The sequence below is a fragment of the Macrotis lagotis genome, chromosome X, assembly GCF_037893015.1.
Source record: "Macrotis lagotis isolate mMagLag1 chromosome X, bilby.v1.9.chrom.fasta, whole genome shotgun sequence".
In the NCBI taxonomy this organism is placed as follows: Eukaryota; Metazoa; Chordata; class Mammalia; order Peramelemorphia; family Peramelidae; genus Macrotis; species Macrotis lagotis.
In genome coordinates this window covers 669524769-669594434 of record NC_133666.1, presented here as the reverse complement: position 1 = coordinate 669594434, position 69666 = coordinate 669524769, and the positions used below count along the sequence as shown (strand labels likewise).

At 40.2% G+C, this 69666-nt stretch overlaps 1 protein-coding gene and 1 non-coding gene across 6 annotated transcripts; one reads left to right on the top strand and one right to left on the bottom strand.

The window, feature by feature from the left end:
- Nucleotides 1-16824: 16824 nt before the first annotated feature.
- On the top strand, nt 16825-53464 carry LRRC43 (leucine rich repeat containing 43). Of its 5 annotated transcripts, XM_074205553.1 has the most exons (13): nt 22169-22227; nt 27353-27385; nt 32405-32665; nt 34550-34660; nt 36558-36697; nt 39086-39324; nt 39995-40182; nt 41141-41238; nt 45214-45355; nt 45791-45979; nt 46335-46514; nt 47459-47504; nt 53263-53464. In XM_074205553.1, the coding sequence occupies exons 3-13, from the start codon at nt 32462-32464 to the stop codon at nt 53388-53390; spliced, it is 1665 nt and encodes a 554-aa protein (XP_074061654.1). In that variant the 5' UTR covers nt 22169-22227; nt 27353-27385; nt 32405-32461; the 3' UTR covers nt 53391-53464. The 5 variants fall into 5 exon arrangements, with proteins under 5 accessions (XP_074061653.1, XP_074061651.1, XP_074061650.1 ...); XM_074205552.1 differs by lacking the exons at nt 22169-22227; nt 27353-27385 and adding an exon at nt 16825-17152 and having other exon boundaries at nt 40076-40182; XM_074205550.1 differs by lacking the exons at nt 22169-22227; nt 27353-27385 and adding an exon at nt 16827-17152 and having other exon boundaries at nt 41144-41238.
- A 4440-nt stretch (nt 53465-57904) lies between these two features.
- Nucleotides 57905-58011, bottom strand: LOC141503601 (U6 spliceosomal RNA). Its single transcript, XR_012472947.1, has one exon. It is a non-coding gene; the product is annotated as a U6 spliceosomal RNA (small nuclear RNA).
- Nucleotides 58012-69666: the final 11655 nt, after the last annotated feature.

The following is a 69666-nucleotide window of genomic DNA, read 5'->3' as shown; positions in this document are numbered from 1 at the left end:
CTAGTAAGCATCTGAGGCTGAATTTGAACTCAGCTCTTCCAGTCTCTAGAACCAGCACTCTATCCACCCTGCCATCTAAGCTCATCCAACTCTTATCTGTTCATCAAGGTCCTCCTAATTTTCCCTGAAATTTTTCCATTTCATCATTTCTCATGGCATAATTATATTCCATCGAATTTATATATGTGCCACAATTTGTTCAGTCATTCCCCAGGAAGCAGTCAACTTCTTAATTTCCAGTTTTTTGGCTATCAAGGAAAGAACCACTATAAATATTTTTGAACATAGACTTTTCTTTTTTCTTTGATTTCTTTGAGGATGTAGACCCAGTCCTGGATCACAAGGTTTCTGGGCATAGATCCACATTGCTTTTCAAAATTCTTGGACCACTTCACAGTTCCACCAACAGTGTATGAGGGAATTATTTTCCCATAGTTCCCATATTAGTCATTTTCTTTTTTTTTTTTTGGTCATCTTTCCAAATCTGATAAATGTGAGATAGATGGAATCTTACTATTGCTTTAATCTGAATTTCCCTAATTATTTGTGATTCAGAGCATTTTTATATGATGGTTAATAACTTTGATTTCTTTCTTTAAAAACTATCTTTGTCTATTGGAGAAGGGCTTTTAATCTTATAAATCTAAATCAGTTATTTATTTATCTTGAGAATGAGACTTTTAGTAGAGAAACTTATTGCAAAGATTCCCCCCCCCAGCTGTGTGACCTTGGGCAAGTCATTCTTAACTCCATTGCCTTAAATAATATTTTTTTAAAAAAATTTTAAAAAAGCTCTCCACCCCCAGTTATCTGATTCCTTTCTGGTTTTTATTACATTTGATTTGTTTGTACAAAATATTTTAAATTTCAAATAGTAAAATTTCATCATAAACTCTCTTCCACAGATCTAAAAGAATTATGCTTTCCTTGCTCCACTAATTTATTTATGATAATTTTTGTCAGACTATTAGCCAAGTTTCCCAGCATTTTTTGCCAGATAGTGAGTCTTTCCCTCAGTAACTCGGATCATTGGGTAAATCAAATACACTACAGCTCTGTTAGCTTCTGTGTGTTGTATTCTTAATCTGTCCCACTAATCAACCTACGTTTTTTGCCCAACCAGCATCAAATCGCTTAAATGCTCACCCCTTTATAGGGTAGTTTGAGATCTGGTATTGATAAAAGCAATTCACTTGAACAAGCACTTATTAAAATTACTGCCTGGTGTGTAAGATGATGGCGATAGCTGTACAAACGAAGTTGTGGCCCCTACTTTCAAGCAGCTTAGGTTCTATTTGGGTAATACCATTGGACATTCTTGAGGAGAGTGATCAGATACCATCATACCTGAGTTTTAGAAATATTGCTTCAATGGCTATGGGAAATGCCTATACAATAAAAATAAGCCTTCCTCTTATATAAATGAATTATATTTTATTATGTTATTATATAACTTATCAAATTATATTTTAAATATTTGTTGCATTTCATGAGTAGTTTTGCTGTTTTGAATTTAGTCTTAACCAAAAAACCCCTCTCTTTGTAAGTTACCAAGTTAAAATGCTTTTTATTTCTTCCAACCCTCAACCTCTTTTCCCCCTCTTGCTCTCTCAACCTTGTATCAATGGCTCTTGATCATCATCATCACAGTATAGCATCTCGGGCTAAATGAATACTTGCTACCACAATGTGCTATGGAAGTTTAAAACTCTCACAAACCTAGGGGCAGCTAGGTGGTGCAGTGGACAGAGCACCGGCCCTGGAGTCAGGAGGACCTGGGTTCAAATCCGATCTCAGACACTTAATAATTACCTAGCTGTGTGGCTTTGGGCAAGCCACTTAACCCCGTTGCCTTGCAAAACCCTTAAAAAATAAAACCTCACAAACCAACCCTAAATCCCTGGATATAGGGTTGCTGTCTAAGTGGGGGTTTGATTGGGACAAAGCTTAGTGTATCCAAACAAATATATACCCTCATCGACCATCAACCTGAATTATTCAAGGACACACATCTGTCCTCACATCTTTGGTCCTGTTCAGATCTCCTGGAAGCCTGTGTTGAGCACCATGTAAATCAGAGGAAAGCAGAAGCTTCTGAAAGCTTCTAAATCAAGAAGTTTCAACTCCATGGGTTCAGGTTTGTTGCTCTCCTCGAGGAAAGAGATGTGATGATCTTATGTAAGGTGACTGGCTCTTTGGGGAATGAATGAATGAATTATCCCAACCTGATGGAAAAGAAGGCTGTCATAGGGACATAGGGGATTTGAGGGTCCTAGAGAATTCCAAAGAAGAGGATGTGGGGGAGTGAACTATGAGGAGAAAGGGACTTGAGAAGCATCATGAGAAACTAAGAGAGGCTGACTCTTAATAAGGAAAAAGTCTCTTGTGTTGCAGGGTGTGGATGTGGGGGATAGAGACATGAGAGCAGATTTTTCTTGAGGTGGGTTGGGATGAGAAACTAATCCTAATTCCTAGGAAATTTAGCTTTTAGTTTCAATTCTACCACTGATTGAGCACTGTCTCTGATATGGGCATTTTTGTCTCTGACTTCTCTGAATCTGTTTCTTCATCTATAAAATGGAAGGGTTGAACTAGGACGTCTCTAAGGCACTGCCCAGCCCCAAGGTGTTCTATTTTGATTGGCCTGAAGAAACTTTGAAAAGCTCAAGGGAATAAAACTTTGTAACAATGGAAGAATTTGGGAGTTTAATGGAAAAAAAGAATTCAAATGGGAATGAAGTTATAATCATCTCATTTGGAAGAGGGAATTAGGTAACAGGGAGACTTCTGCGGTTGGGAATAGCAGTAATAAGGTTGAGCTTCCACTTGAGGTGGTCTTTTTTGTCCCATCTTTCCCCATCCCTCCTCCCTAGGTCCCGGAACTGGCTGGCCCATTGAGCTGTGACTCATTCCCAGAAAAAGCTCCATTCACAACAGACTGCTCAAAAGTCATAATTTATTAAATATAACCAGAGGGTTCTGCAAAGATTTTCATCACCATCCAATAAGTAAAACATAAATAAAATAAATAAAACACAGCAAGTAAATTAAATATCAATAAATTAAAAAGAATGTTCTCTCCATGTTGTGAGATACACAGTAGAAAGGAGATAGGGAACCGGACCTGGGATTTCACCGATAAAGAGAATTACCAGTTGAGGAAAGCACCCCTCCCTCACATCGTAGGTACATAGAGGAAAATGCAAGTTGGTTATTAATAATAATAATAATAATAATAGTGGAATTGGGGTAGTCTTTTTAACATTTGCAAAGTCCTTTCTATCCATTATCTTACTTGATCAATAACCCTGGGAGGTAGGCACCATTATTATCTCCATTTTACTAGTGAGGAGATGGATTTAGAATGATGAATGACTTATTACAGTGACAAACATACAGGAATATCTATGTCCCATAATCACATAGCTTGTAAGTCAAGAGAAGGAATTTGAACCTAGACCTTTCTGAGTTCCAAGCCCAACAATCTTTCCACTGCCTCTCTAAGGACAAATTCATTATCTTGGAGGTTTTATAAATAAAGATTAATAATAATATAATAAGAGTATGACATTAAAAAAAACTCTAATCGATAAGCCTGGTTCTCCACCCTTAGGAGGAAGTAGTCAAATAGTTCCTTATAATGTAATGAGGTCACCAGGCTGCTTTTATATTTCCCTAGGGGGTAAAAGGAATTTCATTGATAGAATGTCTATCAATACCTAATCTTAGAGGATTACCTAGAATATTGAAAGGGACTTGTCCAGGGCCAGTGATCAGCCATTATGTGCCAAAGGCAGGATTTGAACTCGGGTCTTCCTGGTTCCAAGCTCTCTGGCTCCTACACCACAGCTGCTTCTCATAGTGTAAAAATTTTAAAGTCCTCTGGAAATGTAAATTATTTTTATGATTCTTCAAGCTTTGTATACAACTGTCAGCCATTTCTTCTGGCTCTAAGGCATTCGCTTCATTGGATGCTTAATCTCTTCCCTGGTAAAGTTATCAGAGAGACATGTCATAAAATGAAAGAACTTCTTAAAGGTATTCAAAGCAAAAAGTTTCCGGTTGAAGGTGTCCTTAGGAGTGGGCTCGGCAGTGTCCAAAAGAGGGGAAATCGTGTCTAGCTTATTCAATTTCTCTTGGAGGTTTTTCAGTTGATAGGTGGCATGAATGATATCCAATGTGAAATTTTTCTCAAAGATCTTGAAATCTTTTATCTTTTCTAGTTTCTTCAGAAATTCACTGCTCTTAATCCAGATCTCTGAAAGATTCCATTTAGGTTGATAGGGCAGAAGAATGTCAGTGAAATTGGATAAGGAACTTTCCAGTTTGTTCTAGGAGGTAAGAAAAAGGAGTCATGGTCAGTCATGGTCACTTATTCAGTCCCTACTATGTGCTAAATGTGAGGGCTAGAAAGGAAGGCAAACAGAATCCCTGACTTCTAGGAGCTTACTTCATTCTTCCTTATTAAAGGAATTGATTTATTAAATTTATTTATCAAGCACAAAATGCCAAATAGATACCAAGTAATTTTGGACAACCCGTGGCTCACATGGTAAGCACTATGCCCCAAACCCTCTGCGAAGCTTTTTACCGACACTATTGTCTCACTTGACCCTCATACTAACTCTGTGAGCTGGGGAGCTCGGTGGTACAGGGGTAGAGCATGAGGCCTGGAGTCAAGAAGACCCAAGTTCAAATCTAGTCTCAGATACTTACTAGCTATGTGACACTGAGCAAGTCATTTTAGCTCAGCTTCTTCAACTATAAAATGGGAATAATTTCAATCCCTCCTGTGCAGAGTTGTCATGAAATTAAATAAGATGATAGTATTGGTAAAAAGAACTTAGCAGAGGGTCTGATGCTAATATCTCTGCTATTTGGTTGATGAAATTTCCTTATCCAGGAGTCCTCTAAACAAGTGAACTCACTGTAGAAATGTAGGGGCAATCCCTATCCCTAAATTTTGCATTGACTTCTCTGTGAACCTATCATCCCTGGTCTCCCTGTCTCCCGCTCGTGTAGAATGTGAGCTTCTTGAGGATAAGGACTAACTTGTTTAACCTTCATATCCTTAGCACCTAACTCAAATCCAGCCAAAGAGTTGCTGCTGAAACAGCGGATAGAGCACTCATCTCCCTGGGTTCAAATCTGGCTTCAGACACTTATAAACTGTGTGACCCTGGGTGATCACCTTACCCTTGTTGCCTCTGTTTCCCTATCTATAAAATGAGTTGGAGAGGGAAATGGTGAACCATTCCAGTATCTCTGCCAAGAAAACCCCAAATGAGGTCACTAAGAGTTGGAGGCAACTTAATAACAGCACCAAAAATTGATGCTCAATAAATGTTGAATGAAAGACCACCTCCTGTCTTTGGCTCATCAACTCCAACCTTAGGATTAGAACTCTCTTAGATTGTCTGCTCCAGTTCCTTTATTTCAGAAAGGAGGAAATTGAAGCCCAAAGAGAAGTGACTTGTCCAAGATCACACAGGTAAGTAAATGGCAGAGCTCAGATTTGAACTTGGATCTCCTGACTCCAAATCCTCCAGTTCTATGCTGCCTGGCTTGGTCTGAGAAGATTTAGCTGTCTCTGGTGAGTGAAATATGTACCGTAGCAAGGTTTGAGAATGGAGATTCAAGAAACACTTACATAAACCACATAAAGGTTTTCAGCTACACGATGTAAGTTGATAATTATCCTCTTCAAATCCTTTAGGGAGCCTTCCTGGGGGGAAACTTCTTTCGATGTCGTTTTCTGAGACAGAGTTACCTGCAAGGAAACTTCTTGCGATGGAACCCAGCTTATCACGAAACAAAGAATCAACAGGGGAAAATACCCAGCTCCTAAGAAAAGGAGAGAATAGAGACTTCCTAATCAAAATATTATATTCCAGGATCTAGTCTCCAGGTCTGTCACTGGGACCCACCCCACTCCACCCCATCTTGGGTTCCTCCCTCAACCAGTCAGTAGTGGAACGTTCATGTTGGTACAATGAGATGTGTATTCTTAAGCCTCCATTTCCTTCTCTGTGGAGTGTGGATAAAAGAAGCACCTGCCTCCCAGAGTTGTTGCAAGGATTAAGTGAGATTAATTTAGGAACAGTTACTTCACAAACCTTGACATGCTGTAGAAATGCTAACGGTTATTATCTTATAATTATAGGTCTTGGAAAAGTCACTTTCAGCTGATAAGAGCCCCATTGTCTTTGGAGTCTGTGGACCTGAGTTCAGCTTCCTTACCCCCTGATGCTGCCTTTATGACCTTAAGTGAATCATTTAATTTACCTGGGTCTCAGTTTCCTCACTTGTAAAATTAGAGATTTGGATCAGATAGCCTCTGAAGTTCCCTTTAGTTATGGATCTGTGAGCCTAAGTGTTCAAGTCAGAATTTGAACCCAGGTCTCTTCTGACTCTGAGTCCTACTTTCTATTTTATCACCCTTTCCTAGGAAAAAGTACAATTATCCCCATTTCAAAAAAAAAATCCCCATTTCAGAAATGGGGAAACTGAGGCTTGGAGAGATCTCTCCTGGAGTCACAAAACGTGTGATTGTTGGAAATAGAATGGAAACTCATGACCACAATTTTCACATCATCCCATTGCCTTTTCTGCTGGCACCTCTGCCCTTCAGGAGCACATTAGAAAGTCAAAGGATAAGAAATCAAGAGTTTTGACCCCAGAGCCAGTATACCATGGAGGAAATGTTAAGTTTCGAAAGAACATTGGATCTGAAAGTCAAAGAAGCTGGCTTCAAACCCTGAATCCCAGTTCTGCCTTGGACAGTTCACTTAACTGTTCTTGACCTTGACCTTCCTCATCAGAAAAAAGAAAAGAAATAGAGACAGAGATAGAGAGATGAAAGAAAGACTATAGAAAGAAAAAAGTAAAAAAGAAAGAAGAAAAAGAAAAAATTGGATAACCCTTTCCAGTTTCTAAACCTGTGATCCTACGAAGACTCTAGATCCCAGTTCTGCCTCTAACTTGTGTCATCCCATAAAAAACACTCTTCCTCTCTTCCCCTTTTTCTCATCTGTAAAATTGGGGTAAGTAGGTAAGAGAGTGTGTAAGGTCCCTTCCAACCCTTAAGATTCTCTGTTATGTGATCTGACAGTCAAGGACTCTAAATCCTAGAATCTCCTACAAAAAAAGTTGACTCATAGAAAAGTCATACCTGGATGCCAGTCCATAGCAGTGAGAGGCAGCTGTGACTTCTCTGGAGTAGCTTCTTGAGGCAGATGTTAGCCATGGTCCTCCGCTGGTATATAAAGGGGCCATTGGAGGTAGAAGGTGGGAAAGAGGTGGCGTGTTAATTGACCTACTGCGTCATCACTAATGGCAAAGATCTTGCTCAGTTTTTCTTCAGAACAATGGCCAAAACCCCACTCTCTAGTGACAGCAGCTAGATAGAGATGGAAGGAAATTCTGAGGTTTACCCTTGAGGCAGGCAGGCAGGTGACTCAGTGTGATTGAGGGAGGCTAGCACTAGGTCTTCTTGGAAGGACTTTGATTAGGCAAATTTTTAAAAAAGAAATCAAACCCAGGATGGATATGTACAAATCTCATAGAAAAGGTGACTTAGTGGAGGTGGGGAAGACTGGGGAAGACAGGGGAAAGGGGGGAAAAGGTTATGACAAGTAGGGAATTTCTTTAGAAGTAAATTGATAGGCAGTTAAGATTGAAAGACTACTGATTAGTGACAGTCTGGGGGATTGTGGGGAGTGATCATAGATCACTCTCTATTTTTATGAGGTTTTCTACTCTGGCATTTTCTTAACTCTGCAAAGATGCACCAAAAACAGTGTCTTCCCTCCAATGAGAAATGACCATCCCCAAAGCAGGCTACCTGAACCTTTGTGATATCAGCAAAGTTTTCTAGACAGAATTGCTAAGGAGTCAGGCTACTCTTGTTCTCTATTCCCCAAGGAAAAATGCAAAAAATAAAAATTTCCCCCCAGCTTCCCATTACCCAGTGGAGGGAATATTGCTTTAAGTTTTGGGAGATAGGATCCTATACTTAGAGCTAGAAGAAACCTTAGACATCAGCTAATCCAACTAGATGCAGAAACTGAGTCACAGAGAGGTTAAGCAGCTTTTTTTCAGGGTCAACTAGTATCAGCCACTAATTTGAACTTCAGTAAATCACTTTTTCTCTCTGAGCTTTCATTTTCTTATAAGGGGAGAGGATGAGAGAAGACTGAACAAGATGGCATTTTCAGTGCACTGGGACAAATCTCTAATCATCCCAACTTAGTTATTTCTATACTTAACTCTCCCTCTCCCAGCAGAATTTGGCGAGGAAGAACCACAGTACTTTAATATTTACTGATTTAATTATACAGTATATACCCCCAAATAAATGAATCTTCCCCTCAAATTTTTTTTTATCTATTCCTTTTCTCTGTTTTCCGGAAGAAGGAAATGAAAATGAGCCGCCATTAGCAAGATCCTAGTCACAGAGGGAATTTCTAAGCCAAGCCTCAGGATTGAGTACATCAAGTTCAATCTTCTCCATCTTTTGTGTAAGTGATACAGAAAGTATGTCTGAGGCCTGGGGAGTTCCTCACTAGTCAAAGGGAGATTAAGTTCTAGTCATTAGGATGAATCTTCTGAAGACAAGAAAGTAAGTTCATAGGCACTAGAGGTTTCCAACAAACTTTTAAACCAAAAAGTTTTCTCTGGCCACTTCTCAACTAGAATATTCAATAAACAATCACCCTCCTCTCCCGCAGCCTCACCCTCAAAATCTCTTAAGTTTTTCCATATAATTTCTTTCAACTCGATAATTCTTCTCTCAGCATGTTGTAATGGAAGGAACTGGACTTGGAAGCAAGTGATGAGTTCAAATCCAAAAAAAGTCATTTTGCTCCTGCAAAATAGAGATAATATTTATCATCTTACCTCACAGGCTTGTTATGAGGGAAGTGCTTTCAAAACTTAAGAACTATATAAATTCCTTGCCCCCATTTTGGGGGGCAGGAATAGAGAAAGGATGGATCTGTAATTCCATTGGTGTAAGGCCCTCTCAGTGAAGAAATTTCAGTGCTAATCAGTAACTACTCCTTAGCTCATAACAAGGAGCTTCCTCCTCTTTTTCCTTGTCTCCTACCCTCAGATATTTTCCTCTTTTTTTTCACTCTAACAGGAAGAAATAACTCTTTTTCTTACCAAAACAAACTCCTCTATATACATATTCCATTCCATTGTCTCCATTATCTTGAAGCCTCTATCATCTGTATTTTTTCACTAATCTCCAAATTGTCAATGGTCTCCTAATTGCTTCCTCACTGCAAATACACCTATGTCTACTCCATGCTTTAAAAAAATCCCTTACTTGACTGGAATGTTTCTATTACCTTATTATCCTGTATCCCTCTTCCCTTTTATGGTTAAATTTCTTGAGAAGGCCATCTACATCCAGTGCCTCTACTTCCTTTCCACTTCGTTCAGTTATTTTTAGTGTTTTAGTCATATCTGAGTCTTCATCGACCCCACTGGGGTTTTCTTGGCAAAGATATTGGAATGGTTTGCAATTTCCTTCTCCAGCTCATTTTACAAATGAGGAAACTGATGCAAAGGTTAAGCAACTTGCCTGGGGTCACATAACTATTAAGCATCTGAGATTGTATTCAGTTCTTCCTGACTCCTGGCCCAAAACTCTAGTTAGCCCTCTATTCCTCTTACTGTTTTCTTAATTCTCTGCAGTGTTCCTGCTGATCTCATTTCATTGAAAATGCCTTCTTCAAATTACTGTTGATTAATCATCAGATCAAATGGCCTTTTCTTAATCTCTCTCCTTCTGGATCTTTTTTAATAGCATTTGACAGTTGTGATTACCCTCTTCTCCTGAAAATGTTCTAGGATTTTGTGACACTGCTCTCTCCTTGCTCTCTTGCTGACTTCTCAGTATACTTTGCTGGATCTTTTTTGTCTTGACCTCTCTTCCTCTATACTATTTTACTTGATCTCATTAGCTTTCATGACTTCAATTATATCTTTGTCCCTATAATTTTTAAAAGAACTTTTATTTAAAGTTTTGAGTTCCAAATTCTATCCTTTTTCTCTCTCGCCCCTCCCTGAGACAATAAGCAATCAGATATAGGTTGTTAAACATGTACAATTATGTAAAACGTTTTCATATTAGTCATTTTGTACAACATTCAAATATAATAAAAAGGTAAAAGTGAAAAGTAGCATGCTTCAGTCTGTAATCAATCAATGCTAGTTCTTCCTCCAGATGTGGATAGTATACATCATTAGTTCTTTGAGACTGTCTTGGACCTTTGTATTGCTGAAAATAGTTGTCGTTCATACTTCATCAAGCAATATTACTGTTACTGTGTATAACAATCTCCTGGTCCTGTTCACTTCACTATGCATCAGTTCATATGTCTTTCCAGGTTTTTCTAAAATCATTCTGCCTGTCATTTCTTTTTCTTTATTCCTTTTTAGGATTTTTGCAAGACAATAGAAATAAGTGACTTACCCAAGGTCACACAGTTAAGTAGTGTCTGAGGCTGGATTTGAACTCAGGTCCTGTTGACTCCAAGCTCTATCTACTGCACCACCTCGCTGCCCTGCTTGGCATTTCTTATACCACAATAATCCTCGATTATAATCATATACCACAGCTTGTTTAGCCATTTCCCAATTGATGAATATCCCTTTGATTTCCAATTCTTAGCCATAACTAGAGCTGCTCTAAAGATTTTTGTAGAAATAGATCCTTTCCTTTTTTTTTTTTTTGGCATGTCTCTGGGTGTAGAACTAGCAGTGATACTGCTGGATTAAAGAGTATACAGAGTTTTATAGCCATTTTGGTATAATTTTCAAACTATGATGGATCAATTCACAACTGCATTAGTGACCCAGTTTTCACGTATTCCCTGCAATATCCAACATTTTCCTTTTTTGTTAGATTAGTTGCTCTGATAGGTGTAAGGTGATACCTCAGAGTTGTTTTAATTTGCATTTTTCTAATGATTTAGAGCAGTTTTCAATTTACTTTAGAAAGCTTTTATTTCTTTGAAAATGGCCTATTTATATCCTCTGCATTTATCAATTGGGGGATAATTTATTCTCTTTATAGTTGAGAAATAAGACCTTTATCAGAGACATTTGCTGCAAAATCTCTCTCCCTCCTCCCATTTTACTTTGCTTGTAATTTTGGTTGCACTGGTTTTGTTTGTACAAAAAACCTTTTTAAATTTTATATTTTGTAAAGCAATATATATATATATATATATATATATATATATATATATATATATATATATATATATATGTATGTATATTAGGTTTTTTGCAAGGCAAATGGGGTTAAGTGGCTTGCCCAAGGCCATACAGCTACGTCATTATTAAGTGTCTGAGGTTGGAATTGAACTCAGGTCCTCCTGACTCCAGGGCTGGTGCTTTATCCACTGCGCCACCTAGCCGCCTCAACAGATTAATTTAAATAGAATTGTAATTTTATTCTATCGGCTCAGCTTACCCATGAGCAATGAATATTTTTCCAATTGTTTAGAACTGACTTGATCATCTCCTTGATGATTCTCAGATTTATCCAATCCTAACTTTCTGCTTAATGGACAATCATGAACTGAATGTCCTATGGATATCTCAGACTCAACATGTCCATGAGCAAGATGAGCAGAACCAGAAAAACACTGTACTTCCCTAACATGGGGGTGATATTCAACCTTGATGGACTTGCTCATTCCATCAGTGCAACAGAGACAATTTGTTAACTGAAGTTATCTTTCCCCATGAACCCTTGCCTTTTCCAATCTTCTCTATTCTTATCAAGGGTTCTAATCATCCTACTTTGAAACCTTTTTTATCCTTGACTCCTTCTCATTCCACTTACCCCACATAACTATTTGCCAAGTCTTTTCATTTTTCATGTCTTGCATCACCCTTCTTTCCACTCAAACAGCAGCCATTTTAGTGAAGTCCCTTTCCATCTCACATTTGGGACTATTGCAATATTGGTGGTTCTCCCTGCCTCAAGTCTCTCCCTATTCCAGTGTATCCCATTCAAATATCAAATTGCTCTTCCTGGCCATGTCATCCAACTTCCTATTATCTCGTATAGATTCCATTTATCTCATATATTATCAAATATAAAATTTTCTACCTTTTTAAAGTCCTTTACAACTGGTCCCTTCCCACTTCTTCCATCTTCTTAAACTTTACCCTTTTTCTTTGTGTTCTGGGACACCATGATATGAATGCTCTTCACACGAGACACTCTCCTTACCTTGTCTGGTATACTTTCCCTCCTCACATTCCTCTTTCAGGCCTCAGCTCAAATTCTATTTTTTTTTGTGAGAAGCTTCCCTTCCCCTTCCTCTTTCCATTCCTCACCCCCACCCATTGGGTCTTCCCTCTAAGATGACCTCTTATTTATTCTGTATAGATCTTGCTTGTAGAAAAAGCATTTTTAGAGGGGTGATATGTAGTCTCTTCCATTAGACTGTGAGCTCCTTAAGGCAGGGACCATGTTTCTGCTTTTCTTTGTACCCTCAGAGTGCCTGGCATCCTTCTCCTAGCACAAGGTTAAGACTTAATAGTATTTGCTCAGGTGAATCAATACTGAGGCTGAGAGAGACTTTCCAGGAGAGATCTTTCAATCAGTCAGCAAGTTGTCATATACAGTTACCCCAGACTATCCAAAAATTTCCAAAGCTGTGAGAAATAATTCATTTAAACCCCCTACCCTATTTCAATCAATATCAATTTAACATGATTGCAAAGGGAATTTGTGAGTGGGGAGTTGCAGATTGTAAGATCACTTGTGTAATCATAGGAAACTAGCCCTCCACCCTTGTTTTTCCTTATTTTAGTGAAAGAGTCCTGTGTGGCAGAGGGGAATCAATGACAAGGAAAGGTCACCAATTTATCTTTATTTTATTTTTTTACTTTTACTTTTTTTATTAAAGTTTTTTTGAGTTTTACAATTTTTTCCCCCAATCTTACTTCCCTCCCTCTACCCCGCCACAGAAGTCAGTTTTTACTTTGTTTCCATGTTGTACATTGATCCAAATTGAGTGTGATGAGAAACCATATCCTTAAGGAAGAAACAAAAAGTATAAGAGATAACAAGATCAGACAATGATTTTTTTTTTCTAAATTAAAAGTCCTTGGTCTTTGTTCAAACTCCCCGGTTCTTTCTCTGGATACAGATGGTATTCTGCATTGCAGACAGCCCCAAATTGTCCCTGATTGTTGCACTGATGGAGCGAGTCCGTCAAAGTTGATCATCACCCCCATGTTGCTGTTTGGGTGGACAATGTTTTTCTGGTTCTGCTCATCGCACTCAGCATCAGTTCATGCAAATCCCTCCAGGCTTCCCTGAATTCCTGTCCCTTCTGGTTTCTAATAGAACAATGGTGTTCCATGACATACATATACCACAGTTTGTTAAGCCATTCCCCAATTGAAGAACATTTACTTGATTTCCAATTCTTTGCCACCACAAACAGGGCTGCTATGAATATTTTTGTACAAGTGATGTTTTTTAATCCTACCCATATATCTTTGTACCTGTGGAACATTCTCTCTTATCCAACATGAGCAAGTAACCATCTTTGACCACTTAACAGGTATTCTTTGTTTCACCCAACTCATGACCCTGCTGATATATTTTGGTTTTGCCTGTTTTAATGTATCATAAGCCAACTGTGATGGAATTATCCTCTTTTTTGTATGACTATCATGGAGTGTCTAGCATTTTAGAGCATGAGGAAGATATGAAGTCCACTTCATTAGATGGGACCATGGGCCCTCTAATGTCATTGCCTCAGGGCTCTGACTCAATCTTTTATTATAGGTGGGACACTATTAATTTCCACATTAATGGCACCCTGAGATGGGGACTCCTATGCATGAACTACTACTTTTGCTGACCCTGCAAGGGACCCAAAAAATGCACACCAGGTTGAATTTTCATCAGTGGCTCCCCTACAAATACCAGCCCTGGGAGGTTGGATTCCCTTTGCTGTCTGTACCCAAATTCTCTGAGTCTTCAAGATTGGTGAGTCTGCCTTGATTTACACTAGATTTTCTTTAAGAAAGGTCCCCAACTGGGATAAGAGGGACTGTTTGAATTTGTGACTAATGTCTAAATTCCTAAGCTCCAGAACATTCAAGTTCTGTTTCTATAAAAATTAAATGACCATAATTTTAACTTTTTAAAGCTTGGCTATTTTCCCCTCCATTTTGGAGTGTAAGTTAGAGTCCCATCTGGGGTGCCATAAATGTGGGGATTAAATTTGTCCCACCTACAGTGAGAGATTGAGACAGAGTTCTGAGTCAAAGGTGTTTTATTAAATGGTCTATGGTGAAGTGGACTTCATATCTTCCTCACCACCTGAGATAGTCTCTTCCTCCAGAACTCTACTTTTATAGGAATTGATCTCTACACACTCCAGACTAGTTATACAAACTAGAGAATTCCATCAGTTGACCTATTTCACATACACTAAAATAGACAAAAAAAACATGTCAGCAGGACCATGAGTTGAGTGAAGGAATATCTCTGTTGTTGAGATCAAGACAAGAATGTTCCAGAGGCACAAAAATATATTGGGCACCTTTCCATATAGTTGAATCAGCTCTGCCACATGGGATTTGGTCACTGAGACAGGAAAAAGTAAGGGTGGAGAGCCTCTAGCTAGACTCCTATGATCCTACAACTGATCTTATAATCTATAATGTACGGAATTTATAATCACTATTCCTATGAAATTGTTGCCAATTGGATTTAGAGGTCCAAATGAATTCTCATGAAGCCTTCACTCTTGCCTCACCTGAGGGTAGTTGGCAGCTCAGAGGATAAGAGTAGAGTCAGTATTGAAGTGAGAAAGATCAGAGTTCAAATCTAGTCTCCAGACTCTTATTAGCTCTGTGAACAAGTCACTATTTGCCTCAATTTCTCCAAATGCAAAATGAGAATAAAGATAACACCTACTCACAGAGTTCTAAGAATCAAATTAGATTATATTTCTAAAAAAAGCACTTAGCACAGTGCTAAGTTTGTCCTTCGTTCTCCAACACCATCAGGAAGATGATGCCATATAAAGCACATGAATTGGATTTGAGTGAGGGGGTAGTGTGCTCAATCGCCAGCCTTACTTTCTCTTCTGGAGAGGGGGTCCAGTGGCTAGATATGGATCAGGACAACTGGAGATGGTTCTGGATGCAAGGCAATCAAGGTGAAGTGACTTGCCTAAGGTCACACAGCTAGTGTCAAGTGGGGACAGATTTGAATTCAGGTCTTCCTGGCTCTTCAGCCATTTCAACATCTAGCTGCCCCTTTATAGTGCCTGTACCCTGTATAATTGGGGGGTTGTTGTTATTTTGGATGCACTGCTTCCATTCTTGTATTGTGGGTGATTTGGGAAAAAAGAGGGAGAGACTTAAAGATCTGGTTATTGGGGAAGGAAGGCATGGGAAATTCCACTCTACACAGATGTGTGAACTTTATTTTATTAATAGGTGAAGCCAGGAAGTCCTCAGAAAGGACCCTGGTCTGGACCTCATTATCATCAGTTACACAATCTCTTGAGGACCTATACTATCTGACCACTCTTTTTCCTTTCCTTCCTCTTCCTCCTCCTCCTCAGGCTTAATTGGGCTCTCATCCTTGACCTTACTTCCCTTGCCCCACAACCTAGGAGTCATCCTCAATCTCTCATGTCTCATAGCCCCGATCCCAAATGCTGTCCAGGCCTCTTAATTTCACCTTTGTGACATCCCTCCAATACGCCTCTTTCCCCTGACACCGTCACCCTTCCCTTGCCCTGGTGCAGACCCTCATCACCTCATTATTCAATGGTTGCTGGTGCCTCGGCCTCCTTCGAGTCTCTCCCTACTGCCTACTCTAGTTCTCCAATCAGAAAAAGTCTCCAAACATGTCACCCTTCCACAGGCTAAATAGGATCCAATACAAAATGTTTCCTTTGGTATTTAAAGCCCCGTCTCGCCCCCCTTTTCACTCTTCTTACATCTTACTTCCTTGCACTTTCCTTTCTATCTAGTGACAAAAACCGGTCTCCTGCACTGTTCCATAAACAAGACTCCATCCCCCAGTTTAGGACTTTCTCTTTGGCTGTCCCCCATGCCTCATGCTCTCCCTTCTCATCTTTGCCTCCCGACTTCCTCCAAGTCCCAATTTAACTCCCTCCTACAGTAAGCTTTACAGAATCTCCCTTAAAACTAGGTTATTTACCATTCTTTACCATTGATTGTACATTTTTGCTTCCCACAACTGAGGACAGACCCCACGGCAGGCAAGAGCAGATCCCTGCCCTCCAGGAGCTTACAGTCTAACGGAAGAGACAAGCAAGCAGACATGTGCCGACAAGCTAGCTACAGGCTGAATGGGAAATACTACTACTTACTAGACTGACGGCCACATAGTAGTCACTTAATAAACGAGCCCCGGCCCTGGAGGCGGGAGGACCTGAGTTCAAATCCGACTTCAGACACTTCATAATGACCTAGCTGTGTGGCTTTGGGCAAGCCGCTGAACCCCATTGCCTTGCAAAACCTAAAAAACTAAAAATAAATAAGTGATGGTTGATGACAATGAGAGGAGTGAAAAGCCTCCAGAACATCCCGCAGATAAGGAAACTGGGGCTCGGGCAGGCTCAGGGACTTGTCCAGGCTCCAGGGCACTGACTTCGGATCCGAGTCGACTTCCCAGCATCTTAAAGCCTAGGACCTTTGCCAGGTGGGAGGTGGCACCGGCGCAGCCTGCCAGACCAGTTCTGCGCAAGCGCGGGGCACAGAGAGCTAGCGGCTTGGGCCGTTCCCTGGCAACGCTCTCGCCCTGGGGCCTTTCGGACTTGCGGGTCCCAGCCTTTGCTCGGGCCCCCCTCGGGCTCCCCCCTGCCCCCGCCGCCCCCACCTCCCGCCCCTCCCTAGTCCCTGCAGGCACCCTCTCCCTTCATGGCCCCCCGGTCCCCCCGGCCCTCTCTCCCTCCAGCCCCCCCTTCCTACGCAGAGCATCGCCCCCTCTTGACCCCTCAGGTGTGTGTGCCCCCTCCCCAGCATGGAGGCGGGGCCGGGCGCCGTGACCGTGAGCCAGGCTTTCCAGGAGCACCTGCGGAGGCTGTGCCTGCGGGAGTTCCCCTGCGGGCTGGGCAGCTGGGTGAGCCGCTCGGGGACCCCTAGGACGGGGCGCCCCCCAGCTAGGGTCCGGAGCAGGCCTCTCGGCTCGAGGCCTCCCGGGCCCTGGCACCCTGGCAAGGGGCCCCGAAGCGGGTGAAGCCCCACCCAGGGCAAGGGGGAGCCGGCAAGCCGGGTGGGCGCAGAATGTGGAACCCTGGGAGCGGACCTGCCCCCTCCCCTGGGACAAGAGAGCAGGGCCGGGCGGCGAGGACCCCCGGCTCCCGGAGTGTTTACGGTCAGGGAAAAGGGCCCTTCCCTGCTGCGACCCTGGGGAGCTGAGGCGGACCAGGGCTTCGCGATGGAGAAAGGCCAGGGAGCGGCTGGCAGGAGGGCCGGGGAGGGTCCCACTACCTGCTGCAGAGCTCAGGAACCCCCTAACGGTGGGCTGTCTCCTTTTCCTTTACCTCTCGGCAGGGTCTCCCAGCCTTTTGCCTCCACAAGGCTCGTTTTGATAGAAGGGCTGCTCAATTTGGTAGGGAACGTGAAACTGGCAGAGGCCACCCGCCCCTTCCCCGGCTTACATTAAATAGCTTCCCAGCCCTGGCTGGACCTTGCGCCAAGACAAGGGTTTCCCATAGCAAAGAGCCTGTAACCTTAGGATGGGGTTCACAGACTTGGCAAAGAACTCCTAGGGCCAATGCAAGGTTCTCTGCCCCGACAGAGATCGTAATCCGCTGGGAAGACATCTCACACGCAAAACAGTTTTTTTTTAAATTCTGGGAGAGGACTTCCAAGACAGTTTTGTGTCTGTACTCCAGTATTATCGCATTAAAAAAAAAAAAAAAAAAAAAAAAACAACGAAAAAACATGGCAGGTAAAAAAAGAATAAAATGCTTCTGGTCCCATCTTGGTAAAGGTGGTCCTGGGACTAGTGGGAGATTCCCCAACCCAAGAAAGGGTTCTTAGCTTTAGGGAAGAATTGGTGACCTAAGTGACCAGTTGTGACTCCGAGAAGGGTTCCAAGTTCAAGGATAAAGTTTGTAACTTCTGCAAATGAACTCCTAGCTTCAGTTTAGAGCTTGCATTAATGACTGTATTAACATATTTATAAATTGCACGCCAAACACTGTGGTACCATATATTAGACACACAAAGACAAAAATGAAAATCCCTGCTCTTAGGAAGCTTTCATTCTCTTTGCACCCATACATGTAAATTAAATATATACAAAATACAAGGTAATTTTAGGGGGACAGTCAACAAAGGTGCCATGGAGGGAAGGGATGGATCCTAGACTGAGCTGTGAAAAAAAAACCTGGGAATTCTAAGAGATAAAAATTGAGTTAAAAAAAAGCCAAAATCTTACAATAGAAAATTCCAGCATTATTTCCTTTATAGAATCTATTTTGGTCCTTTGAACTAGATGATAACATAAACTTCACCTTACAAATCTGTACTAGGTCAAAATGAGTACATGATTTAGAAATAAAGGTTGAAAGCCATTCCCCAACTGACAAATGGTCAAAGGATATGTAGAGGCAATTTACAGATGAGGAAATCAAAGCGATCCATAGTTATGTGAAAAATTGCTCTAAATCATTAATTATTAGAGAAATGCAAATTAAAGAACCTCTGAGGTACCATCTCACATCTCTCAGACTAGCCAATATGACCAGAAAAGACAATGATCAATGTTGGAAGGGATATGGGAAATCTGAGGCATTAATACATTGTTGGGAGCTGTGAACTCATCCGACCTTTCTGAAGAACAATTTGGAATGATGCCCAAAGGGCAATAAAATGTGTTTACCCTTTGATCCAGCAATACCACTACTGGGTCTATACCCTGAAGAGATCATGAAAAAGAGTGAAAACATCACTTGTACAAAAATATTCATAGCAACCCTATTTGAGGTGGCAAAGAATTGGAAATTGAGTGAATGTCCATCAATTGGGGACATTCACTCAATTTCCAATTCTTTGCCACCACAAATTGTGGTATGTGTATATTATGGAACACTATTGTTCTATTAGAAACCAGGAGAGATGGGAATTCAGAGAAGCCTGGAAGGATTTGCATGAACTGATGCTAAGTGAGATGAGCAGAACCAGAACACTGTACACCCTAGAAGCAACATGGGGGTGATATCAGATCAACCTTGATAGACTCGCTCATTTCATCAGTGCAACAATCAGATACAATTTTAGGGTATCTGTGAATACTATAGAGTTTAAACAAAGAACAAAGACTATTACCTTTAATTTTTTAAAAAGCTATATTATGCAATTTTGCTCTCTCTCATATTTTATCCTTAAGGATATGATTTCTCTCAAGACATTCAATTTGGATCAGTATATAGCATGGAAACAATGTAAAGACTATCAGACTGCCTTCTGCAGAGGTGGGGGTGGGAAGTAAGATTGGGGAAAATTGTAAAATTCAAAAAATAACTTTTTTCACTTTTTAAATTTTTTATTAAAGATATTGAGTTTTACAATTTCCCCCCCCCCAATCTTACTTCCCTCCCCCCACCACCCCACAGAAAGCAATCTGTCAGTCTTTACTTTGTTTCCATGTTATACCTTGATCCAAACTGAGTGTGATGAGAAATCATATCCTTAAGGAAGAGACAAAAAGTCTAAGAGAGTACAAGATCAGACAATAAGATATCTGTTTTTTTTTCCCCTAAATTAAAGGGAATAGTCCTTGAACTTTGTTCAAACTCCATGGCTCCTTATCTGGATACAGATGGTATTCTGCATTGCAGACAGCCTAAAATTGTTCCTGATTGTTACACTGATGTAATGAGCAAGTCCTTCAAGGTTGACCATCACCCCCATGTTGCTGTTAGGGTGTACAGTGTTTTTCTGGTTCTGCTCATCTCACTCAGCATCAGTTCATGCAAATCCCTCCAGGCTTCCCTGAATTCCAATCCCTCCTGGTTTCTAATAGAACAATAGTGTTCCATCACATACATATACCACAGTTTGCTAAGCCATTCCCCAATTGAAGGACATTTACTTGATTTCCAATTCTTTGCCACCACAAACAGGGCTGCTATGAATATTTTTGTACAAGTGATATTTTTACCCTTTTTCATCATCTCTTCAGGGTATAGACCCAGTAGTGGTATTGCTGGGTCAAAGGGTATGCTCATTTTTGTTGCCCTTTGGTTGTAGTTCCAAATTTCTCTCCAGAAAGGTTAGATGAGTTCACAGCTCCACCAACAGTGTAATAGTGTCCCAGATTTCCCACAACCCTTCCAACAATGATCATTGTCCTTTCTGGTCATATTGGCCAGTCTGAGAGGTGTGAGGTGGTACCTAAGAGAAGCTTTAATTTGCATTTCTCTAATAACTAATGATTTAGAGCAATTTTTCATATGGCTATGGATTGCTTTGATCTCCTCATCTGCAAATTGCCTTTGCATATCCTTTGACCTTTGTCAATTAGGGAATGGTTTTTTGTTTTAAAAATATGACTCAGTTTTCTGTATATTTTAGAAATGAGTCCTTTGTCAGAATCATTAGTTGTAAAGATTGTTTCCCAATTTACCACATTTCTTTTGATCTCGGTTACAGTGGTTTTATCTGTGCAAAAGCTTTTTAATTTAATGTAATCGAAATCATCTAGTTTGTCTTTGGTGATGTTCTCCATCTCTTCCTTAGTCATAAACTGCTCCCCTTTCCATATATCTGACAGGTAAACTAGTCCTTGATCTTCTAACTTGCTTATAGTATTGTTTTTTTATGTCTAAATCCTGTATCTATTTGGATCTTATCTTGGTAAAGGGTGTTAGGTGTTGGTCTAATCTAAGTTTCTTCCATACTAACTTCCAAAAAGATAATTAAAACATAAAAAAAATTAAAAAGAAAGGTTGATAGAAGCAAATGAGAAGAGCATGGATTAGTTTACTTGTCAGATTAATGGATATGGGAAGAATGTATGATCAAAAAAAATAGAAAGCATTACAGGATGTAAAATGGATAATTCTGATTATATCAAAAGGTTTTTGCACAAACAGAACCAAAGCAATCAAGATTAGAAGGAAAGTAGGAAATTGGGAAGGATAATATATATAACAAGTTTCTCTTAATAAAGACCTCATTTCTCAAAATAATAGAGAGTTATGAGGGCAAGTCATTCCCCAATTGATAGATGAATAATCAAACATGCATTTTTTCAGATGACAAAATCACAGCTGTCTATAGTTATATGAAAAAATGTTAAATCACTATTGTTTAGAGAAATAAAAATTGAAACAACTCTAAGGCACCACCTCACACCCATCAATATTGGCTAATATGACCGAAAAAGAAAGGGAGAAATGTTGGAAAGGATGTGGAAAAATTGAATCAATGATGCATTGTTAGTAGAATTGTGATCTGGTCCAACCATTCTGGAAAGCAATTTGGAACTATGCCCAAAGGGTTATAAAACTGCATACCTTTTTGCAGGGTGAGGTGAACAGAACAAAGAGAACATTGAACACAACCAAAGCAACTATGAGGGGCTTGGTTATCCTAATCAATAAAGTGATTCAGTTCTGAAGGATGTATGATGAAAAATGTTATCCACCTACTAAAAGAGAATTTATGGAGTTTGATTATAGATAGAAGCATAACTTTTTCACTTTATTTTTCTTGCTTTTTGGAAAGGGATGACAACATGGTTAATATGGAAATATGTTCTGCATGCTTTCACATGTATAATTTATTTCACATTTCTTGCCTTCACTGTGGGTGGGGGAGGAGTGGAAGAGAGGGAGAGAATTTGGAACTTAAAAAATTTTGAAGTGAATGTTAAAAAAATTGAAAAAGAAAAAAACTATAATACTTAAAAGAATTCAAAGTTAACTTTTACCATTTCTGTCATAATGGAACATTCTGTGCAAAGTCACGATGATACACAGAAAAGTTCTAACAGGCCAGCTTAACCAATGAGAAATCAGAAAGTTTTAAGTGCCAAAAAGAGAATTTGGAATTTATTGCGGTAGCAATGGGCAACTACTGGAACCTTTCTGATAATGGTTTGATCAGTGCTTAAAGAAAACTACTTTTGCAATTGGGTGGGGGGAGATGCATTGGAGAGGAGAAATATTCAAAGCAGAGAAGGTATTGCTAGACAGGAGGTGATGGAGGCTTGAATAAGTAAAGTAAAGGCAAACAATTATCTAGCACTAGGACAGAAAGCCAGATTGTGAAAGGCCTTAATTTTCAGAGAGAGCATCTTATATGTTATCCCAAAAGCAGTAGGGAACCACTGAAGTTTCTGGAAACAGGGAAGGGATATAGTCATAACTGGGGTCTAAGAGCATTGATTTGGCAGCCATATGCAGAATGACACAAGAGTGATTGTGGGAGCACTCTTCTAAGAATTAAGATGAGAATGAGATCGTCAGGTGCTCCCTTCATCTTCTTTGTATAGATATTTATATGTCCTGATTTTCCCCCTCCATTCACCTCCTAATATATGCCACCCCCCTCCTTTCCATTCTTAAGATTATCAAGACATCAGAACCACTCCTAGGTCTTCTGTCTAGATTCCTGTTATGACTCTAAATGATAATAGGGTTAAGTGGAGATACATACATATATATATATATATATGATCTTCCCATATTTGTTTAGTCTCATATGATTGTCTATTCATGTTTAATTTTTCATTTCTATTGAGTCCTCTGTTTCAAATTTTAAATATTTATGCATCTCTGACCTTTTAATAGGGAATGGGTTTTTTATGTTTTAATTTTTTTCAATTACGTGCAAAGTTTGTTTTTAGCATTCAAATTTTTGTAAGCTTTTGAGTTCTACATCCTTCTATCCCCTTCCCTCTACATTTTCATATTAATCATGTTGTAAAAAAAGAATCAGAACTAGAGAAAAAGAGGAAAATGAAACAAGTTTTAAAAAGTGAAAATAGTATGCTTTAGTCTACATTCAATCTTCATAGGTTTTTCCCTCTGGGAGGTAGATGGCATTTTCTGTCTGGAATGTTTTGAAGTTCCCTATTTGATTAAATATACATTTCCCCTACTACTCAGTATGATTATATTCAGTTTGTTTCTGGGTAAGTTCTTAACTGTAAGCGTCTATCCTTTACCTTCACCTTCTGAAATATATTATTCCAAGCTCTCTTTTCCTTAATTATCATAGCTGAAAAATTATGTATAAATCATATTATGGTCTTTGAATTTTTTCTGTCCTGGAAGCTCTAGATTTTGGTTATAGTATCCTGTGAGTTTTCATTCTGTGATTTCTTTCAAGAGGTGATTTTCTAGTTCTACTTTGTCCTGTAATTATAAGAAATCTGAGCAGCTTAATTTTAGGATTTCTTGGAATAAGATGTCTATATTCTTTTTTTGGTCTTGATGTTCGTATATTCTGATGATTCTTTTATTTTCTACTATTTCTACTATTATTTCTACTATTATTTTTATCTTTTTATTTATTTTGAGTTTTACAATTTCCCCCTTAATCTTTCTTCCCTTCCCTTCCCCCCACAGAAGGCAGTTTGTTAATCTTCACGATGTTTCTGTGGTATACACTGATCTAAGTAGAATGTGATAAGAGAAATCATATCCTCAAGGAACAAGAGATAGCAGAATTATATAGTCAGATAATGGGGGGGGTTCCCCTAAATTAAAGAAATAGTCTTTGGTCTTTTTTCAAGCTCCACAATTCTTTCTCTGGATCCAAATGGTATTCTCCATCACAGATACCCCAAAATTGTCCCTGATTGTTGCACTAATGGAATGAGCAAGTCTGTTAAGGTTGATCATCACCCCCATGTTACTATTAGGAAGTAACAATGCTTTTCTGGTTCTGCTTGTCTCCCTCAGCATCAGTTTATGCAAATCCTTCCAGGCTTCCCTGAATTCTCATCCCTCCTAGTTTCTTTTCTTTTTTTTTTTTTTGCAAGTGAACTTTAATTTATTATTACTATCCTTACAATAATTTTGTTATAACAGTAAACATAAACATAACCCCCCCAAGAAAATGCGAAACCTCAAGAATAGTGAGAGAGAGGGGAAAAATGTACTTCAGTCTGTGTTCACATTCCAATGGCTCTATCTCTGGGGTGAGTTGCTTTCTTTATCATAAATCTACCAAAGAATTGCTTCAATATTTTTCCCACAGTTGCTATTACAAGCTGTACCTCTAACTCTATTCCTCCCCACTCTCATTTATTCTATTCTCTTTCTCCTTTCATCCTGGCCCTGTCCAAAAGTGTGTTGTATCTGAGTACCCTCTCCCTTGATCTTCCCTCTTTTCTATTACCTATTCCCCCCTTCCCTCCTCCATTCCTCCTTATCCCATCCCTTTCTTCTCATTTTTCTCTAGGGTAAGATAGATTTCCTCACCCTATTAAGTGTGTATGTTATTTCCTCTCTGAGTCATTTCTGATGAGAATGAAGGCTCATTCATTCCCCTTGCCTTCCCCCTTTCCACTCCATTGACAAAAGCTTTTTCTTGACTCTTACGTGAAATTTCTTAGCTTCTTCATCTCCCTTCCCTTCCTCCCAGTACTTCCTTTATCATCCATTGACTCCATCTTTTTTACTATATTTTACCATTATATTCCATTCGTTCCTGTGTCCTGTCTACATATGCTCCTAACAGCTCTTATAAATGAGAAAGTTCATATGAGTTATCAATATCTTCTTTCCATGCAGGAATACAAACAGTTCAACATCATTACGTTCCTCTTAGTCCTTCTCGTGCACCCCACTATGGTTCACCAGAGTCCTATATTTGGAGATCAAACTTTCTGTTCAGCTCTGGTTGTTTCAGTAGGAAAGTTTGAAAGTCTCCTGTTTCATTGAAAGTCCATCTTTTTAGGGGAAGCTAGGTGGCGTAGTGGATAAAGCATCGGCCCTGGAGTCAGTAGTACCTGAGTTCAAATCCGGTCTCAGACACTTAATAATTACCTAGCTGTGTGGCCTTGGGCAAGCCACTTAACCCCGTTTGCCTTGCAAAAAAAAACAAAACCTAAAAAAAAAGTCCATCTTTTCCCCTGAAAGAGGATGTTCAGTTTTACTGGGTAGATCTTTTGCCTTCTGGAATATCATATTCTAATCCCTATGAGCCATTAATGTAGATGCTGCCAGATTCTGTGTAATCCTGAGTATGGATTATAGTAGAATTGTTTATTTCTGGCAGCTTTTAGAATTTTCTCTTTGATTTGCGAGTTTTAGAATTTGGCTATAATATTCCTGGAAATTTTTCTTTTGGGATCTCTTTCAGGAGGTGACTAGTGAATTCTCCCGATTTCTATTTTACCCTCAGCTTCTAGGATCTCAGGGCACTTTTGCTTGAAAAATGAAGTCTAGGCTCTTCTCCTGGTTGTAGCTTTCAGATAGTCCAATAGTTTTTAAGTTATTTCTTCTGGATCTATTTTTGACGTCAGTTGTTTTTCCAATGAAATATTCCACATTTTAACTTCTAATTTTTTGGCTTTTTTGGAAGAGTTTTATTTCTTCCTGATTTCTTTTTTTTTCCCAAGGCAAATGGGGTTACGTGGCTTGCCCCAGGCCACACAGCTAGGTAATTATTAAGTGTCTGAGACCGAATTTGAACCCAGGTACTCTTGACTCCAGGGCAGGTGCTTTATCCACTGCGCCACCTAGCCACCCCTCTTCCTGATTTCTTGCAGCTTCCTTTAGTTCCATTCTGCATTTGAAGGAGTTAATTTTCTTTGGAGAGCTTTTTTTTATCTCTTTTCCCAAGCTGACCAATTCTGCTTTTTAAGGCATTCTTCTCCTCATTTGCCTTTTGTTTTGCTTTTTCCATTAGGCCTAAACTGGTTTTTAACATATTATTTTCTTCAGTATTTTTTTGTATTTCTTTTACCAAGCTGTTCATTTGGTTTTCATGATTTATCTGCATTGCTCTCATTTCTCAACCCAATTTTTCCTCCACCTCCCTTAATTGCTTTTCAAAGTCTATTTTTGAGCTCATCCATAGTATGAGCCCATTTTCTGATTCTCTTGGAAGTTTTGGATAAGAAAGCTTTGATTTTGTCATCATCTGAGTATGTGTTTTGATCTTCCATGGGACTAAAGTAATTCTCTATGGTCAGATTCTTCTTTTTCTTTTGTTTGAGGAAATCCTCAGCCCAAGACCAATCCACAGCCCTTCCAAGGCTTTGGGGTTTTTTTTGGGGGGACACCCCACTGTGACCTTTATTCCTCTAAGGTCTTATGCTCTCTTACCTGTGTTTCCCTCTACCCTGGAGCTATAAGGAGGGGTCCTGCTTGACTAGCTTAGTATGGAAGCCCAAACTGCTACCTGAATCTGAGTGTAGGCAAACAACAGAGTCCTACACCGAGGGAGAGCAGAGAAATCTCTGCAGTTTTCCCTGACCCCCTTACCATCTCTGGGGGTGCAGGCTTCTTTTTCCAGATTCTCACTGCATGTTCTGTGGCCAATGCTCCCTCACTCTACACTCATTCTGGTGTAACAGAATTCTTTCCCCACCTCTTCAAGCTATCCCAGGGCTGTGCTGCAACCGGGGCTTTTTCCAACTCTGGGTCTTGGTGAAACACACCTTTCCTGCAGTACTTCTAAGTTATCTTGGACTGGGAAAATATATCACTCAGTCTTTCTGTGGGTTCTGCCCCTCTAAATTTTGAATAGAGTCATAATTTGTTGGCCTTTGGAGTTTTTGGGAGAAGGAGTTCCTGGGGAAATGCTGCCTTCTTGTGCCATCTTGATTCCACCCCTAGTCTGATGACTCTTACATTTTTTTCCCTCCTTAATTTGTTTTCTAGGTTGAGTATTGGTGTTGTTGTTTGGTGGTATGAAATGCCTTGTTATCTCATGAGGTCATTGACTTCCCTTTGGTCCATTCAAATTTTCCAGGAGTTTGTTGCTTCAGTAAGGTACCAAGGTACCTTTTTGTACCAAGATTTCATGCCAAGCAGTTAACTCTCTTCCTAATTCTTTCTTCCATAGCTTTTATTTCTTTTCCATTTTTTTCTTTTTGCACTCTATTTTCATTTAAAAAAGCATTTTATTTTGAAAACTCTTGCTTCAACTATTCCAGTAATCCTGATTGAATGTGTGCCAAAGCTGTATTTTACTTTGAGGCTTTGCTTATAGATAGATGTTTTGGAGTCATTCTCTTCTTTTGGATTTATGTTTTGAACATCACTACCACCAGAAAAGCTTTTTATGGTGAGTTTCTTTTTTTTGTTTTCTCATTCTTCCACTCCACTTCTTTGGAATTTATGTTAAGACCATGGGCTGTACTCCTGGAGAGAAGGTATAGGTAAGTGCTGTTGCTACTCTCTTGAAGTACTGAGAATTGTATTATTCTAGGATCTCAAGGATATCTCAGGCTGGGGAACCTGAAAATTTTTCATGTACCCACAGTGGTCTAATTTAGAATAAAATCTGATTGCTTTCCCCTGGTCTGAACTCTGCAAGCTCCTGACCTGGGTTGGGTATGAGAAACAGTAGACAGTGGTTGGACTTAGCCATAACTGGTTGCATGGGAAACTAGGTTCACTTTGGTCAGAAATTCCCACCCTGATTATTTCTCTGTAGGCTTCAGATTAGGCTTGAAGCTGGAACTGAGACACCCCTCTGCTCCTGGAGTCTGAGCTTCCTGCTCACTGCCTGACAAGCACAATTGCTCCTTCTTTATGAATACCAGAATCCCTGAGTATACAAGCCTATTTTTCAATCTACCCTGGATCTGTGACCTAGAATTGGGTAGTGGGTGATACAGTTGCCAGATGCCAGTCCCCAATATAGGTTGTGAACTTCTTTTTGACCCCTCCCCTCCCCACCTAGTAAGGAGAATCTTGTGGGTGCTGAAATGCTCTGCATGATTTCTTCTAGTCAGATTCTGTCCTTAGCATCTGCAGATCTTTGTCTCATTATGCTGACCTGGGATAGAATATGACAATTATTCTCCATCAGGATTCAGACAAGTGTGTTTCCTAGATCTTTTTGGAAGAGTTTTTTGAGGGGGTAACATTAAAGCTCCTCCACCATCTTGGCTCTACCCCACCCCCCAGAGTTGCTTTGAAGATCTATTGAAATGATTATGAAATGCTCCCAGGTCTTGTAGATGAGAAATGAGAGATTCCAGGCACTACAACACTGTACAGTGCTTTTGCAGGCTCAGAACTTCAGTCCAACCCTGTCTATGTGGTGTATTGAATTACTTCTAAAATGTGAGTTTTATAGAATTGCATGGTTGGAAATGACAATTATCTCTCTTTCCATTTATAGAACTATTCGGGTTTCATTCATATTCTCCTTCATAAGTATGGCATAGGTCAAGAATCTTGTGTTTTTGTCAGGGGTGTGTGTGTGTGTGTGTGTGTGTGTGTGTGTGTGTGTGTGTGTATGTGTGGTTTCCTGAGAGAGAGAGAGAGAGAGACAGAGAGAGAGACAGAGACCGAGAGAGACCCTCTTTTTAGCATTCCAATCATCTGTCTGATGATAATGGTTCTTAAAAAACAGACATACATTCAACAGACTCATACTTAAAACTTTTTCAGCCTGGTAGAATTGGGCTGTGCTAGTCTAATCTTTGAGATTCTGGGAGTAGTAATTTATTTATTTTTTGTTTATTTGTTTGTTTTGATTTTTGCAAGGCAATGGGGTTAAGTGACTTGACTAAGGTCACATAACTAGGCAATTAAGTGTCTGAGGTTAGATTTGAACTCAGGTCCTCCTGACTCCAGAGTCGTACTCTATTCACTGTGCCACCTAGCTGCCCCTGGGGGTAGTAAGTTAATGTTGACTCTGGAGTTATTTCTCAGTTGAATTAAAAACTCACTAAAGAGGGGGAATTGTGATTTTCAATCCTTGGGTTTTTTCCCAGGTAATTGGCAAATTGCTTGGGCCTTCCATGTGGTATTCAATATCAACTCACTACTGACTAACTTTCTTGCCTTTATTTCCTTTAAAGCATATTTTACTATTTTTCTTGTATTAGTAACTTTTTTTGTACATGCCCCTCTTCTCATACCTACCCTTGTGTCAAAGAATAAGAAAGGAGAAAAAAGCCAGTTCCACAAAACCAAAATCACATCAACCTCATCTGACAGCACAGGAGATGCTCCACATCTGGGTGAGGGAGGAGGTGCTTTTTCTCAGCTCTTCCGCTAGAGCAAGCTTTGTCATTATAATTATATATATATATATGTATATATATATATATATACATATATTATATATATATATATATATAGTCTTCAGTTTGGTTCTATTGGTATTCTTTCCATTTATATCAATGTGAGCATCATCTTGGTTTTCATTTTTCTTTGTCAGCTCATATAAATTTCCTCATGAACTTTGAATTTTTCATGTGTGTCATTTCTGGCAGAGTAACATTACGTTAATATACCACAATTTGTTTAGTCAAACCCCAGTTGATAGGGATCTAATGAATTTCCCTTTGCTACCTTAAAAGGTATTGCTATGAAGATCTTCTATCCTTTATTCTTTTTTTTTACTTTTTTGTTTTTATTGCTGCCTTTTTAAATATCAGAGTCATTGGGGTTTTTTGGAGGTAATTGGTTTTAAATGACTTACAGGGTCACACAGCTACTTGAGGTCACATTTGAACTCAGGTCCTCCTGACTACAGGACTGGCGCTCCATCCACTGTGCCACCTAGCTGCCTCCAGAGTCGATTTTTAAAAAAATTGTATTTCTTTGAGGCAATGGGGTTAAGTGACTTGCCCAAGGTCACATAGGCAATTATTAAGTGTCTGAGGCCACATTTGAACTCAGGTCCTCCTGACTCCTGGGCTGATGCTCTATCCACTGGACCACCTAGCTGCCCCAGAATTGCTTTTTGATAGATACCCCTCCCACACACCCATATTCCCAACCTAGCAACAACCACCAAAAAAAAAAAACAAAACAGTGAAGCAAAACCTGAGGATTATAAGACCACCTGATAGCCTGTGGTCTATTGATATAAGCAACATTCTATACACATATACATTAAAATATCTTTTAATTTTCTTTCAAAATTTTGTTAATATCTTTTGCTTTTAGGGCAGCTAGGTGGCACAGTGGATAGAGCACCAGCCCTGGAGTCAGGAGGACCTGAGTTCAAATCCTGCCTCAGACACTTAATCATTACCTAGCTGTGTGGCCTTGGGCAAGCCACTTAACCCCATTGCCTTGCAAAAACTAAAAAAACTAAAAACAAAAGAACTGTTGAGCAAAAAAAAACACCATAGTCAATAGGACACCTTATACAATGTTCCCCATCACTTCTACATTAAAGAGGTTGGATGCATTTTCTTATTCCTCCTTCAGGAACAAGCTTAATCCTCCTTAGACACATTTAATTTCTTTTGTTGCTGATTTTTCATTAAGTCTTCATTTACAGTGTTTCCCTTGTTTGATTTACTTCATTTTGGGGTGGCTAGGTGGCATAGTGGATAAAGGACTGGCCCTGGAGTCAGGAGTACCTGGGTTCAAATCTGGTCTCAGACACTTAATAATTACCTATGTGGCCTTGGGCAAGCCACTTAACCCCATTTGCCATGCAAAAACCTAAAAAAAAATACTTTATTGATTTACTTCATTTTGTCTTTAGTTCCTGTGTCTTCTCCTGCTTCTCTGAATTCATTATATTTATATTGCATTTTACAGCTCAGTGGCATTCCATTATATTCCTATATAACTTGTTTAACAATTTTTCATAGATGAACATCTTCCTGTATTGAGTTCTCTAATAGCACAAAGTACTGCTAAGAATGCTTTTCTCATTTTTTTAATTGTTCTATTTTACCTGCTTCATTTTGCAAGCCAACAATTAAAGGGCTCAGATAAAAGTCTGCACTGGTGAAAGGGAGTTGTTCATCTCCAGATAATCTTTAGAGACAAGTAACTGGCAGGCTGCTACTGCAAACAGCTGTTTATAATAAGAGAACCAAATTTGGTAGCAATCTTCATGTTAAAAATCTACCTCATCCATATTTCTTTAAGATGAAAAATTCTTAACTTCTTTTTTTTTAGGTTTTTTTGCAAGGCAAATGGGATTAAGTGGTTTGCCCAAGGCCACACAGCTAGGTAATAAGTGTCTGAAGTTGAATTTGAACTCAGGTCCTATTGACTCCAGGGCCGGTGCTCCATCCACTGTACCACCTAGCCACCCTGAAAAATGCTTAACTTTTGATGTTAAAATGTTCAGTTTGGGTAGTACATGTTTGTGTGTATAACAACGGGTGGCTATGTGGTTATGTAGTCCTTAACACCTGCTTCAAAGAAGGATATTCATATGTTCTCTTTTACATTGTGCTTAGGCACCAACATAAATAATAGCAAACAAGCATTTATTAAGCCCTTGCTGTGTACCAAGCATTGACAGAAATAAAAAGATGAATAAGCTGAGTATCATAGAACAACATTCCCCATTTTCAGTTGAGTGAAATAATTAACAGTTACAGCTATGGGGCAGCTGGGTAGCACAAGGAGACAGAGCGTGTAGACCAGATCTCAGATACTTTCTAGCCGTGTGATCCTGGGCAAGTCAAGTAACCCTAATTGCCTCAGTTTCCTTATCTTTAAAATGAGCTGGAGAAGAAAATAGCAAACCAGTATTTTTGTCAAGAAAATCTCAAATGAGGGGTGGCTGGGTGGTGCAGTGGATGGAGCACTGGCCCTGGAGTCAGGAGTGCCTGAGTTCAAATCCTTTGCCTTGCAAAAAGAAAATAAACCTAAAAAAAAAAAAGAAAATCTCAAATGGAATCAGGAAGAATGAGACATGACTGAATGACAACACCGCTATATATGGCTGGTAGTGTTTTACTTCTCCTCACTTGTTTATTTCTACTATAGGCAATAGACCTGAAGTCATGTATTTCCTCCTCTTCCAGGTGCTCCATATCCTATCACTAACCAGTTTAATTCTTCTTTTGAAACAACTCTTGCACTCATCTCTTTAATCATTTTAATGGCTATCACATTAGGTCAATCACCCATCCTTGACTTCTCCTTCATCAGTAGTTGCCTGGAGTCCTGAAGTGGTGGCCACACTTCAGCCTGGGTGAGATAAGCAGCCTAGCCTCAAAAAACAAATTATATCAAATCCGACCTCAGACACTTAATTACCTAGCCATGTGGCCTTGGGCAAGCCACTTAACCCCATTGCCTTGAAAAATCTATAAAAAAAAATTATAAATTGTTTGGTCAATGGCTTCCTGTTGCCTTGGTTTCTGGTTTCTCAATCTGGCATTTAAAATCCATCACCAGTAGGGCCCCACACATTTCCCAAAAAAACTTGCCCTCTTATCTCTTCCTTTCTATTACAGAACAAAACTCTATTCTCTCCTGAAAACTTGAAATCTTGGAAAAGTGGCTTCCCTAAAATGCCAGAAGATGTGCCCCCTGAAGAGGAGACTGTGGACACTCTGTTGCGGTTGGTCCAAAGTGCAAAGTCTCCTTGGGCTCAACCAGAAGATTCAACTATGGAAGACCAATATCTGCGAGAGCTTGCCACCCAAAATCCCTTCATCATTGATGATGCCTTTCTCTATTCTTATTACACATCCCTCCGGGTGGTGAACAAGGGGGTAAGTATCGGTGACATGGAAAGGCATTAGGAGATAGAGGTTACTATTATAAAGCAGGGAGTGGGGGGAGGGTCCTCCTTCCAAGAATCATTGGTAAAATTAAGGACAAAGAAGGGGAAAATAAAGGAACAAGTTTCCAGAGAGCCTAGAATCACCAAGTTCTAATTCTGCCATTATAAAAGTGACCTTAGGACCTCTATATTGGGAAAAATAATGTTGATAACAAATTGAGTAAGATTTTCTTAGAACATAACAAGCTAGTCTTAACAGTAAGCTCTACTCCTCTTCTAGGAGTGTTGAGTTTGAATACATACTTCTGTGTAACCTTGAGGAAATCACATCTTTCTAGGCCTCAGTTTACTCCCCTGTAAAGGGGTTGAACTCCTAGTTCAGAACATATGATCATCTGATCTCACTTACCCAGAAGAATGAGCTACTTACTTTGTTTATTCTTCATGGGTCTGTTCCCCAGACCCTTGGAAAGAATTCAGTTGTACATGCCAGGCTAGAACCAGCCAGACTCCTTCCCTGTCCACTCTGTGAACAATTCAGATTTATAAAAACTCAGTCTTAGGGCGGCTAGGTGGCGCCCTGGAGTCAGGAGTACCTGAGTTCAAATCTGACCTCACACACTTAATAATTACCTAGCTGTGTGGCCTTGGGCAAGCCACCTAACCCCATTGCCTTGCAAAAAAAAAAAAAAAAAAAAAACCCTTACAAAAAACTCAGTCTTGGGAAAAGAGGACATTTTTCACACTTACTAATGAAAAATTCATTCTGGTTGTATAGAATTATGACTAAGCTTGTAGACTTTATAGAGGCTGAGAGTTAAATTAATGGCTTATCCTCATTTTATGCTGAGTCACTGGGATATTTTTTTTTAAAAAAGGCATCTAGGAAAACGCAGAGTTGGGAAAGACATGCCCCTTCCCTCTAAAATGGACCATATCAAAGCCTTTCAATGTTCAGGAATCTGATCCTTCCCTTCTCCTTTACCCTTACCTACCCTCTCCTGAAATGTCTTAGTTTGGATATGTGTATGATGATGTTTGTCCTTCATTTTTGAAAAAGACTATGACATCAGGGAGGTGATACCATGAGAAGCACGTGAATTGGATTTGAGTGGGGGGGGGTGCGCTATGTTACGTTCCCAGTCTCACTTTCTCCTCCAGAGTCATCTTGGTCCAGTGGCCAGATAAGGATCTGGACAACTGGAGATGGCCCTGGATATGAGGCAATCATGGTTAGATGACTTGCCTAGTATCACACAACTAGTAAGTGTCAGTGTATGAGGCCAGATTTGAACTCAAGTTCTCTTGACTACAGGGCTGGTGCTCTATCCACTGCACAAGTACAGGTCTTGTCAGTAAATCAGACAAACATGTACACTTTACATAGAGCTAGAGAAGGGAGAAAAATGCAAAGTACCAGGGAGGAATTTAACAATCTTATGAAAGGCATAGGACATATAAGGGCAAAAGAACATGTCCAGAAAAAATAAACAAAACAGATGGCAGCTGACAGATTGTAAGGAACTAAAGATCTGAGAAAATGCTGCTGAAGCATACATTTCCTGAATCCTCTCTCATACCTCTTCTCATATATTGGCTATCCCTGGAAATTCATTTCACCCTCCAAGTGTCTCTTGTCAACTGTGGCATTACAAGTTTTGGGGGGTTGGGGTTTTTTTGAGTTTGTAGTGTTCATAAACAGTCGTGAATTTATTTGAAAGGACAGTTTTTTATTCCAGGAAGCAGCTTGGGATCATTAAAAGCTCTGTGAAATTTCTTCAAACATGCTCCTAACTCCATTTAGAGAAACAAGAATGTTAAAATAGTCATTAGGATGGTTCTGGCTTGTGTTCTGCCCTCCCATATCTTCTAGATTACTGTAATTGATGAGGAAGTGCTGAAGTACACTAAGCTTGAAGAACTGATATTAAGTGCCAACCGAATCAGGGTAGTGGAGCCAATGAATCTTCCACCAACTCTTAAGGTAAATGGTTGTTAACATTTCGAATCCTTGAGCCAGAGCTGTGGGAGGCTGTGCCCTAGACATGCTGAGAATCATTCAGTCCCATTGGGCATCCCTGAGTCTCTTTTAAAATGTGAGTGGATTAAATCTGAACCATAAGCAGCTTCTTTAAAAGCCATTCCCTGGGGCAGCTAGGTGGCATAGTGGATAAAGGACTGGCCCTGGAGTCAGGAGTACCTGGGTTCAAATCCGGTCTCAGACACTTAATAATTACCTAGCTGTGTGGCCTTGGGCAAGCCACTTAACCCCACTTGCCTTGGAAAAAAAAAACCTAAAAAAAAAAAAATAAAAAAAATAAAAGCCATTCTCAGGTTCAAGTTTGGAGGCTAAATCTTAAGAATATTTGACTTAGTACCAACAGAGTGAGGAATGTGGTTCTGCAACTTGCTGAATAATAGCTGAGCCAAACTCCAGTGGAAGAGGCTTCCTGGAGGGAAGCAGAGCTCTCTCATCCTGCCCTTGCTACTTTGAAGGCCTTCTAACCCCCCCCCCCCCAATTCCTTTGATTTTTCTTGAGATGATCATCAGCTCAAATTCAGAAATATGCTCCCCACCCAACCCCCAAGTTTTTGTTTCCTTCAAAAATGAAAACATATTCTAAAACTGCTATTATTCCTCTCCACAATGTCCTCCTGCTCATCTGACCAATAAAATCTGTTAAATAATACATTTATCTTTCCAACTATATGCAAAGATAGTTAACTACATTCATTTTTTGGTAAAATTTTGATTTCCACATTTTTCTCCCTCCCTTTCTCCCTATTCTCCTTGAAAGCAAGTGTTCTGCTAAAAGTTATACAAACATAATCATTTATTCAATATTTATTAAGCTGCTATTATTTACAGAGACCTAGGCTAGATGGGGAGGGGGGGGAGCTATAAGATCTAGTTAAGACCTCACCTTCCTTCATAATGACACAGTATATACCTCATGGCCAAAGGACGCTAAGAAGGAAGGGACTCTGGGCTCTCACAAACTTGGATCCCTGTGAGGGGATCCAGTGCTTGCTGAACCCTAAAAAAGAGGGAATCATTTTCTCTTTCTCTCTGTCTTGGCCCTCAGAAATTCCAAGGAAATACCTAAAATAAAACTTAAGGATGGAACATATAAAGGGTCTCCCCAAAATGTACACAAAGAATCTAGAGTGTAAGAGAATGAGTCTTAATGAATAAAATATTGTAAATTGCCTCCCATAAAAAAAGGCTTAAGATAAAAAAAGTTCCCAGGTGAACATGAACCCATACAAAACTAGACCACATCTCCATAGATATGCCGAAGTTCACCTTCTCTGAGAAGCATGCTAGAGTTTGAATTTAACATTCAGAAATCCTCAAATTGCTGCCAAGGCTGAATAGGCCCATTTTTTCAGGATTACTGGTCATTAACTAACCCTCTCTGCCTCACCTTGCTTCTGCTGGCTAATTAGTATTGCCCTTTGATTCTCAAAAACATCATGGTGGGAGGAGTGGAGGCTCAGGATGAGGATAGAAGAACCCACCTCCTAAAATTCAAGGAAGGAAAAAGTTTCACCAAAGAAGTGGCTAGTTTCACAACTCTTACAGACTACCACAGGGAAAATATTCCTTCTCTAGAGAATGATCTTCTCTGGACTTCAATTGGTGAATCATCAATCATTGGAGCCCAGCCCAAGACTGTGTCCAGAGTGATCAGCAATATCCACATTCAACAAATTCCTCTTGCAACAGATAGAATAACTATATCAGGTCCCAGGTGGGACCATTTTTGAAAAAAAAAACACCTTTTCTGAGTTTCCTGGGTCTCTGAAAAAGGAAGGAATTTCTGGGTTTGTCTTTCTTCCTAGTTATTCATTGCCTCTGTGATATTCTCCTTAACCAGGTTCTGGAGCTCTATGGAAATGAGATGACCAGTATCCAGTGTCTGTGTTCACAACCCCCACCAGCTCTCCAGCATTTGGGTTTGGGTCATAATAGACTTCATGGCCTTCTGGAAAGTCAGTTTATCACATCCACCTACTGGTAATTAAGGACCAAATGTTAATATTTTTTGGCAGATAAAAGTTTGATTTAGGTCTTTTTGTTGCCACTTCTTGGCTTATGTCTAAATTTCAAATTTTTATTTTTCATCCAACCCACCAAATGAGGGAAACCTAGAAAACAATAGCAGATTTAACAGAAAGTATTTTATATCAGACACCTTGCTATTTTTTCCATGGAAAGATGCTGTGACATATTACACACACTGGTGTGATACATTCTTTATTTATTGAGCACACTGTGTTCATGGTTATATAATAGTTCTTATTTATGATCTTTTTGGTGGGTCAGCCATGGAGAATTCAAAATCCCAGGGCATTGTGATGGAAGACCAGTGAAGGAAACCATGTTAAGCAATCTGAAAATAGTGCAATTGTTTTACCTCTCATTAGGTAGAATTTCCATAGTTTAAGATCACTTTTAATCCCTCTTCCATAGTCTGAGTAATTGAATTTCTAGATAATCACAAAGATGACCAGGCAAGTATTTGATACCCTAAAAGGGTAGATTGACCTTGGCAAGCAAGTCTCCTTGTTCAAAAAAGACCTGTTGAACTGAATTTCTTAGGGGAAAAAAAAATACTTTGATTAGTGGAAAGTGCCAGTGAACCCAAATCCTACTCTATGACCATAACTTCTGAATTCCTTCTCTTTTTCTGTTGACCATTTACCAGGCTCCTGTGTAACAGATTAGTTTATAACCATTAGTTTATAACCAACCCTCCTTTCCTGGGCCTTAGCAAAATTGCTAAGAAAAAAAGCAGTCTGAATAATAGAATGAGCCAGAGATAATTCATATATGAGATATATCTCTAAGCATTGTTTCAAAATTTAATAAATGGAACATATATCTCACATGTTCTTTTGAAGAATGCAGTCCAAGTGACTGATTGTTCCTGTGCCCTTCATAGACCAACTTCTGACAGTGTCATATAGGAGCAAATGTCATAAAAGGGAAGGAAAGATTAGAGTGAGGATATTTATTCTTTAAGAAATTGTTAGTATTTAGTGTAATTGTAAAAGATAAGGTACTGATAATCTGTTTGGTGTTGAGGGTTTTTTTGGGAGGTTGTTTTTTTTTTTTGCTTTGATACTTAGAGCTAAAATTTGTTTCATTTTTAATTTGTGTCAGTGGGAAAATCCACCCTCTGCCCATTTTTTCCTCTCCTTGCCCTCTTCTTTGCCATGTCCCCAGACTCAGTCCTTGAGAAACTAATAGTCTTGGCTTTCTGACATCTTGACTGACCTCATATTATCTATGACCAGAAAGGACTTTGATCTTATGGGCAGCGGTGTCATCTACTTACTCCTCCAGACTTTGTGATGTGTATGGGAGAAGCATGAGCCTTACCTTCTACATTAGTCTTAACAGCTTATAACAAAACTTCTCAGAGGTTTGGCTTGTTGCAAGGGTAGCTAACATTGACACAGAGCTTTAAGGCTGACGAAGTGTTTTTCATACTCTCACATCTCACAACAATCCTAGGGGGTGGGTGCTATTCTTAGACTCATTTTAAGATGAAGAAACCAAAGCTGGCAGAGGTTGAATAACTTGTTTAAGGTTACACAGTGAGTATCTGAGACCAGATATGAACTCAGGTCATTCTGACTCCAGGTCCAACTTTCCATTTTCTTGCTAGATCCTCAATTGTCTCTTATTCTGCTATCCCTACTACTTCAACCCTATTATCCTTCTCTGGTCTTTTTCAATCAGCTAAGAAATACTGAGTGAAAGTCTATGTATCAGGGTTGCAGATAGCATAGGGCTAACCCAGAAGTGTGTCGCATTTCTGCACCTCTGTCTATCTAGAAAAGCAAATGAACAAGGGATGATCAGAGTTAGAATGGGATGAATTGGAAAGGGTACACCATTTTAAGTCCAATCCTACGAGCCTTTATTAAGGATCTCTTGTGTTTGTGGCCCTGGAGGACACAAAGACAATGAAAAAAGGGGTCTACCATGGAGTAGTTTACATTCTATTGGATTAAGGATGGTGGTTTTTAAAAGTGGTCCAGGGGGGCAGCTAGGTGGCGCAGTGGATAGAGCACAGGCCCTGGAGTCAGGAGTACCTGAGTTCAAATCCAACCTCAGACACTTCCTAATTACCTAGCTGTGTGGTCTTGGACAAGCCACTCAACCCCCATTGCCTTGCAAAAACTTAAAAAAAAAAGGGGGGGTCCAGGTTAATATCTGCTATATCTACCTGTTGATGTCACAAATCTCCTGCAACTAGAAATTACAAAGTTCAGCATGTAGGTAGCCAGCCATACTGAGTTGAGGGAGCATTGCTTGAACCAGAGAATTCCTGGTGTTTCGATATGTCAGCCTGCCTCACTATTTGAGTTGACCCTGAGCTGTTTCATCTTCTAGGCCTAACCTGGTATCCCTAGACCTGGGCTACAATGAGCTGACTGAGCTGCGTTACATGATTGCTGGTCTGTGTACGCTGCCACAGCTGAGGTTACTAGTGCTTCAGGGAAACCCTCTGGCTCTGGTGCCCCATTACCGCGGATACACCATAGACTGCCTGCCCCAATTGTTTGTGCTAGATGACATCTCTGTCTCCCCTGAAGAGAGGTATCTGTTCCAGGGACTCAGTTGCAAACTAGGTAAGGTGGAGGAGGAGGGAAAGGCCCCATCCAATAATCCTCTTTTTCTCTAAACACTAAGAGGCTGAAGCAACCAGCTAGCCCAGTAGATGAGAGGAAGACTTGAGTGCAAATTCACACCTCAGCTATGTGACTGTAGACAAGTCACTTATCCTCTGCTTCAGTTTCCTATCTGTAAATATTAGGGTGGTTGTGAAAATCAAATGAGATAACACTTGTAAAGTTTTGCAACCTTGAAGGAGCTTACATTAATAAAGGTTTATCATCATCCTCATCATTATTTTCTATTCTACCACAAGTCCCCCAACAGGATCAGATCCTGCTAAATTGCATCTGAGCAATGTGTCCCACTTCCACAACTAGGGGAACTCCCAGATTTCCCCTTTGTGATCAAGTTTGCTTTTGGCGGATGCTATGAACCACTCCCAGCCCAGAATATAGCCCTGTAAACAAAAACCTTCCTCGGTGCTTGGTAGGCTTTTCACTGACTAAAGCTTACCCTCTAGTGGCCAGTGCCACAACTACATAAAGTTGGGATTCATTTTGGGGGAATAGGTTAGGTGGTCGAAGACTTCCCCCCCTTCCCTCCCTCTTCCAAGCACTTCCCTGGCACCATGAAGATCCCTCCATCCCCAGATTTTGTAGACTGACACCCACCTCCCTGCTACAGGGCTTGCCGAAGAAGCAGCCTATATAACTGTGACTGTGAAGAATGTGACAGGCATTTTGGATTCTTCTATCTTTGACCCAGAACCATTGATTGAAGGTCCTTTTATTGTTTATAACTACTATGTGACATATAATTTTGTAGAGGATGAAAAAGAGACTGGGAAGGAGCATGCAAATACTGTGGAAGAGGTGAGTGAGAGTTCTTTTCTAGAGTGAGGATGTCAAGGGAAAGGGAGGGAAACCCACCCCAACATCCCAAAGGCAGCTGGGTGACTCAATGGATAGAGCTCTGGGTTTAGATCTATAAAAAGACTTGAGTTCAAATCCAGCTATGTGACCCTGGGAAATCCCTTGAGAAGGAAATGGCAAAAACTGCTCCCATATCTTGGCTAAGAAAATCCCATTAACAGTATGGCCTACAGGGAGTGGGACATGATTGAACAACAACTCAGGCCCCCCCAGTCACAAATATCCTTCAGATGGGCAGCCTTGTCTTCTTTTCCTTTAGAGGCCAAAGCATTGCCTTTGCAGTTAGGTGGCTTCCCCAGGGGAAACCAGAGAGGGTTTTAACATGGTTGGGCTCCTCCAATTCATGGCCCCACTTGACATTCCTGTGGCAACCAATATGGTAGATGGTCTTTGGTTTACCCACTGACTTCCTTAGAAATCAGTCATCTTCTGAACTATGGATTCCCCACAGAAGTCCCACCAGATCTTTAGAATTAATCTAGTTGTACTTAACCAACCCCCACTAAGAGGAATTAGTTGATGTAAGACCCTGCCCACCCACAGGTCATTGATTCAACATTGAACTTTGCAATTGCTTACTTAATCCCTGGTCTTTGTTCAGCTATTTTCAGTCATGTCTGACTCCTCGTGATCCCATTTGGAATTTTCATGGCAAAGCTACCGAAATGGTTTGCCATTTCCCTCTCCATTTTATTTTACATATAAGAAAACTGAGGCCAATAGACCTCAAGTGAAGTGACTTGCCCAGCGTCACACGGTTAAATATTTGGGGTCAGATTTGAACTTGGAAAGAGTAGTCTTCCTGACTTCAGGACCTGGCTTGAATTCATTTCAATTGCTTTGGGTGAAACCTCTCTTCAACAAGGCACTGTGGTCATCTTTGTATGTTTTCCCCTAGCAGGTTAAAAAATCCACCCCAAACCCATTATCGTCATCAACACTTATCCAGGAGGATAAAGAGCCTGGGGAAGATCCCTGGCTCAAACCTGCTCCAGGGTAAGGATGGAAACCATTGGGTCACTAGAGTTTAAAAAGGTCCAAGATAAAGAAAAAAAAATCTTTATTTTCACTTAAGTCTTATTATAATGAACATTTCCTTCAATTATTATTATTATTGTTATTATTATTATTATCATTATTTAAAAAGTATGTTATTCTGAGAAAGGCTCTGGAGACTTCATCATACTCCCAAATCAATCTTATAAACCTTGATCTTAACCTTCCCTTAAAAGATTAACAACTGGGCAGCTAGGTGGCGCAGTGGATAAAGCACCAGCCCTGGAGTCAAGAGGACCTGAGTTCAAATCCAGTCTCAGACACTTAATTACCTAGCTGTGTGGCCTTGGGCAAGCCACTTAACCCCGTTCGCCTTGCAAAAACCTAAAAAAAAAAAAATTAAGAACTTCTACCCTAGATACCTGCAAGGTCTAACCATGTGTCTCAGGATTCTCAAGTAGAATTATATTCCTGATTCCTTTTTACACAGACTATTCAGTCTCCTCTTCCTAGTATAGTCAAATCTTTGTTAGCCAGAATTATCAGGGAAGACAATAAGGGAGTAGTTTGAAGCTAATTATATTTTTTAGTTTGCTGAGATTTTGAGCCAGAATTTTTAACTTTTTGTTGTTAAATATTATGAGGGGAAGGTTAAATCAAATATATGAGCCTAGGTAGAATGAACCTAATCTTGTATTTCTAAATTTTTTTCTGGCATCAAAATTCAGACTCATAATAATAAAAATGATTGTATTCTATTTAACCACTGGGGTACTAATGAACAGTGTCCTAATGATGGTCAGTAACAAGGTCTGATTACTATCAACCCACTGATCATCCCTTGTGACTATACACACTAAGAGCAGAGGTCTCTGTAATAGTAAAACTGTCTCTAGTCCTCAGAGAACTGGGTACCTCTTTCCCCATTCCTCTGCAGTTTAGGGGTAGATTTGATAGGTTATTATTTCTTGGCATGCCCACACATGTCAGAAAATCTCTCTCTCTTACATTTCAATTAAAGTTATTCACAAAAGAGCAACATCATGGTCAAGTGATGTCTCTGCTGGCTAGCTCCTTCTCTTTCCCATCTTCAACTACCCTCAACAGCTACATATCAGCTAGTAAAGAACAGGGCAGGTTTTGTGCCATTTTATGTCAAAGGTTCCCCCTTAATACAAAACATCTCTATATTCTCTGAAGACCTTTTTCTTTTCTGGCTCTTTGACTCCACCCATGTGGTATCTAGGGACAACAACACCTAGAATTTCCCTCAAGGATTAGCCTTTAACAAAAGTTCCCATTTACAAGCACCTGGGCTCACAAACCTCAGGAAAACATTTTCTTTAAAAAAACATAATAGGGAGGCTTGAGCAAGGTCTGGGGATAGATAATCAAGGTGGTTTGTTTTTTTTTATAAAATCTTTCTCCTTGGGTCCTTTGTCTGGGTCACATGCTTTTTTCCCACCAGGGGCTCTTGGTAGGCCCTCCTGGGACCCATAGCTGCTCCCTGACTGTTGTTTTCTGCTTCTGGTAATTCAGCTCTTAGCACCTACTTTTTGTTCTCTTCAGCCCCATTTCTTATAACTCAGCTTCTTTGCAGATTTCTGAGGCTTCAGAGGCAGTGTCTCCATTCCTTTGGAAACTTTATTTCATAGGTTAAATGCTATGTATGCTGCTCTTTAAGCCAGAGGTCTTTCAGTATGCTTCTCTCAGAAATACAACATACAGAGATAGCCATAGCTTTGGTCTTTTCAACACCCCTAGATGCCATCACCCATAGAAAGAACATTTGATGTTACCAAACTGTGAAATTGCTTTATTACATCATAACCCATCACTCCACCTCTTCTTCTGCCTTGCAGTCTTAAAATCTGTTCTTTGATATCAGCTGGACCTCTGATCTTTTCTCTCCTACCATCACTATCTTGACCTTTTGGTGCTTCTCCCAAGGTCCCTTACTCTAGCACTGATCTTGCTTGCCAAGCCCCGGGGTTGGATTACTCCCACTGTCTGTCATCTTTGCTCCTACTCATGTGCTGTTGAACAAAGATGAAGAAAACCCATAAAACCATTTTGACTGGATCCTCTACAAATGTATTTGACATAATTTCAACTAGGTTGAATTGAATTCAACTGGGTTGAACACCTCCCAGCCTTATTCCTTCTACACTTTCCTAATTGACTCAACATCCCACTTACTATAGCCACTTTTCCAAATATTTTCATCCCTCCTCTAACCTACTATGCCTTCCCTTCTCCTCATTCTTTTGAGGGCCTTGACTTATATTTTTTACACACACACACACACAAAGAGGGGACCATTAGCTAAGAGGTCACTATTACCCCCCCCCCTTCCTTTTCTTTCATCACTCAGCTGCCTTCCTTAACTTTTTTCTACATCACCACTGTTTCAGAAGTGGCCTTCTTTCTTTTTTGGAGGGATTTAGTGATTTGCCCAGGGCCACACAGCTAGTAAATCTGGAGTCACATTTGAACTCAGGTCTTCCTGATTCCAGGGCTGGAGCTCTGTCCATTATGCCACCTAGCTGCCCCACTCTTCCTTTTGAAATGTGCAGAGGAAACCTTCTACTTGAGCCTTGGATTTAATTCCATCTCATCTTTTCACACAGATCACCTTCTCTATATTATCCCCACTCCCACTGTCCTTTAAGGCTCTCCCTAAGCCCACCTTGATCATGCCATCCCCACTAGCTACCATCCTGTATCTCCTCCTCTTTATGCCTAACCTCTTTGAGAAGGATGTCTGTATTCAGAGTCTCTCCTTCCTTTCCTATTACTCTTCTTCAACTTCTGCAGTCTGGTTTCTAAAAGCTAAAATCCAAACCAACTAAAATTGCTCTCTCCAAAACGACCAATTATCTCACCCCCAAATCCAATGGCCTTTTCTCCATGCTCATCCTTCTTGACCTCTCCATAGCCTTGGGTGATCTAGGTCACCCTCTTCTCCTGTCTAGTTTTTTTGGGACATCCTCTCATACTTAAATGTGTTCTCAGGTAAAGAGTTTAAAACCTTTTGACAAAGTTATTAAATTGCTTCCTTCCTCTATCCTCTCATCTGTACCACTTTGTTCAGGCTAGTGTCCTTGTTCCCACCTTAATGAAAAATATCATCAGTCTTTTTTTCTTTTCTTTTTCTTAACCATCAATTCTGAAAATGTCCTGCCCTGAAATCTCATTATAATCAAAGGCCTAAGTACTTTCTGTAAGTAAACTCGGTAAAAATTTAAGACAGAAAATACTAGAAACTTCTATAAGATCAATTTGGATGCTAATCAGACATAGAACAAGAACATCTCAATCTAATCAAAGTTATTCCCTATCTCTGCCCTTGGGTGGATTAAATTGTATAGAAAAAAATGGCTTTCCAGGGGTTTTCCATTTTAAGTGACTGAAGTTGGGTTAATAGTATAGAAGAAGTGCTCGTGTCAGAGATATTTTCAAAAATTAGACAGATTTCTGTCAGTGTGGATTTTCTCTCTAGAATTGAAATCATTTAATTAACAAGATTGGCTCTGACAGGCTTGTTTCCAGAAAGCAAAATACAGAAATTTTCTTCCATTTTCTACATGTTATAGGAAGCTTCTTACAATGCAGTAAAATGATAATAACCAAACTCAGTCTCAGAGAGCAAATGAGAAAATGCATCTCTAACCTTCCTTAATACAGAACTGGAGTGTATGGGTATGACTAAGTGAATGTTCTATCTTGCTGAACTTTCCTCTTCTCCTTTAAATTTTTTTTTTTTTAAATAAAGGATGAGTTTATTGGGTAGGGAAAGCAAGAAGGAAATGTTTGAAAAGGAAGATGATGTTAAAAAATGTTAATTTTTTTTTTTTTTTAGAAAGCTTGTCATTTTCCCCACCTGTACCCCATAGTTGATATGCATAGCTGCCCTTTTTGATGGTCATAGCTATGGTTATGTGATATCTTCTTTTGCCTTCTCTCTCCCCAAAGGTCAATTCTCTTTAGCACAATACGAAAATCTTGGGCCAATGTTATTGAGTATAATTATAAGAAGAAGCATACTCTGAAGAACCTGGGGCCACTGAAGGCCTTCTTGTTGTTAGGAACTTGCATTTCAATAGTGGAGGAAAAGGTAACTTTTTCTTGTAGGAAGGGAGTGGTGTTTGGGTGAGAACTCAGCTTTACTATCCCAAATATTGAGCTGTGCCTGAGAGTGACTTGATCTAGGGTTGTACTACGGAATGTTCTCCATCTTCTTACAAAACTGGTTTCCTTAGTGATGTTCCTAAAAGTTGGATAACCCCTTATTCACCAGGAAGGGACACAGTTAAGGGATTCCTTACTGTTTACTGAAACACAGTGATCTAAGAGGCTTTCTGAAAGTGTCTTTTGTCTTTTGAACACAGTCCCTGGATCTTAATAAGGGCTTATTAATTGAATGGCTGAACCTTTGGTCTTCCTGAGAGCCAAAAAAGCCCTGCAAGGGCTCCTCAGACTATTAAGCCTAGTGAATGTTGGAGGAGGGTGAGTTATGGAAAATTCATTAGAATATCTCTGATTTCTCTAGATAGTTTCTTGGCATATTATTCCTGCTCCAGAGGAGAGTCCTCCAACTAGCAAGAAAGGAAAAGGAGAGAAGGAAAAAAAGAAAGACATGAAGAAAAAAGACAAAGACAAGAAGGAAAAAGGGAAAGAGGAGGACAAAAAAGGGAAAGGGAAAGAAAAGGAAAAAGAAAAAGCCAAAGTAATAGGGAAGGTAAGTAAAGATAATGGACTCCTGGCATTCAATGATGGGGTAGGGTCAGAATGTGTCTCCCTGTTTCTCTTTTGTGGATAATTGAATGTTAACTCTTCATTTCGAATAAAATTTATCATCAGTTCTCTTTTGTGAGTATTTTAAACTCAAATAGATTTATTTTTATCAAAGACCTTTTAAGTCTTTATAAGATTTTCTATTAAGTCATATGATATATAAAAGATTCTATTTTTATTGAAATTATAGAAATCATTTTCCTAATATTAAATCATCTTTGCTGTGTCCCACATGATTTTCTCCTTCAAACTCTTTCCAGACTCTGCTGAATTCTAATCCTTCTATTCTTTCTCCATAGGAGAAGAAAAAAAGGAAGGACACACCTTATGAAGTTCGACAGGATGCCCCCATCCTGCGAGTCTTAGGGAGTCAAGTGATCAACCTGGAGCCCTTGCTCTCTGGGGAGACCCTGGTGGCCTCTGTATGCAATTTTGGGACAGTCCGTACAGCTGAAATTGACAAAATGACCTTTACAAGGGTATGGTCACTGTTTTTCATCATCAGCCTTTGGCCAGCCCACCAGTTCATCTCACTTCCCCCCCACACACACACACACATATTCCTTAATTTACAATCTGCCATAAAGAAGGTCAAACCTATCAGAAAGTAAAAACTGGACTTCTACCTATCACCACAAAAATATGAGAAAGTGTGTTTTCCTAGCCTACTCTTCCTCTGATCTGATTTTTTATATTTTAACTAAAAGAAGCCCACTTACATAGAGGAGAGAATCTATAGGGAGAAAATCAGACAGGCAAAATAAATATTCCCCCACAACACACAGGAGAAAGCAACCATGAACCAAAGCCCTTTACTGACCTTAAATGCCAAGTCTCTAAACAGATGGTTGAGCCAAGAGACACAGAAGAGGAAGAAAGACTGGCACTGAGAGAGGAGAAAGTCAAGACCAGATAATTCATATAGACTTACCATAATTGGTTCCATTCAGATCTGCTCTAGAATCATAATCATGTAATTTCAAGTTTCAAAGGGACCCTAAAGAGTATTAGAGAGATTAAAGACCTTAGAACACAGATGTCAAATCCTGAAAGATCTAATTCAAGGACCAGCTAGTTGGCACAGTGGATAGGGCACTAGTCCTTGAGTCAGAAAGATCTGAATTCAAATCCAGCTTCACACCTTTACTAGTTGTAGTAAGCCACTAGCAAGTCACTAAACTCCATTGCCTCAAAAACAAAAAAAAAAAAGAAAGAAAAAAAGAAAAGCTAATCTATAACTCCTTTTGAGGAAAGGAAATTCAACTAAAATTAAAAACATTCACTAAACATATGCTATAGTAAGACCCAGAGAGGAAAATGAAGTGTTGAATGCTATATATAGTAAATGGGAGAGCTAAGACTAGACCCCACCCAGAGTTTCTGCCTAATCATTCTTTAAAAGATCCCTTTTTGCTTTTTTTAGGACCAAAAGGCAAAGATCAAGAAAAATATAAAAAAGGTGGACAAAGGTAATAAAGAAACCAGTATCTATGGATCTATGGTGAACTGTATATATGTCAGGTTCTCCTGTTAAAATCTAAGAGATGGGGCAGCTAGGTGGCACAGTGGATAGAGCACTGGCTCTGGAGTCAGGAGTCCCTGAGTTCAAATCCAGCCTCAGACACTTAATAATGACCTAGCTGTGTGGCCTTGGGCAAGCCACTTAACCCCACTGCCTTGCAAAAAAACTAAAAAAAATAAAAATAAAAATAAAATCTAAGAGATGATCCATGCCCAAAAGAAGCTTACTTTATGATTTGGAATAGAAGAAAAACTCACAGGAAATAAATTTCTAAATTACTATCAAATACTTCATTGGAACTATAAAGTCAACAGTGTAGTTCTACCCTCTAAAAATTTAGATTGCAACCATTCATGCCTGCTTGAATGTGTACAACTAAGTCATTCTTATATCATCTTCAAAATTGGTGCCTTCCTCACTCTCTTGACCTTAGGAGAATACCAATGGTTCACAAAGTGGTCAGTCAACCCTTATACGGACCATGTGATCAGTTCATCTTTGCCTAACATAGACTTCTCTGATGACATCCTTGTCATTGTTTCTCTTTCTCTGTATCTTTTGCCTGCTAAAGCCCACATTACCATTGTCCTTTGAGTGATCCTCAGTATAATGTCTTTGAAAATTATAATTTTCTATTGCTTACAGCCATATAATACCTCCAAAAAAATGTCAACATTAAAAGGATGGGCATTTGTTAAGCCTGTCTTGTTGTTCTGCTAAATTCTAGACCCAACTCATTGTCCATTTTTAGTATTTATTTGTAGTATGAAAATATCCTCAAAGATTTCTTTCTAGTACAGATTCTCTAATGTGGTCAGATGAACTTTCTGGCAGCTCTCTCTACAAGTTGGACCAATGAACAAGCTCTCTAAGTAACTGGACTATGTAGAAAAATGGGCAGTTTCATTCCTTTCATTTTCAAGTGAATAGTTAAGTCAAAGACTTCATTGAATTTGTGGTACTAATTGATAAGGCTCCTGATGTAATCTGGGGTTTGATATAACCCAGCATGATGTGCAATCAATCTACAATCAAGAGCATCTAGAGAACCACAATCTATATGGAAGCCCTCTTAGATGTAAACTCTGTTCTAGCTCTTCTCCCATGACAATCTATACTTTGGACAAACATATAGATTACTATTTCATTTGATTTTAATGATCAGAGAGTTACAATTACACTAAGGTTAAAAAAAAAGCAGGAACAAGAAAAATCAAAAGCAATACTAAACTCATAATAGTAGAGTTTTATTGTATTTTTCCTCCTGTAACTCACTTAACATTTTCTTTTAAGAATCTGGGTACTATGCCTTTAGGTATATGTTTAGTGCCGATAATACTTCATTGTCTATGATTCCCTTTTAGCAAAATAAAGTTTCCCCAATTATCTATTTTTTTTTGCAAGGCAATAATGAATAGGGTTAAGTGGCTTGCCCAAGGCCATACCCAATTATCTTTTTAAATTAGATCTATTTTTGCTTTTTTCTTTATCTGAGATCATGATTGCTACTTCTACCTTTTCAACCTCAGCTAAAGAATATTAAATTCTGTTTTAGTCCTTTGTTTTAATTGTTTATCTTTGTTTCAACTCTTTAACAACTCTTCAAGTCTTTGGATTCTTATTTCTTATCCATTTCTTATCCATTCTGCTATCTGCTTTCATTTTATGGGTGAACTCATTCCATTCACATTCAGAGTTATTATTACTATATTTCCTTCCATCCTATTTCCCTCCCATTTATCCATGTGCTGTTCTTCCATTGTACTTCCTATTCTAACCTGTCTAATCTCTTTCAAATTCTTTGGAGTTCTCATTTCATTTGTAATATCCTTTTTAAAATCTCTTGCTGCATCTCTTTCAGGAATTCTAGTTTGGTTATAACAATCTTTTGATAAGACCAAACTCAGAATTTCTAACATATTAAAACCTGCCCGGCCTTACTCTGCTTGTCTTATCGTTTGCTGCCATAGAGTTCTGATAGTATCTGCTCCATAGATCCAACACTAAGTTGGATCCCCAAACCTGAGTTCAGGTTGTTTTGAATTCATAATATGCAATATTTTATCTCTCCTTTAGTTCTTTTCTCTAATGTGTCGCCATCCATGTGCATCCTAATCTTTCCAATCTGCTACATTACCACAATGACAAGGTTGGTGTTTGAGCTGAGTTTTGAAGGAAGTTGGGAATTCTAAGTGATAGAAAGGAGGATGCAGGCATGGAGCATGACCAAGGCATAGATACTAAAATGGAAGATGGTGCATCAGAGTAGATGAAGCATAAGGGTATATAGAAAAGAGGAATGTCAAGAGTGGAAAGTCAAATGAGGCCAGATTATGAAGGATTTTACATGCCAAATAGAAGAATTTATACTTGAGGAAAGATAAATAAGGTAGAAATGACAAAATTTGCTAGTGAGCTGTGTGTGTGAGGTAAGCAAGAGTGAGACTTGAGAATGACCCCAGTGTTTTGAACTTGCATGATTGGGAGAGTCATTGTGCCCTCATTGGGAATATGCAAGTTTGAGATAGGCTGGATTTTGGAACCACCTAAATAAATTATTGATTAAATTACATTCCAGAGACTATGATATGACAAGGAACAGTTTGTGTTTATTATCCTAGAGAAGAAATGTTTTAAGAGAGACAAGATAGGGGTAGCTAGGTGGCGCAGTGGATAAAGCACTGGCCCTGGAGTCAGGAGTATCTGGGTTCAAATTTTGTCTCAGACACTTAATAATTAGCTAGCTGTGTGGCCTTGGGCAAGCCACTTAACCCTATTTGCCTTGCAAAAACCTAAAAAAAAAAAAGAGAGACAAGATAATTTGGTTTTGAGTATTTGAAAGGATGACATATGAAGGAGTGATTTGACTAGTTCTTTGCCCCAGGCAGTAGAATTTAGCTCAATGGATATAAGTTTCAAAGATAATGGAATAATCATCTGTCCTAGGAGCAGTGACAGCTTTATCATTGAAGGTCTCCAAATGGGCAGAGGCTGTTGAACATTCTTGTTCTTGGATATTCTCTTCTCTCTAGGTTTTTACTGGTCTTGAAGAAAGACCTGGCAGGCTTTAAATATGCTAGACCTTACCTGGTTCTCCTCTTCCTCAGTCTCCCCAAACTTCAACCAAGTCATGCCTGCTAACTGTAGGCATTGCACAAGACCCTGTTTGGGGCCCTCTTCTCTCAATAATAATCTGCTTGATGATCTCATCAGATGCCATGCATTAAGTTGATTTCTTTATGCAATTACTTTCAAGATCTCCTGATCTCTGGTCTGACATCTCCAACTGCCAATTGAACAACTTGAACTGGTTGTCCTTTAGATGTCTTAAGCTCAACACTGTCCCCAATGGAACTCATGCTTGTTCATCCTAAACTCTCCCCTCCTCCAATGTTCCCAGTTACCCAGACTCACAACCCAGGAGTCATCCTTAACTACTCCCTCTTTCTCACCTCATATCCAATCTGTTGCCAAGTCCTACCAATTTTTTTTCATTTTTCAACTTTTATTTTGTTAAAAAAAAAGTCCTTCCTTCCTATGATCTTTTTTCTTATTTTCCAATTACATTTCAGCACTCATCTTTTTGTAAGGAATTTGAGTTCATTTTTCTACCTGTCTCCCTTCCCTCACTCCTCCTCCTGACAGTGAGTAATCTGATGCAGGTTATTCATGTATAGTCATATTTATGATATTTCCATATCAGTCATGTTGTGAAAGAAGAATCAGAACTAAAAACCATGAGAAAAGAAAAAAAGTTTTAAAAAGTGAAAGTCTGCTTTCAGACTCCACAGACTTTTTTCTGAACATGGATGACATTTTCACTGAACTGCTAAGCCAGACTAAGACCATCTTAGTTGATCATCACACAATGTTGCTATTAAGGTGTACAATGTTCTCCTGGTTCTACTCACTTCACTCAGCATCAGTTCATGCAAGTCCTTCCAACCTTTCATGATTTCTTTTTTTTTTTTTTTTGGTTTTTGCAAGGCAAACAGGGTTAAGTGGCTTGTCCAAGGCCACACAGCTAGGTAATTACTAAGTGTCTGAGACTGGATTTGAACCCAGGTACTCCTGACTCCAGGGCCGGTGCTTTATCCACTAAGCCACCTAGCCACCCCATTTCATGATTTCTTAACACATTCATATATCATAATTTGTTCAGCCATTCTCTGCCAGTACAAAAAGAGCTGCTATAAATATTTTTGTACATGTGCGTCTTACTGGATCAAAAGGTATGCATAATTTTATAGTCCTTTGGTCCATATGGCTCTCCAGAATGGCTGGATCAGTTCACAACTCTGCTCAGAGTGCATTTGTTTACCCACATTCCCTCCAATATTGGCTAATACAACAAAAATGATCAACCTGATAATTGTGAGGTAGCATTTCAGCAGTGTTTTAATTTGTATTTCTCTAATCAGTAATTTAGAGCATTTTTGTACATAAATCCTAACAATTATAACTTTATAACATCCCTCTTCTCCCTCAATATAGGTGTTCAGCTGCATCTTGCAATACTGCAGTAGCCTCCTGGCTGGTTCCCTGCCACAAATTTCTCCCTGCCAGAATCCACGCTCCACCCAAATGTTAATTTTTCTAAAATACCAGTCTGATAGTCACTCCCTCTCCTTATCCAGTAAATTTATAACCCAGCTTCTCCCTGCCCTCCCAGTACTGCTCATATCTTAGTTCCCACTATGACCTCTACAATCCAGGGATGTCAGTCTCTTAGCTGTTCCTCCCACATGATGCTTCAATTCCAGACTAAATTCTTATGGTCTCCTATACCTGGGATGTTCTCCTTCCTCATTTCTTCCCCATCTCAAGTTTCCTAGCTTCCCTGGTTTCCTTCAAGGGCCAACTAAAAAAAAAAACCTCTGACGAGTTTTTCCCAGCTCCCCTTCCTCTAAGATTACCTTAGCTTCATCTTGTCTATATCTTGTCTGTATGTAGTTGCTAGCATGTTGTCTTCCCTCATTAGATTGTGATCTCCTTGAGAACAGGGGCCTATCTTTTTTTATCTTTTGCTGTATTCCCAGCACTTTATTTATTTTATTTTTATTTTTTTAGGTTTTTGCAAGGCAAATGGGGTTAAGTGGCTTGCCCAAGGCCCAATTATTGCTTGCCCAATTATTAAGTGTCTGAGACTGGATTTGAACCCAGGTACTCCTGACTCCAAGGCCGGTGCTTTATCTTTGTTTCAACTCTTTAACAACTCTTCAACTCTTTGGATTCTTATTTCTTATCCATTTCTTATCCATTCTGCTATCTGCTTTCATTTTATGGGTGAACTCATTCCATTCACATTCATAGTTATTATTACTATATTTCCTTCCATCCTATTTCCCTCCCAGCACTTTAAATGCTTGTTGACTGACATGACTGACTGACTGACTGACTAATATTTGGAGAAGGACCAATGTAAACCTTAGAAAGGTAGGAATGAATCTTAAACTTACTCTTATAAATGCAAACCAACCAGCCTTGAATTTATTTAAATCACCTGGTTATATCCTCAGGCTATACCACCACTTGGATAAAGAATTTTCACTAATTTATGCCCCACTAGGTAAAGATCAAGTGGACTTCTGGGGCCAAGAGGAGATGATGATCATTTCCTCTGATGTGTGGGGAAGTGAGTTAGGAGATGGTGGGAGGGAAGGACCACTTGATTTACAGTTAATGTACTTATCTTTTGTTCTCAGACAAAAAGAAAGAAACCACAGTGTATGAAGAAGCAGATTACAAGTCAGATCCCCTGACAGTAGATGTGCAGATCCAGCTGTGTAACTTCAAGTCCCTGGCAGAAGCAATGGCTAAACCCTCCTTATGATTCTCTGCCCTATTCTTTGTTCCTTGGACTTAGGTGATAAAGATGTTTAATTATAAAGGGTTGCTTTGGTTGTAGCAATGGTTTCAAATGCATTTTTTCAAGACAACTGCTGCCACCCACCAACCAGGACCATCTCCTATAAGCCTGGCAGAAGTCACAGCCTTAGTAAGGGAAGGCCAGTGAACCAAACTACTGAATACACCACCATCCTGAGAAGGGAGGCTAGCTGCCACCAAACCTATTTGAAGTGATTGATTTCAAACCACTACTGTGTGGATTGAAGAACGGATTGATCACTCTGCATTTTGTAGTTTGATCCAAAGAATTATTTCAGCTGTAAGGCAGGGCACTTTTCAAACTCAGTGTCTCGGGGACAGCAAGAAATTTCCTGGCCAAATTTTACTAGGATTGGAAGAGTCTGAGAATAAGTGACATCTTAACAAAGCAGGTGCTTTTCCCAGAAATAGCAATTTCCCATGGGAAAGCTTTTCCCCAAGTTCCTTCAGACTGTTAATAGTCTACACTTAGCCCTGCATAATAATGGATGCCAGGCTTCTCAAAGTTCCTATACAAAATAATAGATCTGAAAACCTGAGTTCACCATCACTTGATTTTTGTGTTTCTAAATGCACAAAAAGATCATCTAGTAGCCTCAAGTTATTAGGCCAAGTACCACAGATCTCATTTCTTTGGGAGGGTTTGACAGAAGGCATAGGAGAGGCACCAAAGACCAAACAACCTTAAAGACTAAGACAATGACACAAGGTCATGAGCATATAGACCTCTCTCATGACTTAACCTCCAGATTACCATTTCTCATAGCACAATTTTATCCCATCACAATAATATCCTACAAAGAGACAGTCTCTCAATTTCCAATTCTTTGCCACCACAAAAAGATCTGTAAATATTTACAGGTCATTTTTCTTTGATCTCTCTGGGATATAGTACTGGTGGTATGTGTACAGTTTTATAGCCATTTGGATATAGTTCCAAGTTGTTCCACTAACAGTGCATTAGGGTCCACATCTCTTCCAATATTTGTCATTTGCATTTTCTGTCAGATATAAGAAGCATTTTTCATACTGTGGATAGCTTTGATTTCTTCTAAAAACTGCCTGTTAGCTTGATCATTTATCAATTGGGCAATGGCTAGTATTTTTATAAATTTGGTTTCCCTACATATTTGAGAAATGAGGCCTTCATCATATTTTATCTACATTAATTTGGTTTGTGCAAAACCTTTTTAAAATATGAATGTAATGAAGTACAATCATTCAAAAAAGCCTGTAAAGACTTCCATGAACTGATGCTGAATGAGATGAGCAGAATCAGAAGAACATCAGTGATTGATCAAGGACAATCCTGAGAAACATATTATGGAAAATCCATACACATCTAGAGAAAAAAACTATGGCATATATTTTCATTTTTTAAAAATTTTTGGTTTTTTTCCTTATTTTTCCCCCATTATTTTGAATTCTTTTTACAACATGACTGATATGGAAATAAGTTAAACATGAGATGGTACATGTACAATCTATATCAAATTCTTGCTGCCATGGATATGGGGGGAAGGGAGGGTGATAGAATAATGTAGAAAGAACTCAAAAGCTTGTTAATAAATGTTGAAAACTATCTTTGCTTATAATTGGAAAAAAATAAAAATTTCATACGCAAAATTATTCATTTTACTTCCTGTGATCCTCTTTGTCTACAAATTCTCTTCTCCCCTCAACTTTCAAAATGATCTTTCTAAAGTTAGATCTGACCATGTTATTTCCCATCTGATAAATGAATCTGCCATCTTGTTGGCTACACAACTTGCAAATACCAGAGATTTTTTTTTTCATATTTCCAACTGGGTGAGAGAATATTTTTTGTAACCTTAGACCAGCCCATCAATTTTCTTTTCTTTGGAAATAAATTAGGATTTAGAATTCTATTTCTATTTCTCTGAACATACTTATAAGCAATCACAGTTTATCAAGTAATAAAGATCTTCAGAATAATTAGATTATTTAAGATTCAGTTTTTCATTGCCAATTACAAAGTCCATTCTCCTCCATAGGAAATCTCTCATGATCCACCAATCCATGAGGGAGTCGGGTCCCTCAGTGGCTTGCCTATAGATTTGCTCCTTCCTTTGAATTTCAGCTTCAAGAGGATGGTTGGTTGGAGTGGTCTGAGTATTCATGTGACCCATGTTGGCAATTGTTTGTCACCCACTGACAAACTTTTCACATGGACTCAGTCTTAAGGTTGGATAGCACAGCAAGATTCTTTTGGTTCTTTGGTAAGATACATCTGTTTATGGAAGAATTTGACACATTTGTGACAAAATGTTATATCTGAGGGGTTGAGTGCCAGAAGATGAGGACAAAACCACATTTTCAAGCTTGAGTGATGGGAGGATGGTGACAATTCACTGAGAGAAAGGGAGCATTTGGGATAAAGATGAATTCAGATATGCTGAATTAAAGATGTTTTTAAGACATCAAATTCAAGATTTCCAAGCTCAGAAGAAAAACTAAGACTAGTAATCCAGGAACCATTTGCAGAGACATCATTTAACTCATGGGAGCTGATGAGATCACCAGGCAAGATAGTATAGAAAAATTAGAAATTCAGTCCTTCCTTTTGCTTTTGCATTGGTATTATTAAACTCCTCTCCCCTTCAACTCTCTTCCCCAACAAATAAAATATCCCTCCATTTTAACAAGAAATCATAAAAATAGGTTAGCCATATCTAAAAATATGTCTCACTTTATATCCCTCTAGTCCTTTACCTCTCTGTCAAGATGTGGGAAGCATGCCTCATTCTTCATCCTTTGGACTGGTCAATGCATTTATCAGAATTCATAGGTCTTTCTAAATTGTTTTTATAATATTGTAGTCATTTTCAGGCCATGTGAACAAAAAGTGGATTCGATATTTTCTCCAATCTCCCAACCTTTCAGATCTCCCCAAATTATGGACCAAAAATAAAGTAACTTCAATTTTTAAGACACTAAGAATCTGAAACAAGGTAAAAAACACTCAATAATCTCAAATCCAAGAACCAACACTTACTGTAAGGGACTGTTGTGTTGTGGGAGTACTGTAAACTTTCATCACCTGGTATCCTCAAGTACTGGAGCACTATTTTACTGGTTGATTGGAGTGCCACAGGAGTGGGAGTGGACGGGGGCCTGGAGAGGATATTTAAGCACTTGTATTCTGGTGAATAAAGGGAGATCTTGGAGAACTTTCCCTCCTCCTCTCCCACCCCATCAACAACATTCACTTGGGTAAGGATAGGCTAGCCCATAAGAACCTAACACTTTGAGCAGCTAGTCTAACTGGAACATAACAACTTACCCTGAGATCACTCAGCAACCCTCCTTAACCTCCCATGCAATTGGCAGCACTAGCAGTCCCAAGAACACAACAAAAGTTTATATCAAAAACAATGCTTGTACTCCTCCTCATCTTTTTTTTGGTGCCACAGATACCCAGATCTAAACTGTGGGAGTTTTTTAGGTTTTGCTGCCCAAGGGGCTGGAACCTGGAAGCATCAATGCTTCAAAAGTCTGAAATGCTGATAGCTCTGAATTGCCAATTCTGGGCCAAAGAATTACAGAATAGAAGAATAAATCACCAGGATAGGATACTGTGCATGTGGACAGCAGTGTAACCCTCCATCAAGCCTGAAGGAAGATCCAGCTGGAGCCAGTTCTGACCACTCAAATGTCAGATGGGGCAGAGACCCTGGGAACTGTGAATCTCTCAGAATGTCATTTTAAGATCCAGGCACCAAAGAAACTATGATCAAGGGAGGAGGAAATCAGGAAGTGAGCAAATAAGGAAAATAAGGAGGGGAAGGAGAAGAATGAAAGTACCAAAGATTCCAAGAAGCAATGTTATAAACATGCCAGCATATTCTCCTCCCTCAGTTGAGCTGACAAAATAGTTCAAGCAGCCCAGAGCCACAACTTTCTCAATATATGGTGATTTGAAGGAAGGAGAAATTGGTTCTAAATAGCAAAAGAAAGGAGACTATGTTTATTGGAATGTGGAAAGAATTAATCCATTTATGTCTTGTAAGACGTGGGTGCCCCTTATTGAGAGACCCCCCCAAAAGCCTAATTACATACAAGTTTATATAGTAGAAAACCCCTGCTCCTCCCCTCTGAGTCTTGATAGGTCCTCATCATTGGGGGTACATTCTTAAGACAAACTCCCCTCACTAAGCAGGGGCACCAATTTGAACTAGTTCACAACTCTCACCACCTTCCTTTCCCTCCCAGAAAGACAACTTGGAAGTCTGGAGAAGGGCATCATTTAGCTCATAAATTACTTTCCCTTAGTCTTTCCTTCAGAGATCTTAGAAAAGAACAGAATGGCATCTTTTCAGTTTCCACAATGAAAGTAAAATTCTTGATTCTTTCCCATAGCAATCTCAAAGACCATGAACATAAAAAAACCCAAATCAACAGGAAAACAAATAATAGAAGTAAATGATCTGTAGATCTAATGAGTACATGTGCTTCACAAATTTGCATATCATTCTTGTGCAGGGGCCATGCTAATCTTCTCTGTATCGTTCCAATTTTAGCATATGTGCTGCCAAAGTGAGCACTAATGAGTACATGTGAATAAAAACTTCAGAATGAAAGAACATTATCCAAAATTGCAATCTATCAAATGTAAAAGAAGACATTAGCCCATGATAAGGCACTTCCCCTCTCTGTCTGATCTATAATCTCCCTTGTTGACTCTTCCCCCTGAACATCCATGGAAAACTCCGAGTCCCATCCTCTCCTTCTGCAGGTAATAGTTGCCTCCAAGGGGCATGTAGACGTTTCAAGAATTAAAATCTCTAGACCACATCCAATGTAAAGTCCTTTCCCTTTCCCTTTCCCCATAGCTATATCCAAATTCATATTCATCAATAGAATTCCCTTTTATACCAAAGAAATGAAGTAGGGGATATGTTGAGAAATATGCTCTACAATTAATCTGTTTTCTCTGCACTGATGATATACATTATATTAACATTGATTGCCCCCCACCCCCATCCCATTGTCCAAGCTAAGAGAAGAAGTCAAGGAACTTTTTTTTGTTTTTGCAAGGCAATGGGGTTAAGTGGCTTGCCCAAGGCCACAAGGCTAGGTAATTATTAAGTGTCTGAGGCCACATTTGAACTCAGGTACTTCTGAGTCTATCTACTGTACCACCTAGCCTTCCCTGAAGTCAATGAACTTTTAGTAAAGTACCTTGGCCCTCCCTCACAAGGACTCTAAATCCTTGACCTCAGGCACAAAACAAGCCCTGTTTTAGCCTGAAAGGAGTCCTTGAACTACTGCCCCTCATCTACATATCCCTAATTACCTCATTTCTATTCTCTCAGATTACCCTCCCCACTCTTTCTACCCACCCCACCTCCATCTCCCTACATCGCCCTTAAAATTTAGGTTACTCAGTTGAGTTGCTTCTCTTCTCATGCTACTGGAGTCATGTTGATTTATGCCCAGTCACTGTCTCATGACTGTTTTTCTTTCCTCTCTCTTAATTGTCCTTGCTGAGCTCACAGCCCAGTTTGTGACTGATTCTTCCTTACTTATCTTCACTACTTCTACTGAAACTCACTATCTTGCTACCTCTCCAAAGAACCTAACCTCTGAACTTTTTGTAGTAATCTGCGAATTAAAATCCATGTCTTTTCTTACCCTCTTGAATCAGAGTGTGATTTTTTTCACCCAAAACAAACCCATATCGATCCTCCTGACATCATAATGGTAACCAAGAAGGAATAACAGTAAGACCTCCTTCCATTCCTCCCTTTTCAATCTCCCCCAACCTCCTCATTCACTCCAATGTAGACTCTTCAGAGGTCACCTTCTCCTCATTGCCAGTTTTTGATTTGACCCTGGCACATTACTCACTGCTCTTTTTCCCTCTGCAATTTTTCTGAGAATGAGGTATAATAGAAAGGGGGGATCACTGGAGTAACCCCTATAAGGTAGTGGTGGAAAGCTCCTAGTGGGTAAAGCTTGGAATGGATGCCTTGGAAGCTTTGTATGAAGAACACGGAGAAAATAGACAACATGATTATATATGAATCAGAGAATGAGAGTCTAAAGTAAACAGAAAGAGAAGATGAATAGAGAGGAAAGTAAAAGAAATCCTTTTTTGAATGAAGTACAAAGATGAAATTAAAAAAACAGGGTCAGGACTAGCTGAAAAAGAGGAGAGGAAGAGGGAATTTACTAGCTGTAAGAAATTATCATTAGATAAACACAGAAGAGAACAACTAATAAACAAAAATCCTAAAGGGAAAGGGGTTAAAAAAAAAAAGAAAATGGACCAAGGGTGAGGGGAACTTTGTGGAAATCAAAAAAAAGTTTGAGAGATACAATTTCTGGGTAATTTAATCATGTGATTAATAGTGCCCACATTTTAATAAAAGAGTTGCCATTTGGCTCTCTCTTAGACCAAAGTTTGTTATCAAAGAAGATCAAAATGACATCACTATATTTGAGACAAACGAGACTGTGTGTGTGTGTGTGTGAGCAACTGTGGCTGATCAGACCAATAAGAACTTGGAATGCTGGATTGGGCATAAATTGTCTATGTGAAGACCTGGGATGTTCTAAACTTACAGATGTCACCTTTCTTTGAGTTGCTTCAATTCTACCTTCCTCATACAGAGAAGCTCTCTCACTGATGAGGGCATGCCACACTGGGTGGTCCTGTGCCAGTATCTCCTATGCTGTACAATCAATTCTAAAGTTCTTCAATGAAACCATCAGGGGGTCTAAATATTGATTCTTTTGACCCCCTTGTCAGCACTTGCCCTGTGTGAGGTTCTTCATAAAATAGTTTTTTTGACAAGTGTATACCTGGTATTCTAACAACGTGTCCAACCCATTCTAGTTGTGCACTCTGTAGCAATGTTGGAATGCTAGGCAGTTTAGCTCTAGAAAAGACCTCAGTGTCTGGTATCTTCTCCTGAGAGGTGATCTTCAGAATATTCCTAAGAAAATTTAAATGGAAGCAATTCAGTTTCCTGATATGGTGCTGGTAGACTGCCCAGGTTTCACAGGCACAGAGCATTGAGGTCACCACAACAGCTCTGTAGAACTTCATTTTGGTGGTCAGTCTAATATCTCTTCTCTCCCACACTTTCTTTTGGAGCCTCTCAAATACTGAACTAGCTCTGACAATGTGTATGTCAACATGTACCCCCTTAGAAAGGATACTGCCAAGGTAAGTGAACTTATCCACAGTTCTCAAAACTTTTCATTTGTTGTAATCAATGGTGTGGTGCTGGCTGATGGAGCATCTGTGTTTTCTTGGAATTGTTATACCAAAATTAGCACAAGTAGCAGAGAATCAATCTATACTTTGTTGCATCTCAGCTTTAGAGACTGCACTGAGGGCACAATCATTTGCAAAGAGAATATTCTGCATCAATACTCTCTTCATTTTCGTCTTGGTTTGTAGCCTTTTCAAGTTGAAGAATTTACCATCAGTACAGAAGCTGACCTTGAGGCCATGTTCATCCTCAGTGAAGGCATTTGATTACATGGTAGAAAACATGCTAAAAAGTACGGGAGCAAGCACACTTCTTGTTGTACTCTATTAGTGACTGGAAAATCTTGAGAGCACAGTTCACTATCTGGAACCTGGGCATGTATACTGTCATGAGACTGATGAACTTCTCTGGGCAACCAAATTTTGACGTAATTTTCCATAAACCCTCATGATAGTATCAAAGGCCTTGATCAGATCTACAAATGTTGCATACAGACCTCTCCTCTCTTCCTGGCATTTTCCTGTAGTTGTCAAGCAGCAAACACCATATCGACTGTTCCTCAACGCTTTCTTAAGCCACATTGACTGTCATGGAGGTGACCATCTTCAGGTAGCCTATTGAGAAGGACTCTGGCAAGAATCTTACCAGCAATGACTAAAAGAAAAATACCCCTGTGATTGTCACAAAACAATCTATTCCCTTTACCTTTACAGAGATGGACAATGAAGACATCCTGGAATTCTTGGGGGATGACCTCTTCATGTCACATAAGCTGGAAAATGTCAGTCAGTTTTTGTATAAGCAATGGACCTCCTACCTTGTAGATCTCAACTGAAATAGAATCAACACCAGATGCTTTGCCAATTGAAAAGAGCCTAATGGCATTCAAACCCTCTTCCTCAATTTGGAACTTCAGTTAGGGACTGATTGACTTCAACTTGAAATGGTCAATGGCTTCTGCATTGATTGATGTTCTGTTAAGAACACTAATGGAAGGCAAGCTCGGTCCTCTGCCCCTGGAACAGGACTCTGGGGCTCTGACCACAATCAGATCCTGATTGCAGTCTAGGCCCCACCATAGAACAGCAGGGCCCCTCCACCTCAGCCCCGTGGCAGAGGGAGGTGCTTATGGTCATTCACAGACCAGGAGGGAGGACAGAGCCTCACACATTGAGACCCTTGTGGGAGTGTCCCAAAAGCTTAGGAAGCACCCCCAAACCAGGTCCAGGCTGGGAAAATGAGCAAGCAGAGAAACAAAAGGAAGACTATTGAGAAATATTTTGCAAATGAGCCCAAGAAGGATCAAAATACTCAGTCTGAAGATGAGGAAACACAAGCTCCTGCATCTAAAGACTCCAAGAAAAACAGAAATTGGGCTCAGGCTATGACAGAGCTCAAAAAAGACTTTGAAAATCAAATGAGGGAGTTGGAAGAAAAACTGGGAAAAGAAAGGAGAGAGATGCAGGAAAAACATGAAAATGAAGTCAGCAGCTTAGTCAAGGAAATCCAAAAAAAAGCTGAAGAAAATAGCATGCTAAAAACCAGCTTAGGTCAAATGGATAAAACAGTTCAAAAAGTTACTGAGGAGAAGAATGCTTTAAAAAGTAAAAAGTAAAATGGGCCAGATGGAAAAAGAGATAAGAAAACTCTGAGGAGAACAAATCCTTCAGACAAAGAATAGAATTCAGGGAGATTGATGAATTTACCAGAAATCAGGAATCAATACTTCAAAACAAAAGAAATGAAAAATTAGAAGAAAATGTGAAATATCTCATTGAAAAAACAACTGATATGGAAAACAGACTTGGGAAAGATAATTTAAAAATTATTGGAATACCTGAAAGTCATGATCAGGAAAAGAACCTTGACATCATTTTCAAAGAATTACTATAGGAAAATTGCCCTGATATTCTAGAAGCAGAGGGCAAAATAGAAATGGAGAGAATCCACCAATCCCTCAGAGAAAGAGATCCCCAAAAAAACAACACCTAGGAATATTATAGCCAAGTTCCAGAACTCCCAAGTCCAAGAGAAAATATTACAAGCCGCCAGAAGGACACAGTTAATCGTGGAGCTGCAGTCAGGATCACACAGGACTGAGCAGCAACTACATTGGAAGCTTGTAGGGCTTGGAATACAATATACCGGAAGGCAAAAGAGCTTAGAATGCAGCCAAGAATGAACTACCCAGCAAGGCTGAATGTCCTCTTCTAGGGAAAAACACGGACTTTCAATGAATCAGGGGAATTTCAAATGTTCCTTTTGGAATGGCCAGAGCTGAACAGAAGGTTTGATCTTCAGATACAGGACTCAGGGGAAGCATGGAGATTGGAGGAGAGGGGGGAAATATGAAGGACTTAATGAGGATGAACTGCATGTATTCCTGCATAGAAAAGTGACACTGATAATACTCATATGAACCTTCTCAGTTAATAGAGCAGGTAGAGAGAGCTTTTATAGTTGAAGCACAATAGAAAGCTGAATTCGAAGATAAAATATGGTATAAAAATGGAGTCAATAGAAAAAAAGGGAAATGGAATGGGAGAAAGAAAAAGGAGAGGGGGAATAGTCCAAGATATTTCACATAAGATTTTTTTTATTACAATGAGCTATTGCAATGATATGGAAGGGGGGAGGCAAGGAGGAATGAGGGAAGCTTTGCTCTCATCAGAGATGGCTAGGAGAGGAAACAGCATATATACTCAATGGGGAATAGACATCTGGAGTAAGGAGGGGGGAGCAGGGGGAAGGGGTGGGAATGTGAATAAAAGAGGAGAGGATGGACCATGGGGGGAGAGTGGTCAGATATAACACATTTTCTTTTTTACTTCTTGCAAGGGGCTGGGATTGGATAGCCTGCCCAGGACCATGGGGCCAGGTGGATTCTGGGCCTAAGGGGTGGTATGGAGGCTCAGGGCTTCTTGGCCCCTGGACCAGGGATCTGTCTGCTGAGCCAGTCAATGACCCTACAGCAGAGTCAGAGTGAAAGGAGAGAGAAAATAGAGTACATAGTAGTGGAGAAATAAGAAAGGAGGGAGTTGCGATCAGCAATGGCAATGGTGGAAAAATATGGAAGTAACTTTTGTGATGGACTTATCATAAAGAATGAGATCCACCCATGACAGAGTTGTTGGTGTTGGAACAAAGACTCAAGCACATTTTTTGTTATTATTGTTTGGGGGAGGGTGCAGGGCAAGTGGGGCTGGATGGCCTGCCTGGGGCCACATAGCAGGGTGATCTTTGGGTGTCTGGGGCCAGATTTGGACCCAGGTGCTCCTGGCTCAAGGGCCAATGCTCTGTCTGCCACCCAGCCACCCCTACTATTATTACTATTTTATTTTATTTTGGGTCTTTTTTTTTCTTTTTTTTGGTTTTTGCAGGGCAGTGGGGATCGGGTGGCTTGCATGTCACATGGCTGGGTGATTGTTGGGTTTATGAGGCTGGATATGGGCTTGGGTGCTCATGGCTCCAGGGCTGGTACTTCGTCCATTGCACCACCTGGCCATACCTACAATTATTACTATTATTTTTTTTAATTTTAATTTTTTTCTCTCCCCTTTACTTTTTTTTGCCCAAGCAAGTCTATCTATATTCATGGGGGAGGAGGGGTATTTTGTTTACTTGTAAACAAGAATATTTTATTAATGTAAAAAAACATTTGTACAAAATGAGAATAAAAAATAAATTAAAAAAAAAAGAACACTAATGGAAGTGTTCAGCCCATCTCGATAGGATCATGTCCCTATTGTTAATCAACGTGGATCCATCAGCACTTAGTAGTTGAAATGCACCTTATGTCTTTGGACCATAAATAGATTTCAGGTCATCATAAAAGCATTTTGGTTTGTTACAGTCTGCATAAAAATGAATTTCATCTGCCTTCTTACCAAACCAAGAGTTCTTCAAGTTCTACAAGCTTTGCTTGTACTTTACTTTTGATGGAGTTAAATGGCTGCCTTCTTAGAAATAGATGAATTATCCTGCTGATAAACCCTGTAGACTTACTGTTTTTCATTTAACTGTTTTTCATTTAACAACTTCTGTATTTCTCCATTATTTTCATCAAACCAGTCCTGGTGCTTGCAAGTGTTCTGGCCCAGATGAGCAAATGTAGTGCTGTACACCAGGTCTGAGAGCTACCCACTCTTTTTCAGCTTTACTGTTGCCAACTGTGTGTTGGCTCAGTTTTCCCTTCAAGTTAGCAATAAACTGTTCCTGCTCAGAGAAACACTCCAATCTCTTGACATTAATTCTTCTAGTATTCATTTTGCTTTGGGGCCACCACTTTGGTTGAATGCAAATATTTAGCTTATAAAGGATGAATCTGTGATTAGTCCAGTCCTCTGAACCATACGCTGCCTTTGTCACTCACACAGCTTGTCCATCTCTTCTCCTTACAATTATATAGTTTATTAGATGCCAATGTTTTCTATAAGGGTGCATCCAGGAAGTTTTATTGCATTTAGGTAAACAGAAGACAGTGTTTGTGATGAGAAAGTCTTGAGATGTATCAGCCTTCAATAGAAGGTGACCATTGCTGTTGCTGTTTCCAACTTCATTCCTTCCAAGGTAATCTGAGCCTACTCTAGCATTAAAGTCACCCAGAATTATAAGCTTGTCTTCTTTTGGTACATTTATGGCAAGTGTCTCCAGGTCTTCTTAAAATTTTTAACTTCATCAGTGTTTGTCATGATGGGAGCATAGGCACTGATGATGGTGGCATGGTGTTTCCTTGGAAGTGGCAATCTCATTGTCATAAGCCTGTAATTCACTCTTTTTGGTAGGCAATCAAGAATGTTGACTAGATTAGTTATGATACCCCAGCTTCACAGTATTCCCTTTCACCAGCCCACTCTAGAAAAATATGTATCCAGCTCCAGCTCCAACTTCAATAAGCTGGCCTTCATTTGCCAGTCTTGTTTCACTCAGGGCTGCTATTTAGATACCATACTTGCTGAGTTCTCTTGCAACAGGAGCTGTTTGTCTTTCAAGTCTATTGGATCTTGTGTGGTCTATGAGTGTGCACACATTCCATGCACTGATGGTGAGTGGAATCTTCTTTGAAGAAGTTTTTTTTTCCAAGTAGTTACTTTTTATTCTGAAACTTGTCAAATTGCTCACACTGTGGCAAGACTGCATACGATTAATAAGAAGCAGCAGAGCATGGAACACTGGAGGTGAAAGGGTCCTCAATCTCCGGGGAGAGTTGACAACCCTTTCACAGTGAAGATCTTATTCTTTGAAGTTTTTGTAGATTTTTTTGGTGTGTCAATCTTACTGGAGGATCTCCACTTGCTGAGGTAATCAAGTCAGGGTTGGGTAAGCAGACAATTTTTAGGACAACTTTTCTAGCCCCTTTTTCACATCAGGAGGTGAGCAGTGATCCTTAAAAGGGCTGCTCAGTCACCTAGGGAAATACCAAATCTCACTGCTGCTTTCAGTGGGGAAATGATCCTATGCCTGGGCCACCTGTGTGTGTAGGGGCTGTGACTACAGGTCCCAGTGTATCCATACCTGCTGCTTTATCACTTACCTGTTGCCACAGTACTCTGAGGAATGGTTATGAGTGATGTCTTTCGATGCATGCATAAATGTGATTTAAGTGAGGAAAACCTGCATGAAGTCAACCTGGCTTACTCTCTTTTCCAAAGTCATCATTATTCAGCATAGTAAGGCAGAGCCAAGACAACTGGTGATGTTTTTAGATGCAGTGGATCATCTTGGTGTCTTAGATGTCTCCATGGAAACTGCTTCAGCTGACTTCATGGGCATTGGAACAAATTGTTCTCTTCATCCCATTCTACCAGTGGAAGATTTCATATGTTTGGGGTAGACTTCCTCAGTTATCCTCAATCTGGTTTAGGCTGCCTGCTGAAGTGGTTGAGCTATAAGAAATGATGAATTAGATGCTCTCAGAAAAACCTGGACTTACATGAACTGATATAAAGTGAAGTGAGTAGAACCAAGAGAGCATTATTTACAACATCAGCAATATTGTAACTGTGAATGACTTAGCTGCTGATTTCAACAATACAATGATCCAAGTTGACTCTGAAGGACCCAAGATGAAAATCCCCTCAGAAATCTCTCCTCTACTCTAGTCTTCTTCCCTCCCCTCCCCTTCCCACCCCTCAAAGTACACTTTTTTTACTTGATTTTTCCTATGTTTTTATTTTAGGCTATGCTTTCTAACATGACTAATTTTAACATGACTAATATTGCATGACTACACATGTATGACCAATATGAAATTGCTTGCCCTCTCAAGGAAGAGGCTGAGGAAGGAAAATAATTTGAAACTAAATAAAAAATACAAATGTTAGAAATTATTTTTACATGTAAATGGTAGAAAAAATTAAATTAAATTAATTAAATTAAAAAAGAATACAGAGAGCTACAAGGCTTGAGAAATAAACATGAGAAAAAAGAGAGGTGAAGGTGAGGAGACTACAGAATCTATAGCACTCTAGGGAATCTCTCCTTTTACTCTTCCAATTTAATTACATATTTAGTTCATTATGAGAAGCTTCTCTCTTCCCTACCCTCCCCATTCCCCATGCTGGAAAACTTCCGAATGTAGAGTTATTTTTTTATCCTTTAAGATCTTTATCACCAGAAATCCCTTCAGCTAATGGAGTCCTAGGCCTGGAGAATTAATACAAGACATCCTTTTTTACATTTCAAAAGAAATTCTTATTCATGGGGTTGCTAACTCTAATCACTAGTGCCTAGAAAAGTTGGAGGAGCCAGGAAGGGTTTCCCATAGCTATATTGGTATAGAATTGGTCCAGATGTTCTAGAAATGAAGTTACTAAGCTTTTCATACCCTTTGGTCCTTTGATTCAAGTAATTAACATTATTTTTTTTTTTTAGGTTTTTATAAGGCAAATGGGGTTAAGTGGCTTGCCCCAAGGCCACACAGCTAGGTAATTATTAAGTGTCTGAGACTGGATTTGAACCCAGGTACTCCTGACTCCAGGGCTCCTGCTCTATCCACTGCGCCACTTAGCCCCCCTAGTAATTAACATTATTATGAATGAATGGCCTGCTGGCTGGCTTATGGGATGGATGGATGATGAAAGGATGAATTTGAAATGAAATGTTACTAAGTTCTTCATGCCCTTTGATCCCATGGTTCAAGCAACCAAATGTTATTAAGTTCTATGAATGAATAAATGAAGGAATAATAACATTTAAAAATAAAGCATTTATTAACTATTTTCTTCAAAGCACCGGATTGAGTGGGGGAGATACAAATAGAAAAGACAGGCCAGGCTCTTTATTGTCTCACATTCTAAAGAACAAGAAAAACACATCAGGGCAGGTTCCAGCTCCAAGGCTGATGGGAAGCTACCAATAGTACCTTTGTCTCAAATGCCATTTCCATTGAAAATATTACATAATGCTGAAGCAGTGGAAAGCTCGGAGGATTTTGGCGTCCAGAACTCTCTTTTCTGCGGTTTCAGTGGCTGTGGAATACCAGCAAGATCAACTAACAGGCTACAACCCTCAGGGGCTGATTCCTAGGAGGATGTCTGAGGTCACTGGGTTGGAAAGATCGTTATTTTTTTTTGTGTGTGTGTGTGTGTGTGTGTGTGTGTACATATATATATATACATACATATAAAATTTATTTTGCAAAATAATTCCCAATTAAATGTAAAAATGTTTAAAGTGTTGAGTTCCAAATTCTCGCCCTTTCTTCTGCCCCCATCCTTTGAGAAGGTAAGCAGTGTGAATCATACATATGAAGTAATGCAAAATCTGTATTCATGTTAGCCAAAGCAGGCGCATTCTTTTTTTTTTTAGTTTTGAATACATTTTTAGACTTTAATTTTTCGTGCCTAAAACGTTTCCCAGTTTCACTCCTCTTCCCATCTCCCGCAGAAATATAACATAATTTTCAGGACTGGTCGGTGGGGTCTTGTCCTCCGTCCCATGACATCACTGTGTTTGGGACAAACGACTGTGGCGGCTCCGCCACAGGTGGGCGCAGATGGTCCACGGGCACACCTGTGGGGGGGCGCTAAGAAAACCCTCGGGCCAAGTCAATAGATTAAAAGCACCTGCAGGCCGCGGGGCAGAGCCGGTGGGGGAGGGGCTGGGCCACGCCCGCCTCGGGGGGATGGCCCGATGGGCAGCGGGCTGCGGTGGCTGGGCCGGGGTCACGCTAGTGTCCGGAGTCTGAGGTCCTTCGAACCCCGCTGCTGTGCCCCCCGGGCTTCACGTACCTTGGAGGCGCGGCTGTCGGCGTGCTGGGGGGCAGCACGGGGCCCCTCGGGGTTCCGCCGGCTCTGCTCGGCTGCCCGAGTCCCGCGCCCCTGGCGCCGCCGCCGAGGCGTCGCCTCCTCCCTCGCCCGCGCTCTCCGCGGCCGCACGCGCTTCTGGGGCCTTGGAGGCCAGAGACCCCGGGGTTGGGCCTCCCGGAGAGTGGCAGGGGAGCGGGCCAATGGGAGGCGAGCAGGAGCGGCGCCCCGCCTCCCCGAGGCCCCGCCTCCCCGCCTCCCCGGGGCCCCGCCTCCCCGCGGCCCCGCCTCTCCGCCTCCCCGGGGCCCCGCCTCCCCGCCCCGCGGCCCCGCCTCCCCGCCTCCCGGACCCGCCTCCCCGCCCCGCGGCCCCGCCTCCCCGCGGCCCCGCCTCCCCGCCTCCCCCCCTCCCCGGGGCCCCGCCTCCCCGCCTCCCCGGGGCCCCGCCTCTCCGCCTCCCGGCCCCCGCCTCCCCGCCTCCCCGGGGCCCCGCCTCTCCGCCTCCCCGGGGCCCCGCCTCCCCGCGGCCCCGCCTCTCCGCCTCCCCGCGGCCCCGCCTCCCCGCCCCGCGGCCCCGCCTCCCCGCCTCCCCGAGGCCCCGCCTCCCCGCCTCCCCGGGGCCCCGCCTCTCCGCCTCCCCGGGGCCCCGCCTCCCCGCGGCCCCGCCTCTCCGCCTCCCCGGGGCCCCGCCTCCCCGCCCCGCGGCCCCGCCTCCCGGACCCGCCTCCCC

Excerpts from the sequence above, each read along its gene's own strand:
- LRRC43 (XM_074205549.1), top strand. The coding sequence starts at position 17,054 with ATGGAGGCGGGGCCGGGCGCCGTGACCGTGAGCCAGGCTTTCCAGGAG. Across the intron at positions 39,325-39,994 it reads GGGACTCAGTTGCAAACTAG|GGCTTGCCGAAGAAGCAGCC; the intron begins GTAAGGTGGAGG and ends TCCCTGCTACAG. Across the intron at positions 45,980-46,334 it reads AAGCCAAAGTAATAGGGAAG|GAGAAGAAAAAAAGGAAGGA; the intron begins GTAAGTAAAGAT and ends CTTTCTCCATAG.